General features: G+C 38.3%; 3 protein-coding genes across 15 annotated transcripts in view; 1 reads left to right on the top strand and 2 right to left on the bottom strand.

Annotated features, from left to right (window-relative positions):
- The window catches only part of LOC148878734 (protein BUD31 homolog 2), a 10809-nt gene extending 4454 nt beyond the window's left edge, over positions 1-6355 (bottom strand). For 2 of the 12 annotated variants that reach the window (XM_088959441.1, XM_088959440.1), the window contains exons 1-3: positions 6220-6355; positions 6049-6094; positions 4064-4106 (exon numbers count right to left, since the gene is read on the bottom strand). Coding sequence is in view for 9 of the 12 variants with exons in the window: in XM_088959440.1 (XP_088815566.1) it covers positions 4064-4094 (31 nt within the window). In the remaining 3 variants the exon portion in view is untranslated. Of the gene's footprint in view, positions 425-4063; positions 4107-4715; positions 4767-6048; positions 6095-6219 lie in introns of all 12 variants that reach the window. The other 10 variants (XM_088959436.1, XM_088959434.1, XM_088959438.1 and 7 more) reach the window with 10 other exon arrangements.
- Positions 6356-32891: 26536 nt separating this feature from the next.
- On the top strand, positions 32892-35598 carry LOC148878733 (Protein phosphatase 2C family protein). The gene is made up of 5 exons (XM_088959424.1): positions 32892-33155; positions 33651-33920; positions 34426-34687; positions 34805-34953; positions 35093-35598. The coding sequence occupies exons 1-5, from the start codon at positions 33123-33125 to the stop codon at positions 35228-35230; spliced, it is 852 nt and encodes a 283-aa protein (XP_088815550.1). The 5' UTR covers positions 32892-33122; the 3' UTR covers positions 35231-35598.
- Positions 35599-42776: 7178 nt separating this feature from the next.
- On the bottom strand, positions 42777-71654 carry LOC148878732 (COP1-interacting protein-like protein). Of its 2 annotated transcripts, none has more exons than XM_088959419.1 (14): positions 71515-71654; positions 71081-71398; positions 69840-70019; positions 65441-65561; positions 65318-65357; positions 64654-64706; positions 64519-64574; positions 58720-58872; positions 58330-58568; positions 48439-50042; positions 46675-47634; positions 44266-44692; positions 43206-43268; positions 42777-43042 (listed from the first exon to the last, which is right to left on the bottom strand). In XM_088959419.1, the coding sequence occupies exons 2-14, from the start codon at positions 71137-71139 to the stop codon at positions 42975-42977; spliced, it is 4023 nt and encodes a 1340-aa protein (XP_088815545.1). In that variant the 5' UTR covers positions 71140-71398; positions 71515-71654; the 3' UTR covers positions 42777-42974. The 2 variants fall into 2 exon arrangements, with proteins under 2 accessions (XP_088815545.1, XP_088815548.1); XM_088959422.1 differs by having other exon boundaries at positions 71081-71246; positions 71515-71650.
- Between the last annotated feature and the right edge of the window lie 435 nt (positions 71655-72089).

The following is a 72089-nucleotide window of genomic DNA, read 5'->3' as shown; positions in this document are numbered from 1 at the left end:
TCTTCTTTCCTATTTCAACACTTTGCAATCCACTACAGGCCTTCAAAACACTTGGGTAGGTGAAATTATCGGGTTTGAGATGAGGGAAGAACTGCAACTTCTGGAAAAGCTGAAGAGCTTCACTGTACAATTGGTACCTTGTGTAAGCGGCTATAAGGCCATTCCACAAAGAAATTTCTAATGGGTTGTCTATAGTCTGAAAAACTAATCGTGCGTATTCAAATAAATGGCAAGAAAAGTAGAGATTGATAATGTATTTACATAAAGGGATGTTGTTTTGTAGGCCAAGTAAGATTATCTTTTGGTGGAGAAGCTTGCCCTGTTTTAATGACTTTGAAGTTGTACATGCTTTGAGCATGGATAAAATCCTCTTGGTGTCCATCAAACTCAGAAAAGTAAAATTAAAGAAGCAACAAATTACCACCTAACAAAAAGTTCAAAACAAACAAGCGAAGCAATAAGTCAATAACATAATGAAACCAAGCAAAAGAGTATTATAAGTTATAAGAACTTGAATGCAAGCAAGAAAGCATACAAGCATATCCAAGCAAATAATTTATAAGGTGCCCATCTTGCCCTTTTCTTTGCCTAAGAAGGCACCTAGTATGTATGCAAAAGATACATAATATAAAGGCATCCCTAAAAGTTGCCTTGTCATCTAGGTGCCACTTAGGAGTCCTAGCTGTTGCCTTGAGAAATATGCAATAGCTATCTTATGATCATCATGTGTAATGCCTCCAAGACCTCATAGTGGCCATGGATGGATCAACACATGTTCAACATAGATCCTAGTCTATTGGTGGGTCAGTCTCCATTTTGTGCTAAATTATTACCTAGGCTCAGTTTGGGAAGAGTGCAAATACAAACATGTACAGTGCAAATACAATATTTAGAAATACTGTATACAAGGTTTTGCATTGAACATATTTGTAGGAAGGAGTACGAATACAAATATTAGAGTGCAAAATCTTGTATTTTGTATGATTTGCACTGCACATATTTGTATTTGTACTCCTTCCAAACTAAGCCTTAGGTTTTTTTATTTTAGTTGGCATCTTATTTATATAGGATATCCATAACTGTCGAGCTATTTTTCTCCCCAGTATCTTGGAGAATGTCTTGGAAGGAACATCTATGATCATCTTTGGAAGTACTTGTCTTTTCAGTCATAAATTGGTTCTAGCTGATAAAAATTAGGGAAAAAAAACAAATGATTGATTCTACAATATGTACCCTTCATCCTAAATATAATTAATACATACGGAAAGGCTGGCCTTCCAGATAACAAACATAAGATTGATCTCCTCTTAAATCTTTTCACAATCAAGCTACTTTTTCAACCCAAGGAAGAAATAAAATTATAGATTTTATGGGTGGTGCAGCACCACACTCCAATCAAATTAGAAGAACAGCTAAATGCTAGGAATACATATGATTTAATAATTCAGGCTTGGTACACCATATTCATTTGGAATGTTCAAGAATACATAAACTGATTATATTTCTTTTCTTCGATTAGATGAACTAATTATGTTCAACTCAACGAGTCTACCCTTCGGTATAAGCCAAATGCTAGGAAATAGCATAGGTTTTGGCCCATAACCTAATCTTTTAGGGAAATACAAATACACATGGCTGATGCAATATAAAGAGGGATAAATGAATTAGAGGGTGCTACTTATACCCTCTGTGGCCTGGTGTTGTAAATAGTTTTTCATAGGTTAATTAAATGCTGATAACCACCTATGGTTAGGTGGTGGTTTGCTCCTTGGCCTCCTCACCCGATTCGCATGTTGATTAAGGCTTCCATTCGTCGTTAATGTGTTGTCAATTGACTTGGCCCACACCTCACACGTTGTCCCGTCACTTGCCACGTGGTGCGTTGTCTACCCTTGGATGAGGGATTCCTATTTACAACATAAGCCCCACTAACAGCTAGGCCACCTCAAGGATTGAGGGCGGTGTGGCTGTCACTTCACCTTGGCTTCAGCAAGCCTACATGCTAGCTAGATAGAGTATCGTTCCAAGGGGTCCAGCCACACACTATGGCCATGCTAAGTGCGGTATTCTCTCAAACACATCTTGCCATACATGTGGCGAATTAAAGTCAAGCTCGGTAACCACCCAAATAACTTGGCCCCACCGCTTCTCCTTCGTTTGTCTGTTTATACATGTGGTGAATTAAAACCCGACCAAGTTGTGTGGTCGGACCCCTCAAAACAATACTCTATCTAGCTAGCATGCAGGCTTGTTGAAGTCGAGGTGAAGTGGCAACCACATCACCCTCGATCCTCAAAGTGGCCCAACTGTCAGGGGGCTAATGTTGTAACTCAATCGAAGTCCCTCATCCAAGGGTAGATAACAAACCATGTGGCGAGCGATGGGACAACATGCGAGGTGCAGGCCAAGTCGACTAACAACGCATTAATGACGAATGGAAGCCTTAATCAACATGCGAACCAAGTGAGGAGGCCAAGGAGAAAACCGCCACCTAACCACAAGTCCACTCGTGTAAGAAACCCTAATGTGTGACGAACCAGGTAAGGTTAGGTAGGAGGGAAGACTCGCGATCATAGCATCATGCCATGTTGACAGACATTTAATGTTTGGCACAAATTTGGTGGCATGCATTTATGACCGGCATGACCACAACGAGGTCTATTAATGGGCACGTCAAGGAGGTGTGGCAAATCAAAGTAAGCTATTAGAGAAGGGACTGGGTACACAAGGGACTCTAGGGAGGGTTAGGTGTAATGAAGGCATTCACCAACTCTCCCCTCCACCGTGTACAAAAAGGACAAACAAGAGAGAAGTGAAAGAGGCCACTATAAATACCCCCCTTAGGAGTATTAAAGGCATCAAGAAACAAGTAGTTGAGATTAAAGAGATAAGCTTGAGTGATCTATTGATCTCATCCTAGAAGGTCTCTTCCAGAAAAACTAGACCAAGCCCGGTCTCACGCTCAAGGTGATCACAACCATCTGCCCCGCTATAAATGGACCGGGTCGAGCCGTCTTCGTCTACCTTGTCTCAACCAACCTCTCAAATCCTAGCATATAACCAAGATCAAGATCCAACCCCCATAGTTACCAACAAAAATTTATTCCAATCAACCACCAAGAAAAAACTAACTTTTGTTTACTGGTGCTTTTGTTGCTTCTTTGATTTTACTTTTTAGGGTTTGATGGATAATGGATATCAAAAATCTTTTATCCATGTTGAAAGCATGTATGCCTTCTAAATCATTGAAACATGGCAACATTTTCCACCAAAAGATAATCACACTTGGTGTACAAAACAGCATCTCTTGTCTAAATACCTTCCCAACCTCTACTTCTCTTGTCATTTATTTGAATCTATAGAGTTAGTTTTTCCAACTATAGACAATCCATTAAAATTTATCCATGGAATGGCCTCATAGCTGCTTGCACAAGGTACCAAATGCAACACTAAAGCTTTTCAGTTCTTCTAGAGGTTGCAATTTTCTCTCATCTTAAACCTGATAATTTCATCTGCCTGCCCAAATATTTTCAAGGCCTATAATGGATTAGAAAGTGTAAAACAAGAAGATCCAATATCTATGTAACCAAATTGTTTTGAATGTCATGCTGTCATCGCAAGTTCTTTGGTTGCCAAATTTGTCATGTTTGGTACAGCAATTCAGATGATCAACAAAATGCCTAAAAGAGATGCTCATTGGAATACTGTGACACCTTGTTACGAGCAAAATGACAACAAAGAAAATGCTTTAGACTTGTTTGAAAATATTAGAAGTTAAAAGTTAAGTTTTTAGCCTGATTTACTGAAATTTGAGACTGTCCTCTCTACTTGAGCAAAGCTTTTGTATTTGGAAAGAGGGAAGGAGATTTACAGAAAACTAAAAAGAATTGGATTTCATTTGAATGGGTTTGTCGGTTTAGATCTTGTTGATAAGCATAGAAAATGTGAGTGCTTATAGATGTATGGGAAAAGGAATGAAACGTACAAGGTGAGATTAAAAATGAAAGAACGAATGTTGGAGAACCCATGATACAACTACATTAAGGTTAATAAGATGACCCACCTTTTCTTTGTTGAAGATAAATCACACCCATGGGCACATTGCTCTACAAAAAAAACTAGGGAATCTTATTAGACACATTGAAAAGGATGAAGTACTGTAGGTTCCGTTTGATAATACTAAATATCTGGAAAGCAGAAAAGTGTGATTACTGGAAAGCCAAAATCCAATTTTCTACATTTTTGATCATCTGAATATAGTGGAACTGTTTGAATATCTGAATGTTGTAACCTCTGAGCAATACCTATTTTATAATTTTACCCCTTTGAATGAATCTATTTTGGTACTTTTGGATGCTGTTACTGCTGAAATCATACATTTTGCACTGATGAAAAAGCATCATACATTTTTCCCTTTTCGCATAACTATTACTTATTAATATAATTTCACTAGTAAATACTTCAAAATATTAAAATAGTCATAAAAATTAAAAATACTATCGGTTCTTAAAAAACATTAAAACATTAAAATTATTAATAATATAATAAAAAAGAGATATTTTATAATTATTAAAAATATAAAATAATAACATATAAGTATATAATTATTTTCAATACATATATAACATTTTAAAAATAAATTTCAATTAATAATTAATAATATATATTGTAAAAGGAAAAATAAGAAATAGTTTAAAAAAAGAAAATGGGCTTACTTTTGCATTTACAATCAGCCAACTTGCAGCTTCAAATTCTTTGTGGTTAATCTATATTCCCATCAAGAAACTCAAATAAATTCTTTGTATTTAAAAGTCATTATTTGAACAAATGAAGTCACAAAATGCAGTAATCACCATCAAACCAGTAGAATTCTTCACCATGCAGTTAAACAATTAAATATATAAACAATACCAAGCACATATAAACTCATCCACGCACAACTACAAAGAACCTTGAATATTTGATATCTTCACCTTTCATTCACAGAGCATGAAAATGTATCTGTCTTCCAATTTACTGATACTTCATAATCAGAAATTGAATTGACCAAGAAAAAAAAGTAAAGGTGCTCTTAGACATATGTTCAAGAGCTTCACAGTCATAAAATCAAAGGTATGGTTCAACTTTTTGAGGTAATACCAAACATAAGGAGTTCTAAAGTAATTCGAGAACATAAAAAATCGAATTACATAGTCAAAAGCTTGTGATCATGACGTTGAAGATGCTGAACCATCTAGAACTCTAGATGTTGTTCACCAAAGCTTTTAAAGAAGCAGCACAAATTATTCACTGACAGTGGCTAGCCGGAATCCATTCAGAGATATGGGGTAATAATGACAATATGATATCTCTTAACAGCTCAGACATTCCTTCACCATTCACACATGTAATCACAGGGATATCAATTACAGGGACTCATTCGCAGATTGGAATGAGATTAAGGCCAATTTTGGGAGTGCTTATTTTAAAATAAGTGCTTAAAAACAAGTGCTTATTCAAATAAGCACTTTTTTGAGTTTGGTCCGCAGCTTTTTCAAGTGCTTATTTTAAAAATTAAGCACTTATTTCATATTAGGCGTTTGGTGGTCTATTTCTCCAATAAGCACTCATTCAAAAGACAACTTTATACTACCTGCACAAAACAAAAAACAGGCATCCCTTCCCATCCTAGAAATTCGGAAGATAATCATTGTATCAACCCTAATATACTACCTGCATTATTTGCCCCTATTCAACAAATAAATCAAACACCAAAGACCTCATATAAGTAGCTATAATGTCTGCAGGGTTTATATAGATTGTTGAACACTGCGAAGCCTTAGTCAATCAACAGTAACCCTGTTGACTTCCTTAATCCATAGTCAAATAAGCATTGAAAAAAAATCACAACGCAGGGGAAAAAGTGCCCACGGTTCAAGACAACACTTTACATTAGACATTCACAACACAAGGGGAAAAATCACAGAGCTTGATTCAACATAATGGTGAGATTCATGGATCAACGCCATGTTCAAAAAAAAAAAAAAGATTAGAGAGGAATTCACCAACCTGGACGCAGATCCAACTTTGAGATTGAAAAACCGAAAACCCCAACCTGGTATCCACAGAGAAAAAAACACCTTATTAGGGCTGGTTCGAAGAACAAAACGAAAAAAAAAAAACACTTTAACTTGATTGGTTGAGGATGAGAAAACGGGGGAAAAACGAGAAGAGAGTAACCTGGCCGTAGGAACTCTGGTTCAAGCGCTGGTGTTTGGAGGAGACGAAACCATCAAACAGAGACAAACCCTATATTTTATCGTTTTAGCGATCGAACGGCATTACTGGCATTTTGAAATCTAGCGGAGGAGTATTTGGGAATCAAATTTTCGAATAATTGCGTATAAGCACTGCAAAAAGTGAAATTTCTCAATTAGTATCTTATATTTTGGGCATAATATTATTTGAGTCCTCGAACTTTAAAATGTGATATAATTTAATACCGGAATTTTCAAAACGTGTCAATCCAATACCACATTAATTAGCTACTAACCAGCCGTTAATTAGCATTTGAAAAAGATACAAATGCCCTTCAAGTGTTATCTAAATTTTTTTATAAACCATTTAAACATTGACAAAAAATTAATAATCCCAAATATTTGCCTCTTCTAAGAAAGTTGAGGTACCAAAATGCCCAAGGAGACATGACTTCAATTTTCTTAAATAGAAAAAGATTTATGATTATTATTTTTTTGTCAATGTTTCAATGATTTATAAAGAAAATTAGATAATATTTAAAGAATATTTATGTCTTTTTCAAATGCCACTTAACAATTAGTTAACAGTTACTTAATGATAAGTACTAGGTTGACGCGTTATAAAAATTTAGATAGTGAATTATCATATTTTAAATTTCAAGACCAAACTAATGGGCTTATTTTCCAAACGCCTATGTTTAGCCAATAATTATTGTTGGGCTAATTGGTAAATCACTTCATTATTAACTACTTATTTTTGCTTTTTAGCCCCTATCACAAAAACGTATAAGTGATGCTTCTTTTCTTTGATACCAACAAAAGTGTTAAGTGATGCCTTTTGAATATTATATATTAAAATATATTTATAGAAATGATTATTCTACCCTTTGAGACACATGGGTCCACATGTCATGAAAGTGGAACAATACATGGACTCACATGAAACACACGTGGCATTATTAGAAAATAAAAATAATAATGATGATAAATAATAATAATAATAATAATAATAATAATAATAATAAGTATTAAATATTAAAATAAATAATAAATAACACTATTTTTTAAAACCGGATCGGACCGGATGGTCGGATCAGAAAAATCAAGACATGATCGGTTTCATTTTCCTCCAAAACCACTTTTTCCCCCAAACCATTGATTTTGGTCAACAAACCGTTGAACCAATCAGTTAATTGTTTGAACCGTTCGAATGGTTTTGACCGTTTTCCAATTTTTTAAATTTTTTTATTTTTTTGTCAAAACGGGCCAATCGTTCGAACCAGTAACCGGACCCCTGACCGGTTTAGTCACCGGTTCATTTTTAAAAATCATGAATAATAATAATAATAAATAAGTAATAAATTAAAATACTAATATTAGTAATAATATAATACTATTGATAATATATAATAAATAATAAAAATTAACAATGATAACATATCAACAATTCAAGCACCCAAATCCAAATTATCATTACATCGATATGTAATAATTTTTGGGTTTTTTCCAAAATAATTTAGCAATAAAACGCAACCGACATCAAAAGCAACAATAGTGAAAATACCCCACAATTTATGCAAGAAAAAATCGGGTAATGACATATTATTCATAGTAATATGCAAAAAAAAAAAAAAAAAACAATGATTCTTATAAAGCTATGGAACTATAAAAAGAAAGATTAGAAATGAACTTACCTCGAATCATATGATGTGTGTAAGTCATCCCAAACTTACATATACTCAAGAATGGTGCAAATTTTATTTCAAACAAAATTAAGTAGCAAAAAATAAGAAGAAATGGCATGGAAACGTAGAAAGAACAAGGCAAAACGTGAAAAATTCCATACTTGATATCTAAATCGAATAAATAGCTGCTGGTAACCCCTCTATAACGCTCGCTGTTGCAATACAAGTGACCCAACGTTTTAAAAAATGACCTACAAATGAAACCATTCTCGCCATTAGTTTTTAGGTCGATGGTCCGATCGTTCGGTTTGAACGAACGGCCTGTTCTGACAAATAAATTAAAAAAATAAAAAATAATATTTAAAAGTTAAAAAATGGTAAAAAACCATTGAACGGGTTGACGGGTCAATGGTTCGACCACCCAAGTCAATGGTTTATTGATTTTTTTAACGTTTTTTTACCAAAACCACATTTTAGGTAAAACGGAACTGGTTGCCTGGACGGTCCCGAGTCGAATGGTCTGACCGTCCGGGTCAACAGCGGTTCGAAAACCTTGAAGTGACCTGTGCAAAAATAGGAGATGATAAGGTTTTCTCCATTTGCAAGGGTAGTCTTGGCATTCCAAAATTTTTAGGGATACTCTTTCCTAGAAAAAAATTGAATAAGCACGTGCTTTTTAAGTATTTAAAATGAGCAATCTTGCTTATTTTTTAAGCACTTATTTTCAAAATAAGTACATTTTCTTGAATTTTTTTTGTTAAATATGAATAAATACTTATTTATCACTTAGTGTATGATCCAACATCTTATTTTAAGTGATACCAAACAACTACTAAGTATTTATTTTTAAGCACTACCAAACTTGGCTATAATAGTAATCACGATAATAGCTATTACCAAAATGAAATAGCAAATTGTTTTGCATTAATAGGGAGAGGAAAGAAAGAGTAAAGGGATGCAGCGTTCTGATTTGACGCTCATTCTGAAGTTACAAGAAAAAAATAAAATTTAAGGAGAATAAACATGAAAAAAAAAAGGTGAGACTGGATATGCTCCTTACATCTTATCATGCATTGGAAACATCTCCTGCACTTATATGTGCCTGTGAGGCACCCATTTGTGAGAAACAGATCCCATCACCAGAAATTGCAGAAGCATAGCGGAGAAGAGAAGAAATAGGGTCTCAACTCTGAAATAGGATTACAGGAGTTTCTTTTAAGTTGGGCAATTATTAAAAATTAGCAATTTGTTTAGGGGTAGAATTGTCCAAAATAATTATAAAAATCCAATCATGTTCGACAAATGGCGGGCATGTCGCCGTGTCATAATATTCTAGTTACCTCAAAGGTTTGTATCGGTGATTCAGGGTGTGTTTGGTTGTGAATATTTTGGTGATATGACAAACGACAAGGATGGGATGAAGGATGTGTTTGGTTGTAAAGATTTTAGTGAGATGAGAAAGGTTAAGGCCCCGTTTGGCATCAATTATTTCATTTCTCATTCTCGGAATCCATCTAGAAAATGATAGATTATGGTTTTTGGATTTAGAGAATGTGTTCACATGTTTGGTACAGAGAGCACTAATTCTCAGTTCTGAGAATCAAAATCACGTTTGGCGTTACCCTGTTTTTAATTCTGAAACATAAAAATTTAAACCATATAAAATCATTTTTCATGTGCCTACAAATATATTCATTAATCAATTAGAATGATGATTGAAATGAAGGAACAAGATTCTTATCACTCCAGATGGGCACTTGAAAAACCATTAGCCATAAATAGTTTCATTCTCCCTCTTTGGCAAGAACTAATTGATCATTCAAAGTTTTCCATGCAGATCTTGAAGAAAAGTATGTACAAACATTTTAATAAAAAATGATAAATATCACATAATTGAAAAAATATTCTAAATGAAACCAAACATCAGTTCCCAACTCACAAATAACTAAACACATTAGTCATGAATGGTGGCAAGAAGCAAGGAAAACTAGCATAAACAAGCCACCCAGATATTTTTTTTTTTTTTTTTTTGTTGCATAGAATAAAACCATATTAAATATTATAACTTAATTTCTTAATGTAAGAAGTTTTCAAATAGCATGTAACTTAGCGGGCAAGGCAATGGGAAGTCAACACGTGGCCTATGTAAAGCCTCGTAAAACACTCCTACGTCATTTGAAGATTGAAGATCCCTCATCCAACATTAAAACCCTTAGTGGTTGCTATTTTCCTACCATAATAAGGGATTTGTCGCCCAATGTTCCAAACAAAAAGATTGGTTCGGTCGTGTCTTTAATTTGGTCCTTGGTTGGAAGAAGGTGGAGTGCCTCAATGGTGTGGTCTTGTTTCTTTTGTTGTGTTTTTATTACTAAAAAAAGGGATTGGGCTATCTGACAGTATTAAAGGCAGTGATATGATATCATGTTCTAAAACTATATGCTAGGTACCATCAAGGGCATTAATATAATCCTAAAAACAAACATAAGTCCTAGCCAAATAAAGCAAACGCATTACTATATAAATGAATTTAACCAATTACTTTGAAGTAAGGGTAATACTTAGGTTTGATGTAGTCTTACTGGGAGTGTTAAAAGAAGGTGATGGGATGATATCACACGCTAAAACCACAAGCGCCTTTCATACTGTCATGAAATGTCAATGGATTGTCTCGCATGAATGCTGCCAAAAAATAAGAGATATTTTGGCATATATGATGGTCGATAGTATTTTCGTTTGTTACTCAACGCTGACAAACTTTGATACGCCCGATGGGTGTATCGGGCAAATCAATACTATCTTTTTTAATTTTTTTATTTTTTTCTGAAATCGGTTCAGGGGGCAGTTTAGGTCTCCTCTATCCCCTGAATCGGTCAGATACCTGATACACCCACTATAGGGGTGTGTATCAATGGGGTTCAAGAATAATAGTTGATACGGGTTGATACATGTCGATACTTTGAACCTTGCCTAAGAATCATGCATAAATTTCTAAAGACATGATTTTCCATCCTAAAAAAACTTCTTGACAACTCTCATGGTGTCCTTGAAGTACCTCGCTCCCTTGCCACAGTGAGTATATTTTGGCTCTTTCACCATATGTTTTATATAATACTCATACAACATGTATAAGGCCAACAAATCTTGACAAATGTCATTCCGATCATCATCAAATTCATTATGACCATGTGCATGGGTCATACTCATATTGGCTTATTAATAGTCACAAGCCTATTCAAATTGAGTTCACCACAAAATGGTTCAATAATAAAAATAAACAAATATCACAACAAAAAGAAAATTAAACTAATATCACAATACAAAGGAAGATCAACTAATAACACAATACAAAGAAAAATAAACTAATATCACAACTAGAAAATAACCAAACTAAACAATAAAAATAATCCAACATCATATGAAGAAGTTCAATAGAAAATATTGCCAACATAGATTGTTAAGAATATATAACATGTTCAATTTTAACATCACAACTAACAACCAAAGAGTTCATCTTATTAACATTGCAACTAAAAAACAACTAAAGAGTTAATCTGGTTTATTTATTCATCATTCTCAACACCCAATTTTTATTCAGTCCCTTCACCATACCTCTTTGCACCCTGTTCTTAGACCCCAAAACTCGGACTTTACAAAGTCAAAATTTTCTCTTGACACAATCCACAAGACAAATGAAAACCTTGAAATCAACATTGACATCCAATCAAATATGGTCTACAGACTTAAGAAATTATAAATTAGCCACACATCCACTGGTCATCATGCCAACTTCCTTTCTAGTAGCCCTAGTCCAACGATCCACCACCTTAAGATCACTAGGATATAATCAATTAGTGAATTCCACTATATATCCTATTTTGATGGCCCCAAATAATTACTGATGAAGGGTGATTTGGCCCGACCTCATAATCAGGCGACACGTGTACGTGACTTAACATGAACAACTCGACATGAGCAGATCAACATGTGGACATGACAACGTAGATGACAACTCAGCAAGTATCGACTCGCTATGGAGTGAGCTCGGGTACGATAATGTCTCGAGCTGAAGGTACTTCGGGACGAGTTCATCCCAGTTCACAAATTAAAATGATCAAGTTCGCGACAGTCTAGACCCAGGCAAGTGAGCCGCCTTGGAGATGACTCACTTTAGGTAGAACCACCTCGGCATGTCACCAATAGTTCATCACAAGTAGCTCGCTACAAGGCTGCTCATTATCAAGTAGCCCGGTGTCCCGCGAGAAGCTTCCTATCTGACAACCGTACCTGCCAAACCCTGAAGGCTGCTCCCACGTCTCTTGTCTGATGGCGCAATATCTAACAATTCTGAGGACTGCACTCATTGTCTCTCGTCTAGCGGTGTCGTGCCTGCCAACCCCAGAGGTTGTATCCTGCCTAGCGGGACTGTACCCTACAACGGTCACATTAGCCCACCTGCTCCCCAGGCCTGACAATAATAGCCAATCACTCCAAGGTGTTACCTGACAATAGATCGCCACGGCAAAGATTCGGGATCAGCCCCTCTAAACCTGCTAGAATGTTAGTATATAAAGACTTCAACCCCCCAGGGGCCAAGGTATTGCATATTCACCACTCTCTAGCTTTCTCATCTTCTTGCAAACTCGTTGTCTTCCAGCTTGCAGCCGAGTACTAACTTAAGCATTGAAGCGTTCCCGCCGGGTAAGCAACCTCGGGTTCCTTCATCTCTTTTCACGCAGGTATCTCTTGCCCATCGCCAGCTAGAAGCACAGTCACTTCCAGCTAGGAGTGGCCGGATTGCACATCATCAATTGGTGCCGTCTATGGGAAACGCTTCGAAAAGCCTCATCTACCAAACTTTGACCAGCATCAATGGCGTCTTCTAGCAACGCCGGGCAGAACAACGAAATGAACACTTCTGGGGGGCACCTTCAGGCTCCCTCCATGCGTATCGACCAGTTTACTGTACCTCTCAACACCTTTGGGGTCCCCACGCAGGACCTACCCCAGGTTGCTGAGGCGGTGAACACCCCATTCCCTCCTGTGATGAATACAACCTTCACTGAACCCTCCATGGTTCCTCCCGCCGTGGGGCAAAACCATTTGGGTGACCTAGTGCAGTGCATGCGGGCCATTTAGGCCTAGATGCAGCAAGTCCAACGGCATCAACACTACCAACAACAAGTCCTGTGTAGTTTCTATCAGTAGCAGTTCCCAACGCTGTAGCAAAGCCAACAACCAGCCCATTCGTGGTGCCCAATAATGTCGTAGAACTAGCAGCCACTCAACCGCCACCAAAGTAGCCATCCTCGCCGAGGAGAAACCTCCCAAGCCTCATCCCGTAGCAGGAGAGAGCCAGTAGCTCCGACCGCCTCGCGGTTACAAGGCGGATCAGAAAGCGCTCGCCCCACCAAGGCCGGAAGCCATGCTAACGGGCAACCAGTACGAAGTTCTGGCCGCGAACTCTGAACGAGACCCCTCGGTTCGCGAAAGCCAGTATCAGCCGGATTCTCCCCCGGCGAAGACCCGGACTGACAGTACCAAAGCAACCAGCGCCGACGCGGACTCCGCCAAGAAGCAGCGAAGGCGATGTCCCAAGGTGCGTCGTGCGATAATCCCTGAATGACTCACAGAGCTCGGCCAACCCGAGCAACCCAAAGATAAGATGGGAGCAGACCCGGGAATCACAAAGACTGCACCTCTCCTCTCGGTACCATCTCCCCTCTCTCCAGACCTCTTAGCAGCTCCTATGCCAAAAGACTTTAAAGTACCTCCTCTGGACAAGTACGACGGGTCGTTTGACCCGAGTGACCATGTGGACTCCTTCCAGTCCCAGATGCACCTCACCGGAGCCAGTCAAGCCTGCATGTGTGTCGCCTTCTCCACAACCTTCAAAGGAGTAGCGTGCGCGTGGTACTGAAACCTCCCATCCGGAGCAATCCAGAGCTGGGCACAGTTCATACAAGTGTTCACCTCACACTTCGTTACTAGCAAGAAGTGTCCGAGGTCACAGGAAAACCTTCTTAGCATAGTCCAGAAAGAGGGAGAATCCATCCAGAGCTACATCAAGCGCTTCAACGACACCTGGCTCTTTATCCTGAACCTGGACCCCGTGGTGAGACTTGTTGTAGCAAAGAGAGGAGTCACTCATCGAGAGTTCAAGTGGCATGTAGTGGTGAACAAGCCCAAGGACATCACTGCTTTCCTCAAGCTCACCAACCAATTCATCGAGACTAAAGAGGAAATGAACCAAAAGGTCGGAGTTCCAACAGAGAAAAGGAGGAGAGACGATGACATGGTGCACCATGGAAGTGGCAAGAGGAAGAAGAGCAAGTCCCCAACTAGGGGAGATGGCAAGTTAGGTTGGCACCCCCAAACTCCTCCAGTTGAAAGGACAAGTTACACCCCTCTCAACACGAAGCAAGGGGAAATTCTAGTGACGATTAAAAATGCTCCGTTCGTATGGTGGCCACCCCGGATGAAGGGGGACCCCGCTACCAGGAGTAAGAATGTATATTATCATTTCCATAAGGATCACGGTCATAGCACTGAAAATTATAAAAGCCTCTACGATGAGATTAAGGAACTTATCCGTCGCGGATACTTTAAAATCTTTGTACAAAATAGTAGTAAAATTCAGGCAGATTGACAAGGGGAGCAGAGGACAAATGCTCCCAAGTTCAGTAACAGACAGAATGAGCAGGGACACCGCCCGAAGAAAGGCCAGTCCGTGGAGTGATCGCCACGATTACTGGTAGATCTGTCATTGCGGGCTGCACCTCGGCAGCTGGGAAGACCTTGGTCCGCGAACTGGAGAGTCAAGGGCAGAATCCGTCGAAGCGTCCACAGCCCACAAACCCCATATCATTTACCACGAGGGGTCTAGTATCCCCACGATGATGCACTGGTCATAAGGAAGAAGATCAACGACTTTGAAGTCAAGCGCGTCTTGGTGGATTCAGGAAGCTCGGCCGACATCCTGTTTAGGAACACCTTCGACAAGCTGCAGCTCAGGAAAAATGACCTCCTACCTGCAAGTACCTTTCTAGTGGGATTTAGTGGAGAAGAAGTTAGGCCCCTTGGCCGGATCTCGTTGCTTGTGGAGATCGAAGCATGGCCCAGCATTGCGAGGTTTGAGCACGCCTTCCTAGTAGTTGCGATGCCTTCCCCCTACAATGCCATCATAGGACGACCCATCACCCATGCGTTTCGCGCGGTGGTATCAACCTACTACCTGATAATGAAGTTCCCCACGGACTTTGGGATAGGGGTAACCCGGGGCAACCAACTCGAGTCCCGGAAGTGTTACGTCGCAGCCCTCAAAGGGAAGGCCAAGCTAGCGGAAAGCATTGAGCTCGAACGGCCTGTAGAGTATCCTGAAGAGCGAGCTACACCGGTCGAGGGAACAACTCCCATCCCGACTTTAGAAGATGATCCGACCAAGACACTCCAGATCGGGGGAGCGGTTAGAGAACCTCTTTGAACTCAACTAGTAAGTTTCCTACTAAAAAATTTAGACGTATTTGCATGGTCCATGGCAAAAATGTCCGGCATAGACTCAAGAGTAATAACTCACAGGTTAAACATTGATCCCCTAGTCAGGCCCATTAGACAAAAGAAACACAACCTCACCCCAGAACGCTGGAGGATAGTCGACATGGCTTCCAATCGCACTTCATCAAAGAAAATCCAAGATCTGAGAACGCTGAGGCTGACGCATTATTTCTGTTAGCCAGCACAAGCAGCAACTCCATGAGGACCGTGTTTATAGATAACCTGCCTCGGCCTAGCATTCTCGGGGGGGGGGGGGTGCAGAGGAGGTAGCTCCTGTCGCACAAGCAGAGCCGAGCTGGATTGACCCACTCGCGAGCTACCTGCTGCAACGGGACCCTCCCTGCAGATCGCAATGTAGCTAGAAGGGTGGAGCGACAAACAGCCAAATACGTCATGATAGACGGACGACTATACAAAAGATCCTACACGCTCCCCTACTTGCACTGCTTACGACCCTCAGAGGCCGAGCTCGTTCTCTGCGACACTAATGAAAGACTGTGCGGAAAACACTTAGGGGGCAGTCCCCTCGCCCAGAAAGCATTATGACAAGGATATTACTGGCCAACAATGAAAGCAGATGCACTCGAGCTCGTCAAGAAATGCGATAAATGTTAGAGGCACGCCAACATCCATCATCAACCCGTTGCCAACCTAAAGTAACTCACCAGCCCCAGACCCTTTGCACAGTGGGGAATTGACATTCTTGGACCATTCCCACCAGCGACAGGATAGAGGAAATTACTAGTGGTAGCAATGGATTACCTTACAAAATGGGTGGAGGCGGAACCCCTAGCGACAATCACAGCTCGAATGGTGCAAAACTTCTTCTGGAAGAATGTAGTATGCCACTTCAGACTACCCCAAGTACTCATCTCTGACAATGGCAAGCAGTTCAAAGATATCAAGTTTCAAGACTGGTGCGTCGAGATATGGATACAACAGAACATTACTTCGGTGGCACACCCCCAAGCAAACAAGCAAGCGGAAGTCACGAATAGAGCCATACTCTACGAACTGAAAGCCCACTTAGCCCGAGCTAAAAGACTATGGGTAGACAAGCTACCCAACGTACTATGGGCCTATCGAACTACCATCAAGACCGCCACAGGTGAAACCCCCTTTAATCTCACCTACGGCATGGAGGCAGTAATTCCAGCCGAAACTGAGGTACCTACTGTTAGACAGTTTTGTATGCCCTTAGCTTCAATCCAATTTGATGTACTTTTGACATTTAGTGTAAATAAACAAAGTACATGTTTGATTCATGTTGTTTGGTATATTTCTGTGTAAGACCCTAAAACTGGACACTTATAGAGACTTGTGTTAGTTTTAAATGTTCACAACCATTGGATAAGTCTGGGGAGATTTATCCTGCCAAAGCTGATACTGATGTGCCACCAAGTGTTGGGATGACTTGTTTCGGCCATCAAGGTAATACCCAAGGCACATGTAGTATGGGATTGCTTGAACCCTTGAACTGGACCAGATTTCTAGTATTGCCCTACACCTTCGAGACAGATGGGCAAAATTGGAAAGTTACACCTGACCCCTGGACTCGATTATGACACTTCAGTAGGTGTCGGATCGGGCTGTCTTTGATATATCAATCAGTGAGATCCTTAGTGGGGGTCAAAACCTGGATATGTTGGGGCAGTCTGAGAATTCATCTGAGTGAGTGATCATAGTGACAAGATCAGCCCCTTTGTCAGACAATGGTAATGATCGGGAATGCACTCTCTCTGATGGAAACCAAACTGCTGGCAGTTGATTTCAATCATTGGAATTTTGTTTTGCAAAATTAATATATATATATATATATATATGTATATGTACGATTTCAAAAGATTTGCAAAAGGTTTTAATTCCCGGGTTCCATGTGAGTAGAGAGTGTGGCACTGTTCCTTGTAGCCGAGGGAGAGGTCTTCTCTTGTCGGACAGTGCTTGATCATTAAGGACTGAGAGGTTAAGTGTAAGACCATTTAGGATAATACCTGATGGGCTAATCTTACACCTGCCCACAGTCCCTAGGTTTTTATAAGATGTGTTGGCCCAGGGACCACTTAATGTAAGTGTTGGGCCCATAGGGTCCATGTGATGGGCTCAAGGGGTCACTGAGTTTTCAGTGAATTCGGCTGGGCCTTGTAATAAAGGTTGGGCCAAACCCATGTGGCTGGTGTGTAGATCAATGCTTGGGTCTCATGCCAAACAAAGAAGCCCAACTGGGCAGCAGATTGGAAACTAGTTAAACACTAAACACTTAATGGGCCAAAAGCCCATTACGAGCTAGGCTGATATGATCACCCATCTATGGGGTGAATCTGATATTAATGTTAGTAAAAAGGATTGGGCTTTTGACCTTATCCACTCTGGGAGACCAAATTCAAATCAGATTTGAATCTGGTAACTTCTTGATAAGATCATGAGTAAACTAATTTAATCTGCAGATAGGATTAAGATTATCCCCTATCCAAATATTGATTTGGATTGGGATAACTCTTAATTAGGAGGATTTCTTAATCAAGAAGAAAGGAGGAGAAAGCTAATTCGAATATACCAGATTTCGAACCAAGTTTTTCCAAGAGAGAAGAAAGTCTTCTGCATACAGAAATTAGATCTTAAAAACTCTAGAGAGAAGAAAAGCTGTTCAACCATCTTCGTCCCAGGAGTTCTCCTCCAGCCGCCGCCAACCCCTCTTGCAAGATTCGATCTTTGTAGGAGAAAGAAGTCAAGAAATCAGTTCTTGACATCAGTCTTGCAGAAAAAACTGAAAAGGATTCAGTGTTCAGAATTTCCAGTGGATTCTTACAAAGGATCCAGTGTGTATGATGCACCCTGCTGGTTCCGTTCCATCCACAGCTGTGTCATCTTTAGTAGGAGCAGGTCTTGGTATCTTCTTTGGGCGTGAACACCAACTTTGGGAGATATTGTTTCTCCAGATCAGGTATAATCCTTCCCGTTCCGCACCTTTATTGGTGTCCATTAGATGGATCCTACCATTCCTTCACCTACATTACGCTTGGAAACATACAACAGAGAAGCGAATGATGACGAGCTCCGCACCAACCTCGACCTGATAAAGGAGGCACGATACCTCGCATATATCCGGACCGTAGCCTACCAGCAAAATGTAGCTCGGTACTATAACAACTGAGTCAGGAAGCGGCACTTCCGCGTCGGCGACCTGATCCTGCGGAAAGTGATGGTGCTTGATTCCGGCATGGGTAAGCTCGGACCAAACTAGGAAGGTCCCTACCGAGTAAAATGAGTGCTCGGGGAAGATATGTATGAGCTCGAAATGTCGGAAAGAAAGCAAGAAACTCAGGCTTGGAACATCAGCAATCTAAGGCAATACTACCTATGACCGTTGAACAAAGGGAGCAAAGTGAGAGTCACTCCCAAAAAGTCTAGGAGTGGATGAATCACTCCCAAGGTCTAAGAATTAACAAACTCATCACCATACAAGTCTCAGTCACCTCTTCGGCACGGGCACCTAAGTCCCAGTTGCCTCCTCGACATGGGCACCTAAGTCCCAGCCGCCTCCTCGGCATGGACACCTAAGTCCCAGTCGCCATTCGGCATGGGCACCTAAGTCCCAATTGCCTCTACGGCATGGGAAAAGCCTAGGAGTGGACTCCAAGTCGCTCCCAGAGCCTAAGGGCCAAGGTGCCAAACTAATAAAGACCTCAACACCATACAAACCTCAGTCGCCTCTACGACATGGGCAGAGCCTAGGAGTGGACTCCAAGTCGCTCCCCGAGCCTAAGGGCTACAAACACCGAACTAACGGAAACTCCAACAATGCATAAGACCTCGTTTCCTCGCTACTAGAATCAAGTGTAGATAGCTCGAACATGAACCCTATGATGTCTATACCACCTCGACAACAATCGTAATCCAGGTCCATCATGGGACCAACGTCCAAACAAATGGCTCGAATACAGATAACTCGAGGTAAATAACTTAGGAAAATTTCGCTAAGGTTACCCTTACTTGTTACCAAGCTCGGTAGCCTGATAATTCAGGGTAATTTGCGCAATTCGGGACAACGATCCCTACTTCAGTTGCCCTCGCTTGTTGCTAGCTCGGTAGCTCGATAGCCTGGGTAACCTATGCATGTGTCACTTAGATTGGAAAAGAATCACTCTAAGCAAAAAAATTCATTAACAAAGTTTTTCAAGCTCTTTTACAAAAAATTGAGCTCAACAGCCCGGGAGAGTACATTCACGACCCAAAAAAGAAGAAAACAGAAAGACATCATACGGAGGAATCCACCACTTCCACCTCGTTGTCACCCTCCTCTTTTGATGAGTTGGGCTCCTCATTCGCTACATCCGCTGTCTCCGGAGCCAGGCCCTTCATTGTGATAGCCCCAAGGTCAAGGTTAGGAAACTCCAGCCGAACCAAGTGTCTACAATGCTTGAACCCAGAACGGTAAGTGCTCGTGTCATGCTCGACCTGGAGATCGTGGAACTCCGAGGACTTCTTGAAGCGACCTACAGCCTTGGCCCTCTCCTCCGACCGAGCCTCATCAACGGTGATGTCAAAGGCCCGAACTCGCTCCTGGATCATGGCTTCGAGGCCCTGAATCTTCTATTGGAGTTGTGCCCTCTCCTCGGCCATCTTCGCAGACTGCTCTTCCTCCCTTGCGGCCATAGCGGAGACCTACTCCCTGAGCCTAGCGTTCTCCTCGGTCAGTGAAGAGATTTGCCCCTCTTGTTCCTGGATCATCACCTTTTGGCCTTCATTCCCCTTCTTCGCCGAAGTACTTCACCCCGAGTTAAGCCTAGCTCGCGATGGAGCTTTCGTGCCTCCACCTTAGCGTCCCAAGCCCGACTGGACTGGATCGTGGACTGACACGCCGACGCGTGAAGAGTAGAGTTTGCATATCAAAGGAAAATTGAGGTAAAAAAAAGAAAGAGAGAAGAAAGGAGGGGGAAGGAAGAAAAAGAATGAAGTACTTACGATCAAGCAGTGAGTGGTGGCCAGTCCCAGAAGCCATTTTGGGACTATTTCAGCCCATTGTGCGACCTCATTCAAAAAGATCGTGTCCCCACTCTTTCGCACTATGAGCACATGGTTCGTGATATTCTCCTCTCCCGCGACAGTAGCAAGCTCTGACTCAGGAGCAGGCCCCTCTGAAGCTGGAGTGGGGGCATCCTCAGACTCCTGACAAGCCTCCTCGTCACCACCCTCTATGATCTCCACCTCGGGCTCTACAGGTTGGGCCTTCTCCAAGAGGAGTTCGGTAGGGACTGGCTCCGTGACCTGGGCCTCGGACGCCTCGGACGTCGAAGCTTTGTCCAAACGCGGCCTTTTCGCCGCTCTCTTCTTCCCCTTCCGGGAATTCATCAAGAGACTTCGTGCATCGACCTCGGGCATTGTAGCTGCAAAAGACAAAAATAAGGTTAGCGTGAGCTATTAAAACCTTAAAAAAAGGAAAAACCCAAAGCAACATACCAGGACTTAAGCCGGCCTGCACAAGCTTATCTTCAATGAGGTAGTCTGCGCAGATAAGGCCAAGCTCTGCTTAAGTCTGAAGCGCCTCCTCGTCTTCAGGTCTAGACTAATGCTAGAATCCTGAATGGCAGCCCTCCAGTGGGTTGGGAAAGGCCATTCCTCAGGGTTGCGGACCACGAAGTAGTCTTGTTTCCAGGCCAGGATCTTATCAGGTAGCTTGTGAAGAAGCTTGTAGCCCAGGCGGGGGGACAGATAGTAAGACCACCTGTGAGTAGGGGCTCCGCAGGAAGCGTCATTATGGACAAGATTGGGGAAAAGATTTCAAGGGTGAGAGGGAGACAATACTCGTGGAAAAGGGAGATACTCCCTACCATGTTTTGAACAGAGTTCGAATGCAATTGATCTACGGTAACATCAAAAAGCTTAAGGACCTCTATGATTAACGGGTGCAAAGGAAGACGAAGACCAGCAGTGAGCTGTTCTTGAAAGATCACAATCTCATTATGGTCATGCTCCCAAGGTAAGTTACCTGAAGGGAGACTATAGGAAATCCCCCGCGGGAGGTTGTACCGAAGTACTAGAGCCCGGAGCCTGTCAAGAGTCATGGAGGAGGGACCGAAGTTATCTGGCACCCGAACTCGATGAGAAGCGAATGCTAGGTTGCCGAAGGGCTCCCGAGCTTCCGAGGGAGACTGACCCATAGGAAGGCCATGGGCTACCCCTGAGCCCGAGGTAGCTTCGTCTCGGCTACCGACCCGGGCCGAGGTACCCACCTTGGCCTCATCCAAAAGGCTATCAAAACTATACATAACTAAAACCGGACTAAAATGAAAAGCAAAGAAACAAAATCATTGGAATGCTACATCCAAACATAATTATCAACTCGAAAATCAAAAGAATCACCAAAATCGCTTACAAGGAGTGATGTCAAACGAGGCTAAGGATAGGATGAAGAAAAGAAAAATGCGAACTTATCAACTAATTTGTAGAGTTTCCTCCTAGAGGCTTAAATGGCCATTATTTTTTGAGAGCACAAGTTGGTCCTCACAATGATAATAATTGTTTTAGGGAAGTAGAATTTGTCCTCACAACCCTTATCGCCATGCATCAAGAATATCCCCTCATTAATGAAAATATACAAATACGGAGATCTTTCCAATGCAAGGTTGCAAGGGCTGTGAGATGAAACCCAAACTCTTTTTAAAAGTATTTCTACCTAAGCAAAAGCACATGGAACCAAAGGCACATGGCCAAGATTTCTACTTCAAGTTTGTGTTTTAAGCCCACATTAAAAGCTGGTTGTTTTGCATTTTCTTCTCTTTTGCAAAATGAACTAATATATGAACACATGTACAAAAACGCAACATGATATAACCAAATATACCATGTGGCATGCCACGCAACATCGCCATTTATGTATTATGTGGTATTATCATGATCTTAGCATAATCATGCATGCCACTTATAATAATCATATGTTCTATGTAGCATAACCATTTATGTGTTATTTGGAATTTCCATAATCATGGCATTATCACATTTGTCACATTGGATAATCATAAGTCCTACACAACATTTCTATGTGTCATGTCACAACTATTTATCTGTGGCATAATACATAGAAAGCATAATTATATGTAATGCATGAGATAATTACATGCCCCAAGTGGCATAACCATTTATTTGTTACGTGGCATAATCATAATCATGTGTGATATAACATAATCATATGTAACATGTAGCTTATGTAGAGCTGCAACTTTGGTATGCCCAACCCAAGATTGATTTGACTTAACATGAGCTTTTGCATAAGTTGGACCTGAGCTAGGCTGTATGTTAGAAAAAAAGAAGGAAGACTTGGACTTGGCCTAAGCTTGTGTTGAGTCCTTGAGCAATCCAAGCCTGGCCGAAATAAAAACATACATATATGCATTTTATTTATATAAAAATATATTTTTCTAATTATATATACATGTATCAAATACGTATATGCATATTTACAAATGACATTTATGTTTATTATCAATCAATATATTAGTATATATTAAAACAAAGATGGTCACGTCAGATGACCTCTCTTTTCTCCTTTACACCTTGCACTTCTAGTCTCTTTGCCTTATACGGCTCCCAACTCTCTCAAGTTGCCACATCAGTAGGGTTAAAATTCTTCTTAACATCTATTCCTCTCTCTCTCTCTCTCTCTCACACACACACACACAATCTCTCAATTACCATTTTTCTAAATTCCTACCCACTTCCCAATTACCTAAAATCTCGTTCTAAATCTATTAATCCCCACTTTCCTAAAATTCCTACCCATTTCCCAATTACCTAAAATTATTCCTAAAATCCCTCTTTCTCTCAATCCCTCTCTCAACCTAAAATCCCCACATCCTAACGTCCATATCATGCATACTCTTCTTATTTCCATCCCTACCCTTCTTTATCTTTTTTCCCTTTTGCTGACTCTATATCACCACCATCTCAACCTACCCTATCATTTGTTAATGTATAATTAAAATGGAACATAAGGTAAAACATTAATTAAGATACTATTGATTTAATTAAAATAATAATGATTTTTAAGTTACTAGCCTTAATTTTAATAGTATTAATTTGATTATGTTAAGCAAAATTTAATTATACTTAATTACAATAATCAAATTTAATTTGATTACATATAGAGGAATTTAAATTCAATGTAATTTATTTTCAATAATAGTAATAATTAAGTTAGTTATAATTTTGATTATGTCAATTTAATTAAGTTAAATATTAATTAATTATATTTAGTTAACTTTAGTTAAACTTAAGTAAAAGTAAGGTACTTACTAAAGAAGCAATCCCCATATCCATTGTTCACAAATTAAAAGAAGAAGACCCCATAGCTATTAATTATTTAATTTAAGTTTATAGATAAAATACTTAAATTTGGATAATTAATTAATTTTTATGGGCAAGTTATTTAGTTTATGTTAATTTGGGTAGATTAATTTAGATAATATTAGTTTAAATTAGGGATGCCAATTTTCATTGTAAAACTAGGCCCCCACCCCAAATGGGGTAGGTTTTACCTAATCTTAAATGGGGATGAGAAAAATATTTTTCCCTAAACTAGGAACAAAGCAGGGATGTGGTTTGTATATAACTCATCAAACCCACCCCAAACTAGGAATGACAATGAGGCGGGGACCATATGACCTCATCCCCAACCTCGACTTTAAAATAAATTCCCATCTTCGACCCAATCTTCGTCGGGGATAAAAATGACCCTCCATCTCTGATCACCAATGGAGATAGGCTCCCCTAGGGACCCAAATCCTTAAGATTTTTAAATTAAATTCATCTTAGAAAATAAATTTACTTAAAAGAATGAACATTTTTTTAAATATAAAAATATTTTAAATATATTTTAATATATAATATAAATAGTATTTTATAAAATTAAGGTCAGGGCGGGGTAGGGAATGTGAAGAAGCTCACTGATGTGCCATATTACTATAGTTCCTATTGTATTGTATCTCTTATTTTATTATTTTCTCTTCAGCCCTACAAGGACCTTTTTATAAATATTTTATCTCTTGCCCTACAAGGGCCTTTATGTAAATTCTCTAATTTCATTCTCTATATAAAGGACCATTGTGGTAGGGTTGAAGCATCCATTTCTTCACCCCATAATTCTATATTCTTCTCTAGGATTGTTGACATGGTATGAGAGCAAGCTACTCTATAATTTCTGCTCTTTCCTTGCTCACTCGTTGGTCATATCAGGGGTATTGTTCTCTTGGTGTTTTGACTGGTGTTAGGGTTATGCTCTTCAACTATAATTGTAGTTCTCTTTGGAGGTTTCTATCTGGTGTTAGGGCTATCCCAGTTTTTTTTTTTCACTCAAAAGATTTGTGGGATTTGAAAAGTCTTAGAGGAGTTCTAGTCTTCTCTCTTGGGCGGCAACATCCTTTTTTTCTCCTCCTGTGAACTGGTTTCTCTAGGGCAGCATCAACTTGGCTTCTTATGGTTTAGTCTTGAACAGTAACAGACTAAGGAATCTCAGTAATCTACCTTCTTCCTCCTTCAACAACAACAATCTTGAACTTCATTTTTTTGGTTTCTTATGCTTCAGACAGAGGAACTTCAACTGACATAAGGCCTTCTTTTCAAACTGATATAAAAAACTTCTCATTTCAAGTTGGTGTTTTCACCATTGTCTTAATCGGTTGTTATTAGTCCTTCAAACCCTAGTTTTGCATTGCCCTAGGGTATTTTCTTTTCTCCTCAGTTATTAGTCCTTAGAACCCTAGTTTGTGCTACCCTAATTTTGTGTTGTTTGGGTTGTTTATTGGAGGATATTGATTCCTCTATAAAGTTTTTTTGCTGAAGTTGGTCTGGATTGATGTTGTTTTGGGATTAGACTTCATTGCTATTTGTCTGTATTTCATGCTTCATCCTTGATGTTAATTTTGTTTTGAAAAATATTGTGTTAGGCTGAAGTATTTCACTGCTTAGTTCAATTCCATTTTAAGTGAATTGATTAACATTGCAAACATTAGTGTTGCTATCCTTTTCCCTGGGTTGATTTTACATATTTATGATGGATGAAAAGACTGGCTTTCTCCCTATAAAAATTTATGGAACTAACTAGAGTATTTGGAAGTTCTATTTCGATTTCTATGTTGAGGGAAAGAGACTTGGAGGTTACTTGAATGAGACTGTATGTAAACCTAATGAGGTTGATAATAAAGCCTATACACAACGGAAGCTGGACAACAAAAAGTTAGTTTCCTAGATTTTGAGCTCCATTGTGCCTCACATTGGTGTTCCCATGAGAAGACTGAGGATTGCCTATGAGATGTATTCTTATTTGAAAAAGGTTTATCATCAGCACAATATGTCATGGAAATACTAGATTGAATATGAAATCTTTGCCTATTGCCAAAGGGTAAAAAGATACGAAAATACTATGCAGGCTTTATTGATCTCTGGTCTGAATATGAACTAGTTCATATTGAAACTTATGATCCCATTGAATGTGGCAAGTATTTGCAGAAGCATTTGAAAATAGAATGAACCAGTTTCTTATGAGGTTGAGACCTGAGTATGAAATAATTTGGTCAAATATTTTAAGTAGAAGAACTCTTCCAGACTTAGACTCTGTGATGGGAAAGTTGTTGAGGGAAGAAACAAGACTCTTAACTGCTGCAAACATGGAAGGGAAACATCTTGTTTCAAGGACTGATATCATTTTTATTGCATGTGGTAATAAGAAATTTGGTGGAAAAAATCCTTCTAAAACTTAGTGCTATAAATGTAAGGGATATGGACATATAATTTCACATTGCAAAAAGAAGAATGTTTGCACCTATTGCAAACAACACAAACATATCATTCCAGACTGCCCAATTCATCCACCCAAGGGTCTCATGAAGAAGAATCAGCCATGATCTTATTAGGTGTTTGAGAAACAAGTGTCCGATGCCTCTACTGCCAAGGGAGAATCCTCTACCTCCATGAATATGAAAAATATACGATAATTGGTATCCTCTGTTATCTCATCTACCTTTTCTACTATCGGCCTATCTAGTGAGTTCTCCGGTTATTGCTCTTTTCCCTCTCACGTTTAGATATTTGATTCTTGTGCTACAAATCATACGACTTAGGCATATCCTAAACCCTCAAACTGACTATCTGAGACCAACCATGGACCTATTGTCACTGCTAATGGTGAAAAACTTGCCATTACTAGGGGTGATGATTTGTGTATCAAACTTTCCCCCTCAAACTCCTTGTCCCTTGCCAAGACTTTCGTTGTTCCTTAACTTATTACTAACCTTATTTCAATTGGTCAATGAAGGTCACATTTTAACCTTTTCCTCTAATGGTTGTTTCATTTAGGACCAATGCATTAGGAAGGTGAAAAGGGAAGGGGCGTAGGCTGGGCCACTTGTTTGCATTGGAGTTTGAGAAATCACAATCAACATCATCCTCTGCTTATTTGAGCTCTTCTACATTGGGTCATATCTTGAGTCATAAAAACTATGTATGGGATTTGTGGTATAAATGTTTGGGTCACCCAAATTTTGTAAAAACTTAAAATATTTGTTTGAATATGGTTTTATTAAAACTAAAATTCCATCTATGAAGTCTTTTAATACATTTTGTGTTTCTTGTTGTTTGAGTAAGAGTCGTATTTTACCATTCACTCACCGAGTTGAACATGATATTTCACCTTTTGAAATTATACATAGTGATGTTTGGACTTCATCTGTTGTTTCTTGAATGGGATACAAGTATTTTGTACTATTCATTGATGATTATACCAGATACACTTGGATTTACTTTCTCAAACACAAATTAGAAGTTTTTCCAACCATTCGATTGTTTCATACCATGATTCGAGTTTGGCTTCATACCATGGTTCTACTTGTATCTCTAGACCACCTGATTGCTATAGTTTTCCTTCAAACCATAGCTCATTCTTTGTTGTTTTGTCCTTTACAGATATCCCCCGTTCTTACCAGCAGCCAGTAGTAGCCCTTAGTGGCAAGACACCATGGATGGAGAGATTAAAGCTTTGCATGAGAATGACACCTAGGACCTTATCCCAACACCTTCAAAAGTATCTATTATTGGGAGCAAATGGGTATACTCCATCAAGCTGAAATCTAATGGGTCTCTAGACCGCTACAAAGCCAAGCTTGTGGCTCATCATGGATATATACAGGAGTATGGCATTAACTATGAGGAAACATTCGCTCCAATGACCAAGATCACTACAGTTTGTGTTCTTTTAGCCCTCTCTATAGCACACTCATAGACTATCTTTCAATCAGACGTGAAAAATGCTTTTCTACATTGGCATCTAAAGGAAACAATATATATATAAAACCTCCTCCCGGGTACTGTCTATTGGCTAAAAAAATCCCTCTTTAGGCTAAAGCAAACCTCTCAAGCTTTGTTTGAAAAATTTAGAGATGCTGTCATGCAAGTTGGGTATAGCCAAAGTGCGTTGGACAACTCTCTCTTTGTCTGGAAAAGACCCCAAGGCCTTACCATTCTATTACTATATGTGGATGACATATTGTTGACTGGAGATGATATAGAAGGACTTCAGGACTTCAAGTTTCTTCTCCATAGTTCCTTTCACATGAAAGATTTGGGCCCTCTTAACTATTTCTTGGGACTTAAAGTTCAATGGAGCCTTCATGAATATTTTATTTGTCAACACAAGTATAACTTTGATCTTGTTAAGTTGGCCAACCTTACTGATGATAAACAAGTTGATACTCTCTTTGAGCTAAATGTCAAATTGTCCATCAGAAGGCTCTCTGCTTCTTGATGCTTTCCTTTATCGGCAACTTGTAGTGTTTCTCATCTATCTCACCATGACTCGTTTGGACATCTCACATGCAAATCAAGTTGTTAGTCAATTTGTCTTTGCCCCTTATCAACCTCATTTGACTACGATGCATCGGATCATCTGCTATGTTCAAGGCTCTTTATCACAAGGTCTTTTCTTCTCTTCATTTTCTTCTATCCAATTGAGGGCCTATGCTAATGTAGATTGGGCTGGATGCCCCAACACATGACACTCCACTACCAGGTGGTGTGCCTTCATGGGTGACTCTAATGTCATGGAAATGCAAGAAACAATGGAATGTTTCCATGTCCTCTACGGAAGTGAAGTATAGGGCAATGTCATATGTTTGTAGTGAAGTTGATTGACTTCAATCTTTATTTTAGGAGTTGGGTTATTCCTCTCCTACACCCACCCCTCTGTATGCAAACAACACTACTGTTATTAAGATTGCCTCTAATTTTGTCTTTCGTGAAAGGACAAAACATATTGAGGTGGATTGCCACTTTATTTGCGACATGTTTCTCGCAAATTCTATCTCTCTCCCTCAATTTGTTGACATCTTCACAAAGGCCATGACGAGGTCCAAACACTTTTTCCTAGTAAGCAAACTGGTGCTCATGCCTCTACATTAGTTTGAAGGGAAGTGTGAAGAAACTTACTGATGTATCATATTACTATAGTTCTTTATTGTATTGTATCTCTTATTTTATTATTTTCTCTTCATCCTTACAAGGGTCTTTCTATAAATATTTTATCTGTTACCCTATAAGGGCCGCTCTATAAATTCTCTAATTTCATTATCTTAAAGGATTGTGGGGGTAAGGTCGAAGCATCCATTTCTTCACCCCCCAAATTCTGAATTTTCTCTGGGATTATTGATAGGGATTCACTCCCCATCCCCGTCTCCGTCCCTGCCAAGGTTATCTCCATCTCTAATCCCATCAGTCGAGGAAGGCAAGTACCTAACATGGATAGGGAAAATTTCCATCCCTACCCCAAACTCGATGGTAAGTTAGTATCCTTATATTTAATATTGATTTCTAAAATATACCTAAGTTTCTCCCAAACTCCTAAAACCCTAGGATCCCATAATTCTACTTCTAAAATACTCCCAAATTGCCATATCTAATCTCTAAAATACCCCTACATTCCCATAATTCTATTTCTAAAATAGGCCCAATTAGATGTATTTTTGGTTGGTTGCTTTAGGAAAAGGAAAGTTTAGGGATTCCACATCCCCACTAGGGACTGGGTGCTCTACCCCAAACCCACCCTACCAATAAGGATGATGTGGGGGTAGGGTATCTTAGCTATGGGGTAGGGACAGGGAGGGAGTGCCTTGCCTAATTGCTAGACATACTTTAGATAATTACTGTTAAGGGTATTTAGTAATCACTCTTAGTTATTAACGAAAATTATTACTACTAAAAATTAATAGATGTTATTAAGAAATGGATAAATTACTTAAAGATCCCCTACTAAATCAATTTAATTAGCTTATCACCATAATGCCCTTATTAAGGCTTCAATTGGACTAAGAATTGCTCTACCTAGTCTAAATGTCCAATAACTCCTTTTTGCTTCAAATTTTCTAAACAAATATCATGTATCATACGGGTCTGATTAGTTCTACTTATATGTATTTGCCTTTACAGACAAAGAAAAAATAGCTATACAAATTTATGTTCATAAATTATTTGGAACCAGACAAACCTACCCAAACTTAACTAAGACTAGCCCAATCCAACCTGAGCCCCGAGTTGTGTTTGGGTAAGCTCGAATTGGCCCTGAGTTAATAAACTTGAGTTTTGACCTTGAATTGGGTTAGGTCCAAAAATGAGGTTTGAACCTTTACGCTATGTTTGGTTTGAAGGAAAAGGTAGGGAAAAGAAGAAAAATGTAAGGAAACTTATATAATATTTGTAAAGGTTTCTCTTCCTTTTCTTTCCTTTCCTTTCCTTTTCCTACTTTTTCCTTCAAAGCAAACATAGCCTTAGGGTTAGGCCTAGGTTTACCCTCAATTCCACTTCAACCTAGTGCAATCATATGAGTAAAGGCTATTACATAGCATAATCATATTTATTATTATAAAGGCAGCAATATATGGTCATTTATCAAACAATTTTCATAGTATAGAGCACAAAGTAAAAGCTTAAAATACTTGATATTTTTGTACTTTAAAAAAGTATAAAAAGAAACGATTATTCAAACATAGTTTCAACTATGATGTGGAAAAACATGATCATACCATAGGAACTTATAACCAATCAACCAGGTGGGTGGGTTCCACAAATGCTACTATTTTATGTATCTTCTTACCCAAAACCAAACATTTCCCTTTGCATTTGGAATTTGGAGAGTCAAGAACGACAATGAGCATTGAACTTCACTTCCATTCCTTTTTTTTGTCATACAGTTTTGACTTCTCAATTTCTTTTGCTAAAAATGTTTTCACCAATTCTAGATGAGTAGATTTGTAAAACGGATTATTTTCAAGTATTTGGCATTTTGGTATTCAAATTGCTCAGTCCAATTGGGAGGTGAAAAAAAAAAGTAGAAAGTAAATTTTGATTACTCAACCCACCACTGGGAAGTTTGACCATACATGGTCTTCTTCGTACGATTACAATCAAATATTCTTTACGTGTAAAGTTAACGTGGCCAATGATATTAGAGTCAAATTTGAAAGTCGAAGATGGTTTGACCATTTCAAAAGCATCATTTACTATTACACCCCTTGTAGTCGTATGAATTTACTAAAATTTACCCTATAATTTGCATTTTATTAAAACATTTTTGCTACGGTTTCCAAATGATGTAATTCCGAGTCCACGTTCTGTGCACCCATGGGTGGGCTGGACGCATGAACCCACCAATAAAAATGTTATATATCAACATTTTGAAACTATGATAACATAACGGGTGTTCAACATTAGTTGAATAACCCTGATTGAACCACCCCTTCCATTTCTTCCTCTCCTCCGAGCCCCAATACAAAGAATCATCCCATTGGCCATTCACCACCCACTGGCATCCGTGAACGTGAAGACAAGACAAAAGGATGTGATTTCTGCCTTTCATAAGGAGAAATATACAAGGCAAGGCAAGGAAGCGGGCCCATTTTAGTGTTGCACATTTAAATATAGTTGTAAAATCAACCACAGAAAATCCGAATTAGGAAAATGGGATATTTCTCTGAGTTCCAGTTGTCTGTAGCACTTCTGAAAGACCGAAACTGCTACCAGAGGTTGAAGCACCTGCCTCTACAGAGGCAACAATAGAAGATGCCGTCAAGGTCGAAATAGTGACTGAGAAGCCAACTATGGCTGACCCACTTGCTAGCAGATCCTCCACCCGAGGCTGTAAAGCCCAACAAAACAGTGATTCCATCACAAGATGAACTAACCCCAGTTGTAGAACCTACAGGACCACCGCCAGAAAATACCCCTGAGCCTATAAAACCATTGAAATCTGACCCACCACAACCTGAAGCAAATAAAGATTCAGTTGATCCATTATCACAACCAACACAAGTTGACTCTAAAACTTATTGTATAAATTGTGATGCAGAAACTTATTATAGAGGTGGAAAGAAGAAGATTGGAAGAAGAGGAAGTTCGTAAGAGTGAGAGTACCCATTTTTTGCTTACCGCCGGATTTCTTGCCGGCCGGTGAATTTCACATTATTAGGGCTCGAAAGAAAAGAGGAAATGAAAGGGAGTTCAAATGAAATCCCCTGAAAGAAGTTATTCCTTTTGTTTCCTGTTCGACTGGGTTCGAGGCGCTAACGGATGAAATCATGTTAACTTTAGGATCAATTTGAAATGTTTCATGTAACATTTTTATTGGTGGGTTCACACATCCAATGCAGCCATGGGTGCAAAGAACGCGGTCTTTATACTTTCATCCAAACAAACTTAGTTAATAATGAAAATATCATTCTTGCCCCTGACAAAACGTGGGCAACTACTCCAATCAGTTTTTTTTTTTCTTCTTATCAAATATTGTTTGTAGATATCCCAAACCAAATATTATTTCTTTCTAAAACCTTGATATGAAATGGTAGGAATACTTCCAAAATAAATAGACATGGTTACATGGGTCTCAAGTCTTAAACCAATTTCGACAAGATTTAGGCAGCCACATGATCATCATGTAAATACAAATGGTTCTGAATGGAATGTAGATTAAGTAAATGAATTTAGATCTGTGCCCCACAGCGTCCCTCTTCTGATAATGTTCATCGATTCTGATATTATTATCAGGCGATATTTCAGTACATAACAGGGATGTGTTGTGGGGCACAGATCTGAATTCTAAATAAATCGATTGAAAAGTATAGAGGATGTTTTAGTAAACCCACGAAACTATAGAGGTGTTTAGCAAATGAGCCTAAAATAAAGCAAAGGCCACGGTAGCACAGTTACACCAACCAAACGCCTAAAAATTCTGAGAATCCGTGCAAATGGACTAGTATCATGCTTAATTCGTGATTTGTTCACACAGACCAAAAGTCGACCGTTTTGTGTTTGATTTCCGAATTTTATCGCTAATGGAGGTTATTTATGGGTTATGGCTAATAAATCACTGCCACCACCATTAATAAGTGACCCATTAATAACGGAAGGGCGGAGACGGTTTTTCATTCTTCAGAGTTCATCTTGACTTGAACAGCTATGAGAATTGAGAAAAAGCAAAAGTGTTTCAAATCTCTAGGCTTTTCCATAGTTTTACTCCTTCCGAACCCTTTTTTACCTTCAACGTCAGAACCCCATAAAGTTTTGCGCCAGTTCGGGTCAATCTTCCTGACAGACTTGAAGCTCTGCAACGCCCTTAGTGATGGGATTGAAGGATTTTACTCGAAAGCTCAAGGTAATGGTGTTTTCCTTCATGATAAAACTATTGATTATTCTCTCTGTCAATTTCCTTTATTTCTCTATGAATGAACTTTGATTTATTAATTGATCTCTCTGAAAATTCTGATGTACTAGTTCTCTATTGTACGCATCTTCAAATCCATTATTAAATGGAAGAGAAATACCAGAACTGATCAGTGATCAATCCAGAATTACTTTATTTTATATTCCTGCAGAGGACAGGAATGCCCTGCTAGGTTATCTTGTTGGTAGACATTCTCCATGACTTATGTGATAGTTGTTTCCTCTATTACATGCACGGATGCTTGCAGATTCTTTATAAAAGCTCAAACTCATGCAGGTATTCATGTCTGTATGCTGCTGTACGGTCCATGAAGGGTAAAGAGTTAGACTTAGTTGCAGGAATGGACCTAAGTATCCCAAAATGGGTAGCTTTGAATTATGTATACATAACTGGATTGTGATAGACTATGCTTGTTTTATTGTCTAGGCATTCCGGCTTAGACGATTTCTCAAAGGAAATTCTGAGGGCAGCAAACGAGTCTCATGGATGAATCCTGTCTCGCATGGGATTCATGTTATCAATGATGATAGGTCGGAGAAACTTGGATCAGACAACTCCGGATTGGACAGAGTTGTGGTCAGGAGAGAGCAAGTGAATAATCTAGAAGTGTGGGTGTTTGGAGTCTTTGATGCTGAAGTGGGAGATGGGGTCACTAAATATTTGCAATCTCAGCTGTTTGATAAGAAGCTCAAAGAGGTAATCCTTGTCAAGTAAATTATCATTCCTCTCATAACTAATATTAATGGATTCTAATCCCCCCCACATGCAGATGTGCTTCAGTTTAGGACTCCATGTCCTAAAATTAAAATGATTGGATAGTGTTGGCACTTGGCACTAAACTAGGAATTTATATTTCACTGTAAAGTCATGCTGTTCAGTATCTTTCCCATCCAAGTGGGTCTACAATCCTCAAAATCCTCGATTCATTCTGAATTTAAAACAGTACTTGTCATACAACCATTGTTGATGTTTACATAGTCAAGATATGAAGCTCAAATTCAGGAGATGAGGCATCCCTTTTACATTGACATCACTCTATGGTGTTCATTTCTCACCATTGATAGCCTTTTGTTACCTTTCACATGATTTAGCTATAGGACTACAAATGACAAAAACAAATAAAATCCAGATGGTACTTCGTGCTTATGTATATGACTATTAGCTTAGCTTTAAATAATTTTATGACTTTGGTATTTTCCAGTCTCATATTAGAAGGAAGAGTAAAGAGACAATGAGGAAGGCACATCTTTATACAAGATTGAAGATGCATGGAGGAGACAAAGGAAATAGGAGATTGAGGAAAGATGGTTCAGCATCTGCCATTGTGATAAATGGAGAGAAGGTTGTGATAGGAAACATGGGTGACTACAGAGCTGTTGTATGTAGAGATGGTTTGGCTAATCAAATAAACAAAAAGCACCAACGTGGGTATTGGAGACATTGGTCCCCGAGTCTCATTACGGGTATGCCCTTATGTATGCTTTAATACCCTGGGTCTTTACCCGGTTTTCGCTCGACTTTAGATAAGCCCACAGACATTGACAAATGTTGTTGCTGCTGCCGTCCTGATATTTGAACAGGTGCCCTTATGCCAAAGGTGCGCATATTGGCATGCGAATTGGGAATTGGAAGTAGTAAGCCTTCTAAAAGCTCTGAACCAGCTGTTGGTGTTGTGAGGATTGACTCTGATACAGAGTTCATCATCCTGGGAAGCAATGGCATATGGGAGGTACATAACATCCTCATACTTCATCCCAGATTATAGTAAAACAGAAGTTCATTAAGTTCTTAGTGTGACATAACATCTCCTTTTCTTTCAACATATAGAAGCATTGTTCAAGGACTATTTCTCCATGGTATATTTGTAGGTAATGAGGAATCAGGAAGCTGTAGATCTCATCAGGCACATAGAAAATGCACAACAAGCTGCTGAATGGTTGGCAAAAGAGGCTTTAATGAGAATGAGCAAAAGCCAAATTTCATGTATAGTTATTCGTTTTGATTGATCTAAACACCAGAGTTCCTTTATTTGAGCTTAGAAGTATTCTCATAAACAATACACTGAATATTACCCTCAAAGAGAAGAGAAACTAGCTTCTTAAGTTGTTAAATGCAACCCAGGATCTGCATACAAAAGAAAGCCTCGTCAGATTTATCTGTCTGCAGTTGATGAAGAGATATGACCCAATAAGCCTATCTGTCATATTCATTCCACCAAGGGTATGTGGAAGGTTGGTTTGTCTCCGGCACTATAATCCAGCCCGGCTAAGTTTTTACTTGGTGAATGAATTAATAGAGCCTAGAAAATGTTTGGCAGCTTACATTCCTAATGTGAACCATTCTATTTTTTTTTTCCATTTTATTTATCTATTTATTCTTTTCCCCCTTGGGGAGATGAGGTCTTAGGAGAGACGAGCACAAATTCAAGAACGAAACAACTTACCCCCCCCCCTCCAAAAAAAAACAAAAAAAGGAAAAATGAAACAGGGTAAAGTTGACATATTCATTGAATTTTTAATATCTTGACCTTTTTTGTCAATAATGCCCAGCAATAGCATCTTCTTTTCCTTCCCCAGTCTTGACTTTATATGGTAACCTTTTCATAATGGGTATTGGCTTGTCAAGACCAAAAACAAATCCATAGTGGACTGGACCCATAAAGATAATGAACTGATTTTGGGTCTCATCTCTCTCTCTCTCTTCCCTGTCAACTCCTTTACTTCTCAACCCTCTCAAAATATTGTGTTTTTTAATTTATAAAAATAAAAAAAAAAACTACAAGAAGCTATTTAAATTTACCCACAAGCAATTCATTTCTGTTATATTAAGAAACTGAGTCTAAACACTCCCTTGCAGAACATGTTAACACCAGAGAAAATGAACACGACATATTTCTTCTGGTAAAGAAAGAAAATATTGACAGTCATGTAATTATTTGATCTAACTACACTTTCTGTTAAAGAGAAGAAAAGAAAAAAGAAGGTTGCTTTCTAAGCTTCTTTTACTGGTCTAGATCTCAAGATAGACCATGAAGCCCTAGATTGCTCATAACGTTGATCTTTTGCAATTTTTTATTCTTTAGATTTTTCATAAGCAGTACTTAACCCCTAATCGTTTTAGAAGGCCCTTGGTTGCTAAGAAAATAAGAAAGTCAACGCTCCGTTTGCATGCAATACAATTTAATTTGTTGACTTTTGCTTTGAATTTTCTCATGCTTAGCTTCGGGATTCATATTACTTCATTTACACTACAAAGTAAAATTTAAAACAAAAAGAAATCAGAATTTACATTTAGCTCATCTCATCTGTACTCCCATGCTTTTGTATAAGTGCAAATAAAAGAAAGTCTTTATTTTCTTAAAAAGGCGTTTTTCTTGAGAACTAGATTTTAAAAAGGTAGCAGTCAGATTAAGGCATCCACCTATTTTGCACTATGTATTCACTTTGTTTTTTACCTTTTCAAATAGTTTTTTCAAGGGAAAGAATAAGTCTGAATTAGGCACATCTCATTTTGGAAAAGTGTGAATGCTGCACACCCTAATGAAGACAGCAGATAGAAATACAATCAACAAGACAGAAAATGCTCCTTTTCTGACTTTGCCTTTGGAAAATTATCTAAAACCTCTCCTTTAGATGCCCCCAAGGAATCCCCATTCTGCATTTTTAATGGCAAGTAAAAAGTATAAAATTACCACTCTACCCACATTGTGCATAGTGCATTATTCAGATGTGTATTTTAATAAATACCCAAAAGTATCCGTGAATAACTTCTATTCTAAAAATGAACCAAATCCATTGATCCAACAGATAAGGAACCCATTGAAGTGAGTAATGGTTGAGCATGGGGGCACATCAATATTAGATGTTGGTGCTATTAAATGGATGGTCATGATTAGGGGTGGCAATTGTACGGGTTGGGTTGGGTTGAGTTTCAACCCAATCCATCTAACCTTTCAATCTAATTATATAAAATTAAATGGGTTGGGTTTAATCCAAATCCGCTTTAACCCAATTCAATTTGTTCAAACCCATTAATCTTATATTTATAGATTTAAAAAATAAATTTTAAATATTGGTTGACCCAGATCATCCAGCCCAAACTGTTCGGATTCGGGTTGACGTAGATCCAGCGGACTGTGTGAATATTGGTTGGGCCAGACGGCCCAAATCAACCAGAGCAAGTGGCACCGAACCATCCCCCCGGGATTTATTTCGGATTCGAGTTGACCCAGATCAGTATATGCTGGATCGGGTCAAACCATATTAAACTGGTCCAAACTCGGGTCATATTGATTTGGATTTATGTTGGGTGAAATGTATTGATTCAAGACAAAACTAAATTTAGTCAATAATTAATAAAAAATTAATGTATTAATTATAAATTATTTAATTCAAGTAAAAAAAATTAAAAAAAAACTAAGAAATTAATACTTATATTATAATGATTAATCCAATGGTTATCTACAACCCAACCCATTTAAATGAATGGATTGGGTGATGGGTTGATCAGACAACTCGTCAAGCAAATACATGGGTTGAGTGGATTAGATAATGAGTGGGTTGGGTGGGTTTAGCGGATTGGCTTAAAATTGCCACCCTAGTCTTGTTCGACATTTAATAGTTGGAATTGGACATATCACTCCAGAATTCCTTCAAGTGCAATGAATGATTTGCCTAAGGGCTTCCTTCAAAAAAAAAAGTTGGATTTGGATATACCAATAGACGGTAAAACCAATGTGCTTCATTCTAATTCGGATTTCCTATTAACCTTTTCCTCCTCTCCTCTCTACTAATCCACTCAAATCAGGCCACCTGTCCAACCTCCCAACAATTCTTTAACAAATGTTAACCCTCCATTAACCCTCGTTAACTAAACAAGATAGGCAGTCTTCTCTTTCTCTCCAACATTGGACATTCGAATTCCAAAAGAGAAAACGTAATTCTCTCTCTCTCTCTCCGACTATCCCTCCCCCATTCACATTTCTCCTCTCCACTGCAACCCATCTCTTCTCCTCTCCCCTCTCAAACCTCTCTCTCTCTCTCTCCACTTGTGTATTGTTTCTACATCCGAGGAAGTCTAGGAAACCAAGTGATTTAGGTAACTTTGCTCATACAGATATCAAGGGGAGACCGACGGTATTGTTAAAGCAGAGCAGCAGTAAAAGAGTTGCCGTAAATAGGGACAACGCTGGAACTTACAGTTTTCGACTACCCAAGAGCCCAGGATTTTCACCGGTGATATTTCTGAGGAGTCTTGGGGATAAGTTGGCAAGAGTTTTTCAAAGGATATCTACGAGGGGGAGGAGGTCTTCCTCCAAGGTCTCCTCGTCCAACTCAAGGTCGAGGCCGTTGGCTACATCGTTTGATTCTCACCGGTCGGAATCCATAGAAGATTGCATCGAATTCATCTACTCTTTTGCTTCTTTCCAGAGGTCCAATTCCGTTTCAACGAATTAATCCTTGTTTGACTTTGGGGCAGAATGATGGCATGCCATGTATGTAAATAGACCCGATCCAACCCGCATTTCATCACCTTCTTTACCCGCGTCAAAAAATCATTCGCTCGACAGAGCGACAAAAACTAAAGATGCAGGGGGCCTTCGAGAGGCCAAATAAGGGTGGCTTATCACCCATTTCAACAAATAAATGTATTAAATATTTGAAAAAACAAAAGAAAATAACAATGGAGTGAGAAAAAAATGAAAACAGATTACGGTGGTGATTAACAACCACCTGTGAATGCTCTTGAGCGGCAATAAGCGGCCAGTACGCTCCGAACCTCCCGGCCACTGGCGGCCGGGCAAAAATGATTGCCGGTGGTCGGCGATGTATTTCTATATGCGTGCAAATGATGTCAACGGAAAAACATAAGCTAACAAGACAACCAGGACAGTGGGTGGGTTTTGTTTTATCCGGCAGCGCGTGTAGGAAAGCCAGCGAGTTTCTGTCACCGGGCTCTCCTTGTTTTCTCAGACTTTCTCTGTTTCGGTCTGCGAAGTAATAAATGAGTTGAGGAAAAAAGAGGAAGAATTTCTTTTTGCGACGAGATTCTGCCGAGAATTACGTTTTCTCTTTCGAAATTCGAAATGTCCAAAGTTGGAGAGAGAGAGAAGACTGCCTTAAATACGGAGGGTTAATCTTTGTTGGAGAATTGTGAGGTTGGACAGATAGGGACAGGTGGCCTTATTTGAGTGGACTAGTAGAGAGTAAAGGGGGAAAAGATTAATAGGAAATTCGAATTGACTTCATTGCTTCTTTATTATTAGAATAATCATAATTTGACAGATTCCAGATCACTGGCCAATAAAATACGTTCCAACACCCTATCAACATCATCTGACATCATATATCACAGGTCCACCAATTTCAGGGTAAGATGTGTGGTGTCAGATGATGTTAGTAGGGCGTTGGAGTGTATTTTATTGGCCGAAGAATCGAACACAATTTGACAAGGTTTAAAGTACTGATATGATATAGCCGGGTTACCGTATCAGGGTGAAAGTTTTAACGTCTTCCATGTTTGAACAACTAAAAGACAGTGGAGGGTATGTGCTGTTAAATTTCCAAAGCCTGCCCAGAGCATCACCAAACAAGATCTTAGCTAAAGACTTTGGTGAGGTGGGCCATCAGATAATTGCCCCCAAGTACATGTGGCCTTCTGTGATTAACCGCCATGTTTTCTTCCCTTAATGAATGCTCGACCTCTTCAAATTCACTAAAACCTATTTTGCATACATTTTCTATTATCCTCTTGGTTGCTTTTGAATATGATTTGCCTCTTTTGACTGTCCCGGAATCTCTTTCGATGCGGATCTTCTTCTTCTTTGCATTTGGATCTTCTGAAGCTTCTTTGCTTGGTCCATTTTTGTATGCATTTTTTTTTATTTTTTTTGTATTTTTAGTCATTTCATCATTAATAACAATAATTCTCATTTATTACACTTTTTTTTTTTAATTATGAATACATAAAATTAGAATTGTGCTAAACTTTTTCAACAAAATTTCTATATTTCTTTCTAACATTTTTATATTTTTATCTTTTTTGCATTTTTTTAATTTTTTAATTATGACATCATACAACCTGCTTAACCAAAAGGTTGAACCATTGACCTACCACTTGGAAAAGTTGCTTTTGGTTCCAAAAAGTTTTAAATTTTGTATTCCAATTTTATCACTAATAAAAACAGTTCCTGTTTATCACATTTTTTTTTAATGTGATGAATGTATAATATCGAATATGTGTCTAAGTTTTTTACAATTGTTGTATTTTATTTGCTTTTAATTTTTATTTTTTAATTATGGCATCCTAGGTTGACCCATTTGACCAAGATGGTTGAATCAATGATTTACCACCTAAATGGAAAAATGGTTTCATTTTTCTATATCTTTTAAATTTTGTATTTCATTTTCATCATTAATAAAAATATTTCTTTATCACACTATTTTGTTTATAATATTAGCGGCATGAACAAATTTTCATATAAAATTTTCAATATGCTTCTATATTTTGTATTAATATATATTTTACTCCATTTGATCTAGATAGTTGAATTTGATAATCCACCACCTAGATGGAAAATGGCTTCATTTTTGGGTTAGTCTTAAATTTTGCACTACATTTCTACCATTGATAAATACTTCTTATTTATCATACATATTTTTGTTTAATATAATGAATAGATAATATTAGAGATGTGCCTAAATTTTTCTACATAGTTACTATATTTTTTTTTTCTATTTTTATTTCTATCTATTCTCAAAATTATTAAATTTCTGTAGTTAGATATTTATCATGCTTATTTTGTTTAATACAATAGCCATATAGAGATGCGTCAAAGTTTTCTACAAAATTTTTATATATTATTTTGTATTTGTATATTTTTTAAATTTTATTATTTAATTGAGACCATAGGTTGACCTATTTGACTTGAAATGCTAAATCAATTTTAAATTTTACATTCTATTTTCATCATTAATAAAATAATTCCTTTTATCACATTTATTTTTGTAGGGCTAATTTCAAAGATAAGGGTAAAGAAAAAGTTTGAAAATCTTAGACCCCATCTATACTTTTAATAGTAGTATAAATATAGATGTACATATGTGCACATCACCCCAAAAATTATTACCATTGAGAACCCAATTGTAAATTGCACCCAATTTCTCAAGCCAAAAACTTGTTTTAGAATTTTCTTAAAAAACAAATAGGGGGGCTAATCGGATATATATCATGAATTGTTTTTTTTTTTTTCTGTTGCTGGTTCTAAAAAAAAATCAAAACCATTTGCTTTGAAAACAGATTGTTCCTCAACTAAAAAAAAGAAAAAAACATGTTGATAATTGTCTATGTATTTTTGTTTTGCCTTCTTATATGTCCCATACACTTCTTTTTTACAAACTTTATGAACTGGGTCCTATCTTGTATAGATTTTTAGAGGGGTAAGGTTTTTATGTTCTCCCCTCATAGGCTCTTTATTTCAACATTAATGAAATTTCGGTGGCCACCCCTCCTCTGGGAATAAATTTTGGAGTTAAAAAAACAACAGGTTCATGAATTTCTGATTTCAAAGGCATATTTTAATCAAGTTATTTAATATCATGTGCCACAAACCATACATTTTCTATGCCACAAAATTTGCTTTTTTTTTTTTTTTAAAACAAAACCAACTTATTTTTGCCTCTCAAAACAAAAAGAAAATTCAAGAACTTTTTATAATCATCATCATTTTGCATCGCATTGGTGAATTCCCCCTAAAACTCCCAGTCTTTCACTTCTTGAATAACATATTATAACCCAAGTAATTTGATTTCTGATTACAATCTTCCAATGATCTGCATGGTTTCCCAACACGCCTCTAATTTAAAATGTTAAAACAATGGTTTTAAATTATGACTTTTTCAATCAGTTCTCAATTTATTTTGTTAGCACCATACCAATCATAAAATTATGAGAAAAAGAGTTTATTAATCACCGAAAGTAGTATTTCTTAATACCAAACCACCAACTAGATTTTTAAAAGTTAAAAATAATTAATAAACCATTAAAAATTAGTATTTTAAATCTTAACAATATTTATTTTGATTTCATAAAATATAACATTCATATCTCAATTCTTAACTTGTACCATTTCTCAGAATCCCAAATATATTCCTGATAATTCACACTTAAACATCATATTTGTGCTTGTACCTTATTTATAATAATTTGGGCCTTAAATTCAATGTTGCTATTTAATCAAAGGATTTTTGTGAGTTCACCGTTCACCTAATCTTTCAACCATGTCTATGCATATCAAAGTTCTTGCAAATTTGTGATACACATCCATTTACCTTTGATATGCTCCGCACTACCGATATTTTACACTTTATTATGACCATGACACAAACCCATCACATGTCTATGGTTTTAAAATGCCAAATTAAAAATGGTGCTCATCAATTAATAGAATGAACTGCTATTGTAATGATAACGTAGATAGAGATCATGAAAACGACTGCGAATGCAGAGTGCTGCTGTTTTGGGTTAAAAAAGAAACAAATAAAGAAACACACATTTTAAGCACTAAGCATGGAACTGAATGAACAATGCACAACTTTTACAGCAATTTGGCAAACAAGAAGAGCTTTTTTCTGTAACATTTAGACACATGCAAAATCAATCAAATCACAATATTTGTAATTGTAAAAAAAAAGCCCAAAATAAACACACATGATTGCCCCCTGACGATGATACTTCAAGGCACCCTCATTGTCATGCTGCTGTCAGTTTCTTTTCACTGGTCTTGCGGAAAGGTGATAACAAAGAAAAAGAACGAGAAGCTGTACAAAGAAACAAAGTCCTTGAGCCTATTCCTATATTCGTTTCAACTTGGAATGGCATAGCATGATAGCACATAAACGCAAAAATAAATAAATAAAAAATGATAAATGGAAAAAAAATCAGAGAATTAATGTATATATAAGTTTGCTAAAGAGTTCTCACCCTTCTGTGGAGTACTTGCGGTAGGGGTCTCGTCTTGAGAGATTAGATTCTTCAATGTATGAACTGATGATATCAACAAATAAAAGAAACAGCTTATTAGCTTGTGACTATAGCGGTGACTTAAAGTTAGCAACTTTCAGAATGCTAGTCTTGGTCCTAAGTCAAGCTTTGAAATCATCCTTGCAGGGCAGTACAATTTTTGCTGATACAGTTTTAGTAACTTGTTTTCTTCACAAAACGAGTCCGTCAATCAATGATAGACTATGATGGTTTTAAATTCAAATTCTTACATGAAGTTAAGAACTTTACTTGACGTTTACAAGCCAGCTGTCAAAATCAGCTTTAAAACTTTAACACATAGCAAAGATATAGGAATTACTCAAAGTTCAACTCCAGAATGTTGAAATATGGTTATGGGTTAGAACATAAAGGCTTTTACATATAGAAGATAATTCCATCAGATGTTTAATTATAATGCAAAACCTCTTTCTATATAAAATCTTTCCACATAATGGAGTTTGTTGGTCTTCAAAAGCTGTCAATGCCTCAACAGTGAAGATGATAGAATAAAGGCTAATATTAATATCTTATTAACCAACCTGGCTACTGCAGGCCAATTTAGCAAGATTTTTCAATTAAAACTTTCACTGACCTCCATTTTAATTTAGTCTTCCACCATATTGGCCTAGTTAAGTAGAAAACAGAAAGATGGATTTTTTTTATACATAAACAGAAAGAATGATTCACAAGTAAACTACTTTGCACATTGATTTTGATGGGTTAAGGGTGAACATTCAATGATCATATGTAATGTCAAAATCTCCACTGGAACAGTGCTGAAACGCCATCTAAATTAATGGTTTATATGGATGGGCTTTACGGCTCAAGTTAAAATCATCTATGCTTGTCATTTGACCATATCAGAGTGACTTTCTTCTTTGACTTGTAATGAAGACATAAAACAGTAGAAACTAAAACCCTAAAGCACAAAATAACAGATATCAACTTTTAATACTTTAGGGACTAATGAACTATTACAGAGAATGTCAGATGCACATACCCTCATTAGAAACATTGCCTGCGGCATGACCATCAGCAACTGAGCCATCAATGCTCAACTTATCTGATTCATTGTTACACTCAGCAGTAGTGGAACTATGGTGCTTCCTGCCAAACTTCAACAGCCTTCTAAACCCTTTTGAGGATTCCTTTACCTGAGGCTTCTCTAAGGCTTCTGAAATTTGGTCTGAAGAATCTGGGTTTGTAAAATCACGTACATGTACCTTGACAGTCTCTGTGCCTGTTACTGCTACTTCTGAATTTGTTGGGGTTCTATTGGTATATTCTAAATTTCTTGTATAAGAACCATCCATGGATGACATGGATGACGCCCGAGCATGTGGGGCTTGATATGGTTTCTCGGAAATTGTCAGACTTGAAAACTTCAACAATTCCTCCTTTGCCTCCATTGCATTGCCTGTTGTCACCTGGCCTCAAAAACAAGTATAAGAATCAGATAATGATTTCATCCCATCTCAAGCTAATCATGTCTGCCAAGGGAATTAGAAATTTGTGTTGATTACTAGGTTTAGCAGTTCTCAAACAAAGAAAACTATAGAAATATCCTTCCACTTACAGATAGGACATCTCCTATGGTTATCAGAAGATAAAAATTAAATCCAAAAGACTTTTGGGTTGAGACTGGCATGTTGACAGATGAACATGTGCTTAATGCAAATGCATTGATAAGGATTTATTAGAAAATTGAGGTTCAACAGCACTTAGATGGTTGCATATGTCACAACTTGCTAGAATTATTTTATTATGTGTACAAATGATAGGAAGTCAACCTTCATCACTCTTAATGAGCCCACAAAGCCTGTTTATGATCCCTAAATAGTGCATCACCCTTAGGAAGGTTTTAACCAGGGTAAATGTGGCGATGCACTTCCCATACAAGATTCAGATCTTGGAATGTTTTGCCAAGATTCCTAGGACTGCTTCAACCCAATTCCAATTTAGAAATCCAATTTTTATGTGTAGTTCTAAGATTTTTTTTAGTTATTAAATTGGGTATTTGGTGATTTAATTCTCTCATCATCATCATCCATGGCTTATCCCAACTATATGGGGTCAGCTACATGAATCCTGTTTCGCCAATCCATTTTTAGGCTAGCCAAAACAAACTATTTTGGGCTATTTGGGACCTAATATCAATTGCTTAGTATAATGGTAAAATCTCAGGTTGACAAGCACGAAGATGTAGCATGTAGGTTTGAGTCTAAGAGCGGCCACTTTGTGATAAAAAATGCCAAAGGTTAGTTCCAATTTCAGTCCACCCCTCCCAAGATCCCAAATACTGGGACCCACATTGGGTTATGTCCTTTTTATAACTGTAGTTTCTGATCTCTTGCAGCTGACAGTCGGCACACTATGAATGAAAGAAAAAACCTCCCAAGGCTTTCATATGTGGTGGGACCACATGCCTAAGTTTAAGAGAAGTAATGCTCGTAGTTCTACTTCAGAAAGAAAATTAACGACTGCTGAGACTCCAGTTCCAGCTGAAGCAAATGCTTAAGGATCCTGTAACTATTATATCTTGTTATAACCTCTAGCTTTTCTTAATAGTTTCTCTATTCTCCAGATAAAAATTCTGGGTTTCAATCTTCAACTCTTGCATCTTACTGGCTCAAACTTCTCAGTACCCATAACCAATTAGATGAGCCCCAACTCTAGGCCTATTTTGTTCACAATTACTCCAAACAGAAACCTAATTTATGCAGCCTATTACTACAATAAATCTATATTAAATATATCAAGTCCTAGCCTATAATAGCATCAAGAAGTCAAAATATAACCAAGAAAACAAGTGCAGAAAGTCCTATAATGCTAACCTTCTTTAACCTAAACTAGAAGTGTGGTCCATACTGTGTCTGCCATATGATGATAATGATATAAAGGGCATAAATCACATCTTTGCTACTACCTTTCATGCCAAAACTCAACAGAGCCTGTATGTGAAATTCCACCAACTTTTGTAAGATGAACTTTTTTTTTTGCTTTGATACACATTTGAAAAGTGCAACTTATATTTTTTTATTATGTATGTGAAACACATAAAAGCAGAAAGAATTCTAGATTGGATGAGGTTTCATTTAGCCAACCCAAATAGTTGAGTTAATGCCAGGATGCTGGAAATCATCTCCTTTGCTATTATGAACATTATAATATCAGTGAAAGAACAATTCTGGTTCCAACTTGGAAATAATAATAAGACTCATAAATGAAACTTAGCATTCTTTTTTTTTTTTGATAATTAATGGAACTTAGCATTCTTTAAGGTTATGATTTCAATCCTAGGATATGAACCAAAGAGGAAAGCCCTTCAAAGTTATAAAGAAATGTTTACTTTTTCCCACTAGAGAAATCAAGTTTATTTAATGAACAAATAAAGAACTTATGACCTTACCTCATCAGAACTGGGTTGTTCATTTAATCGGCATTGACTATAACTACAATCAGCTTCATCCATGGTACGCGGTGAAGGCGGTGCTCGAATAGCTGCATATTCTGAAACCACCTCAGTCTTCTCTGTAGCTATATTTTCACCATATGATCCCTTTTTCATCTCCATCTTTTCCTCGGGTACCTGTCCAGTAGGATCTGGGGGCATCTCAGGCTCAAGCATCACAACAGTTTTCTCAATAATTGGGTTGTCATCACCATTGATATTATCTACAGCTTTATCATTACTCCTTTTCAGTTTGACACTTTCCGAAGATCCCATAATCTTGCTTCCATTTGTTTTCTGCTCCATATCTTTTGTCACTACTTTGTTCTGTACCATCGCTGCAGGCCTTCTTGGTGTTCTTATTTTCAGCCCTGGAAGAGTTGCAGCTTTAGTTCTGTCATGGTTCATAATTGCAGAAATCTTTTTAATCTCTGGCTCATCAAATAATTTTCGCTTTAACACTGGTTCAGCACTTTGCGACTTTACTGAAGAAACACGAGTGCTGCTACTTGTTTTGGGTTCAGATAATCTTCTGATTCGTGTTGAGGTTGCCTTCGGTTCAGGTGTGCTGCCATTCTCTTTCTTTAACTCAGGTAATGATGAAACTGACCGGCTTAAACCATTTCCCCCTAGATGGCCACCACCACCGCTCAGTCTGGTTTTAGTAGTTTTAAGAGAGTCACTGGATCCCAAAGAAGCAGTTCTAATAGGAAACCTTTGTAGAGGTGACAATTGTCCAGGTTCTGAATCACTGAACTTTGATCCCTTATGAGAACTGGGGGAAAGTTTCGTTGGCAACCGTGATCTGGTTTGCTGGGAGGACAATGGAGATTGTGTAGGACCAGAATTGTTTCTTGCTGCAATTCTCTTTTGCCGTTCTCTTTTCAAAGCTTCCAGTCGCTTTCTCTCTTCCTCTTCCTGACAACAAAATTGCAGAATATGTAAGTCATGGAATCAAACTAGCTGACAATAATGACCGTGAATGAGAAAAAGTAAAAAACAAGCAATTCAAACCGGTAAATCCAAAATTTTAAAAACTTAACTGGAGATTGACCCAGTTAAGAGATTGTCCCACTCCAACTTTGTTTTGTCATTAGAGAGACAAACCATGATAAAAATATATTAATAAATGTGGTAATAAATATTGCATTAAAATTTCACAGCTAGATTTTTCATCTGAGCATACAACTACATTACTTAAGGGTGAAAATTGGGTACCTGATTCGAGAAATATCCCATTGCATCAGACCTGGGCACTCAGGCCAGACCCTTTCAAAATTTAACAAATGCAAACCCATGTCCGCCCAAGTTGCACTCCTAATATTACCATGCATAAGCTCTCTTCTCTCCATACAAGTCAAGATACAAAACACTTCCTTTTTTCCATTTCTAGTTTTACACAGAAACTCCTATTCTACTAAATTCTTAAGAAAACTAACAATCTAATCCCTTGCTGTTATGTTAATGAAGCCGCCTACTCAGATGATGCGGTTTAATGACAAATCACTTGAATGGAATAGTTCTGCTGGCTTTTATGCAACTCAAGTCAAAGGCTAAAACTAACCCAAGAGGGATTCCTGTTATGAACTTATGATCAAACTTAGGCAGTCCAGGTCATAAAATATATATGTTATACCAAGATTTAGTTGAGTACTCTTGCACAAATAGTTGTTTACAAGGTGGAACTAAGTGTTAGGGGAACTAATAGGAATTAGGAAGTACCTTCTCCTTCTTCAATTTCTGAAGATCGGTTTTATAGGCCCTTAGCCTCTCAGCCCGTGCTTGTGCTTCAGTTAAAGGACTTGATTTCGTAGGCTTCCCTTTCCTTACTGCTGTCTCATTCTTTCTCTTCTGCAAACTATCTTTAACAACTTTCGACTTCTTCAACCCTCCCTTAACACTAGTATTAATGTCTTCCTTGTCCTGAGTCTCGACAGTAATACCATCTTCAGCACGAGCCTGGATTTCATAGTCTACTGCAGGGTCATAACCAATGGATTGCCTCTCTGTTGCACGCTCTGGCATCAAACTCAAATCATCTGGCTCATAGCTGAGCTGGCTTCTAGTCCTAGTGGATGTATTTTCTGTCTTCTGAAGTCCTGATGGGAGCTCAGAATCCATATCAATAGCCTCTCTGCTATCAGTTCCGACCTGTTCCTGTGAGATTGCCCTCACAGGAATTATAAAGGATTCATCAGTTATATCATGTGATGAACCATTGTCCATATTCTTGACGGCAGCACACTCAAACCCATTTCCAACAAGAGGATCTGAAAGAGAACTTGCAGCACCAGAATGATTTTCTCGTCCATAAATCATAAAATCATCATTCGTGGGCCTTCTATATCTTCCCCTTCCACCTTCTATTTCCATTAACTGTATGTCTGCCTGACCTTCACTGGATTCTCTACCAGCACCAGAATGAAAACCTCCTTGAGAAATCACTGATTCATCATTTGATGCCTTTAACATGCGTTTTAACTTGCCATTAATTGTGTCAAATTCAGTGAGTCGCCCCTGTAATTCACCAAGATCTTGTCCATGAGGAACTATAGGATCTCCACCTCCTGTACTTTTTCGTCTCTTCACTTGAGTTTCTTTTTCCATAGAAAACATGCCCCTATCAACCCTATGTGCATTTTCATCTTCTCTCAACAAACAATTCTGAAATGCTTGCCAGTTTCCTCCATCTATCTCCTGTCCATAAGTTGCGTCATCCCTGTGATATGAATTCCAGGTATCACCAGACTTTGCATGGCTTCCTTTACATGTTGAAGATCTTACAGAGTTCTTATGCTTCATTTCTAGAGCATCAGCATTCAAACCCTCACCTTCTTCATCAGTTTCAGGGTCAGAAGCTGACTCTGATTCGCTGCCTGATGTGTTTTGTCTTTTTGAAGTGATATAATTGATGTTCCGGATGACAACCATGCCCGATTTCTTTTTACCTGATCGACCAGTCTTTTTCCGTGGTTCCCGACCTAGTGAAACTTCTTTCTCCAAATCACCCTGTAATCTTGTATTGGAGGCACCCGTCTCTAAATTCTCTGACTCAGTGTTGCTATCTTTACTATCCATGGAATGCCTTTTCTGGATCCTTTGTGCAGCACTGAATCTAGGATCTTCTAATGGAGGATATGGCTGAAAAAATGGGCCACTTCCTGGATGATAGTAAGGCATACCTTGCACAGGATACGGTTGAAAGACTGGTGGTGCACCAGGTGGAGAATGAATAGGCCACTGAGGAAACATGGGATGCTGAAATTGACCTTGAAAATATTCATGGTGACCTGGTGGTACTTGAGGATCCATGGAAAGCCTCTTATCTGGTAAAGATGAAATTTCAACTAAGTAAATGTCAAGGACATGACAGTAGATGAATAATACAATAAAAATGAACTTATGGTGTATGGAAATTTTAAAATAAATATGACAGGAATTTTAAGAATGATAAAAATACTATTCTCAAAACTGTTTGGGCAATCCCAGGAATTCAGGAATAGGAGTTTTCAGAAATGCTTATGATGCAATATTGGCAACTTAGCACCTCTTGCTTCATGTGTTTCTTATGCATGGTAAGTTGTGAAGCTGCATTTCATTTGCTAATCTCTTGTACATATTTGGAATTTGGGATTTTTAATTCTCATTATTTGGATGCAGGTGAACTCCATCAGAAATGAGAAACCTCTTTCAAGCCTCTTTTCTTTTCCCCTCCTAAGAAAAGGGGCAACATCTTATGGAAAAAAGTAAGGGAAGCAATTCTGGTTCTGGGGACAGATTAAGAAGAGAGATATACAAGAATGTTAAAAAATAAGACCCAGGACCTCTTAGAAGCCATTTTTATAAGGGTAGCACATTGGGTGAAATCTATGCCCATCTTTGATCCTCATACTACAGATGATATTGTAAGAGGATGGTAGATTGTTGCATCCTCCTCATTGGATAGCACACAAATACTGCCAAGTTGGTCCCCACCAAGCGACTAGCCTAGAATCTCATAAACTTTGATGTTAGGTTGAGGGAATCCAAGGATGTCAGGAATTAGAGAAGCATTTAGGAATTTGTCATGGTATAATTACAGATTATTCTCTTAAGCTGTAGGATATGGGCATTCTACAAGAGCTGAACTACTAGCAGTATCACAACGCTTAAGATTGTCTAAATCACTGAACTTCACGAACTTAATGCTGGACTGGGATGGCTTAAAAACAGCACTGCCTCTTGGAGTGGTAATTCCAGTAATTAGGTGGAAGCCAGATGGATATGATCATTGGCATTTGGGATCTGTTTAGTGTCTTATTTATATTATTAGTGGGTTTTATGGTGTTTTATATTGGATGCTTGAACCACAAAGCCTTGTACATTGCTTGTATTTTTCTTTCTTTTAATGAACTTTATTTCACTGTAAAGAAAACAAAGAAATACAGATATATCTTGAGGGAAGCAAAAAATCTATCAGAGTTCTGAGGAGATAAGAGCTGCAATGTCAGTAGAAACACAAACCAACTAATAGCATCACTGATACTTTCGCAAAAGAGGGAGTAAACAGAACCATGCTTATATTGGGGATTGCCTCTGAGGAAAGAAGAATGTAATAAACACCATTTGAAATGGAATAAGGATGATATGTAGCAGGGGCTAGCCTATCAAAGGGGTATTAAGCATGAAACCAACTCTTGCACATCATTCTTTTACAACACTTAATAAAAGTTTTGACCGTTAGTTTGTTACTGACCAAAAAGGAGAAAAAAAAATCATGACATTATTCTGTTGACCCATATGACATGGTGACTCTAAATGGGTTGAACTAGGTCAAATGCAAGGACAGAAGTTGTGTAATCATCCCTAAACTACAGAAATATAGCAGTCTAGGACTCAAAAGATGGCGGCAAGCAACAGGCTGGTATAAAAAAATAAGCAATCGGTGCCCGAACATACAGCTATATCATGAGGGAGGTCACACAACTGGCAATGGAACTAAGAGAAACCTTCTATTGGATACACAGACCTGCGACAGGACCTAGCCTATTGAAATGAGTTCATTTGCAAGGGTGGGCCTAGCAAAACTGGTGCTTGGCACAATTACTTTGTGTATGATTGTTACTGATAATGAACTGGCAAAAAAATTGTATATATTTGAGAACTCTAACATAAAGGAAATTGTAAACTGGTTTTTTTGGCCTATGCTAATTGGAAACTCCCCCCCCCCTTTGAACTACTGCAAGACCTCTACACCACGCAGGTAGGCAACTAGCAAAGCTCTGAGATCTTGAGAAACTACAAAGTACAGTGAAGAATTTCTTGATCATTTCTAATTTGGAGAAAATGGTCAATACAGTTTTTTGTTTTCCTTCCAACAAGCAAAGAAATGCATAGGACATATTAACATTGTTAGAGTTGGTCGAGTAAGGGTAGATTAGTCTTTTCATTATATTTTAAGTTATGTAATGATGTGGCAATTCTGTTTTAACTTTTTTAGTTCACTTGTCCCATACTTAAGTAGGGGCATATTTGACCTTTTACTCTAATTATATTGTAAGAGATTATGGTTCACTAGTAGGGTTAATCTCTCTAGTTCGACAACTTCTTCTTCTTCTTGACCTTTTACTCTAATTATATTATAATAGAGATTATGGTCGACTAGTAGGGTTAATCTCTCTAGTTCGACAGCTTCTTCTTCTTCTTCTTCGCCTTTCTCTCTCTCTCTCAGAACAGGACTGGTCTGAACCATTAAAACATGGTATCAAAGCACTAAATAAAGGAGAAGGTCATGGTTTCAAGTATCTGGATCTGCGATCTCCTCTTATTCTTCTTTTCTTATTTTTTGGGCTGCACGATCTAAGGTGTACAGGTAGGTGGCTACAGCAAGTTTTTTTTGTTAATCCAGGACTGCCGCAATCTTCATTACATGTATTAGAAAGGTGCGGCAGCCCTAGGTTAATAGTTCTAACACTCTCTCAGAACAGGACTGGTCTGAACCATTAAAACATGGTATCAAAGCACTAAATAAAGGAGAAGGTCATGGTTTCAAGTATCTGGATCTGCGATCTCCTCTTATTCTTCTTTTCTTATTTTTTGGGCTGCACGATCTAAGGTGTACAGGTAGGTGGCTACAGCAAGTTTTTTTTGTTAATCCAGGACTGCCGCAATCTTCATTACAGGTATTAGAAAGGTGCGGCAGCCCTAGGTTAATAGTTCTAACACTTCTGTCACCATAAGTGACAGCCCTAGTGGTTGTGTGGTGGTGTTTGTGATGTTCCAGACTCTCTATTGAGCAGTTTCAAGAGGATTCTTGGTGGTTGTTTGAGTAACAGTCATGGTGGTAGGTTATCAGTAGTGGTGTGAAAAAAAAAATTAGGGGCTGAAAGAGTGGCCGAATGTGTGGTGGTTTACATCAAGCTCTTTTTTGTTGACTGGTTGAGAGATTGCTGCAAGTGATGTGGAGACTGCTGTAGTGTTGACTTGACAGCAGAATTTTTTTAGTGGTTGATGATTCAGAATTAGAAATTGTATTGGGGAACATGATGGCAGCAACTGGAGAAGGTGGTAGTGATCAGAAATCTGGTGTGATGATCCCCTCAGACTATCTAGGTGTGCAGATGACATCAATTAAGCTTAATAGTGAAAATTATGTGCCATGGGCCAAGTTAGTGGAAGTTTTTCTCAAGGCGAAGAGGAAAGTGAAACATGTGAAGGAAGATAAACCATTAGCTGAATCTCCAAGGTTTGATGATTAGGAACAAGAAGATGCCCAAATCATGACATGGTTGTGGAACAGTATGGAACCCAAGATAAGTGTCAACTTTATGTTCTTAGATACAACCAAGGAAATATGGGAACATGCCAAGAAACTTTATTCTGGACAGGATAATACTACGAGAGTATATCAGCTCTATCAAGAGTATTTCAATTTGCAACAAGGAAATCAAACCCTAGAAGAGTATTATGCCAGTATGAGACCTCAGAAATGAACTCAATGTTTATCATCCCCTAACTCCAGATGTTAAAATTCAGCAACAAAGGGAGCAATTGGATGTAACTAGGTTATTAGAGGCGCTGATATCAAAGTATGAACCAGTTAGAGCACAAATATCAGGAAGTTTTGCCCTTTTTACACTCGAGGAAGTATTTGCTCGATTTCATAGGATTTTATTGGGACCCACAAAGAATACCACGTCTAACAGATCAGTATTCGTTGTAGCGAGAGGAGGTGGACATGGTAATAGAGGGGGAGGGCATGGATTTCAAGGAGGTCGTGGTGGTGGAAGTGGTCGTGACTCAAGGGGAGGTCTTGGTAAAGGAAGAGGCAACACTGCTAGGAAATGCACACATTGTGGTAGGGAAGAACATCCAGTTAATTTCTGTTATGATCTACATGGGCTAATCATGTGGTTGCTAGTGGGGGTGATGTGAGTGATAACCAACAGACAGATCAAACACCTTCCATGTCTACATCTGCTTCCAGGAAGGAGATGATGAGTATACCACGAGATGAGTATGAGATGTTCCTTTAGGTCCACTTCACAACATACCACTGCCACTCTTGCACACTCAAATATGGCCTATCTGGCATCGAAACCTTATCATTGGATTATTGATTCTGGAGCCTCTGATCACATGACTGGGACTCCAGGTGTATTTTCTTCCCTCTCTAAAACTTCCACGTCACAAACTGTTACCTTGACCAATGGTTCTTCTTCCCCTATTTGTGGTGTTGGTAATGTTGACATTGCATCTCTTTCTTTATCATCTATTCTATATGTGCCTAAACTTCCATTCAACCTCATGTCAGTTAGTAAATTAACTAAGGCCCTTAATTACTCTATTACATTTTACCCTTCATCTTGTGTTTTTCAGGATCTTAAGATGAGGAAGAAGATTGGCAGAGGGCATAGGCTAGTGGATTGTATTGTCTTGATGGTGGTGGATCTTCAGACTTCAGTTGCACTTCAAGCTCCCTTAACTCCTCTCCAATGGCATTGTCAGTTGGGACATCCATCTCTCAAGGCACTCAAGCTACTAGTTCCTTCTTTGAGTCATTTGTCTTCTTTATAGTGGGAGTTGTGTCAGTATGGGAAATATCGTCAAGTTTCCTTCAGTCCTAAGGTTGATAGTTGTATGTTGAGTCATTTTGCTTTAATCCATTCATATATTTGGGGTCCGATTAAAATTGAGTCCAATAATGGTTACAAGTATTTTGTCATTTTTATTGATGATTGTTCAAGGATGACATGGATTTATTTAATAAAAGAAATGAGTGAATTATTTTCTATCTTTCAAAAATTTCATGCTGAAATACGTATGTGATTTGGTGTTCCAATAAAAGTTCTTCGTTCAGATAATGGTCGTTTCTTACTTCCTTTCAACAATATTTGGAACAACATGGCATCATTCATCAGACTTCGTGTGCATCCACCCCTCAACAAAATGGCGTGGCTGAACGAAAGAATCATCATTTTCTTGAAATTGCTCGATCTATTCTTCATCATATGAATGTTCCCAAACATTTTTGGAGTGGCGTTGTGCTTACTGCTTGCTATTAATTGGATGCCCTCCTTCATCTTTCACGATCGGTTTCCCTTTTCTATTTTGTTCCCCACTTTGTCTCCCTTCTCATTAACTCCCTGGGTCTTTGGGTGTGTGTGCTTTGTTCACAATTTGAGTCCCGGTTTAGACAAGTTGGATGCACGCTCTATTAAGTGTGTCTTTCTTGGCTATTCTTGGACCCAGAAAGGGTATAAGTTTTACAATCTTATCACTTGGAAGTCATTTGTCTGCCCTGATATCACCTTCTTTGGGTGCGTACTGTTCTTCTCGGGGCCTTATGTACCGTCCTCTCCACCATTGATCCCTCTTCCTCTTCCAGTTGGTGATCCCGTTCTGGTTGTCCCTGTTATGTCTGAACCTTCACCTCCTCTAGTGCAAGTTCCTACTGAACGACCACCGATCCGGCACGTGAATACTCATCAACAGACATCGACACCTCATCCGGCTTCTACCTTGTCCGTGGATCATGTTGTTGCTTCTGTCCCAGAACCTTCTGAACCTGATCTTCCCATTGCTTTACGAAAAAGTAAACGTAGTTGTACCCTACATCCCATTTCCAATTATATTTCTGCCTCTCACCTTTCCACTTCACATCACTAGTTTGTTTCTCTGTTGTCCTCTATATCTATACCCAAGGATGTCCAGGAGGCCCTTACTTCACCCGGGTGGCGTCAAGCAATGGAGAAGGAGCTTTGCTTCAGCTTGACATTAAAAATGCCTTCCTCCATGGTGACCTTGTGGAGGAGGTATATATGGAGCAACCACCAGAGTTTGTTGCTCAAGGGGAGGAAGGGAAGGTGTGTAGACTAAAAAAGGCAACTTATGGGCTGAAACAATCTCCTCGTGCTTGGTTTGGGAAATTTAGTGAAGTGGTGAAAAATTTTCGAATAAAATAATGTCAAGTTGACCACTCGATGTTCAGCTATGATTCTGAAGCCAGAAAGATTTTATTAGTAGTTTATGTGGATGATATAGTCATAATTGGCAATGACAAATTAGGGATTGACAAACTAAAGGCTTTTCTGCAAGACCATTTTCAAACAAGAGATCTTGGGAGATTGAAGCATTTCTTGGGTATAGGAGTTGTCAGGTCAAAACAAGGTGTAAACTTGTGCCAAAGAAAATATGTTCTTAATCTGTTGGATGAAATGAGACTGTTAGGTGCGAAACTAGCTAAAACACCCATGGAACCAAATGCTAAGTTGAACAGTGATGCAAGTGAAATATTTGATGACCCTGGAAGATATAAACGGTTAGTGGGGAAGTTGAACTACTTGACCATTACAAGACCAGACATCTCCTTTGTTGTTAGTGTGGTGAGCCAATTTATGCAAAATCCCTGAGTACCTCAATGGGATGCAATTCTTAGAATTGTACGGTACCTGAAGGGAGCTCCAGGTCGTGGGTTATTGTAGAAACCAGAAGGAAGATTTGAGATAGTTGGGTATACAAATGCAAATTGGGCAGGCTCGGTGTCTGACAAGAAATCTACTAAAGGTTATTGCACTTTTCTTGGAGGAAATCTAGTGACATGGAAGAGTAAGAAGCAAACTATTGTGGCAAGGAGCAGTGTTGAAGCTGAATACAAGGCCATGGCACACACTACATGTGAGTTAGTATGGCTGAAAAATCTTCTACAAGATGTTGGATTCTCAATGAGCAGACCTATGAGATTGTACTGTGACAACCAAGCTGCAATCCACATCTCATCTAATTCAGTTTTCCATGAAAGAACAAAACACATAGAGGTTGATTGCCATTTTGTGAGGGAAAAAGTCCTTACTGGAGAGAGAAGCATAGAACATGTGAGTTTAGGTGATCAATGGGCAGATTTGTTTACAAAAGGTTTAATTTCAGGGAGAGTGAACTATATATGTAACAAGCTGGGATTATATGGCATATATTCTCCAGCTTGAGGGGGAGTGTTAGAGTTGACTTTTATGTGGCAATTCTGTTTTAACTTTTTTAGTTCACTTGTCCCATACTTAAGTAGGGACATATTTGACCTTGTACTCTCTCTCTCTCTCTCTCAAAACAGGACTGGTCTGAACCATTAAAACAAACATATTCTAGAAAACAAAACAACAACCCAGAAGCATATAGGATAAGAGGAACTTTTGGTGAGCAAGAGAGATTATATTGATATTTTCTGGACCCAGTGCAATGGAGTCTTGATTCATGGAATCATTACCATTGCTTCAGAGGCTTTGATGAATATCTTCCTTGTGTTTGTCTCGTGTAGAAGTGAGGGTGGTTGAAATGTTGTTGCTGTCAGATGGTTGGAAGAGTGTGTCAAGGGGCCATACCACATCCACCATCACATTAGAGAGGCTAGATCTTCAGCATCCAGAGAGATATTTTTGATCAATTGGATGCATAGATGAGAAAACTCATTAGCAAGAGGAGTTGGGAGATCAGAGTGTTATTTTCTGGGAGGGGGAGGGGATTTCTCCCTTTTTTAGGTAGCTTGTACTTATGTTCTATCCTTCTACTTTTAGCATATTCTACATCTAATCTTGTCTTCTATTATGATTTTTGAGAAGATAAGCTGCTGGTAATCAATATTGTCTTCTTTTTCACCAATAGAGTTAATAATTACCAAGAAAATGAGAACCAAATAACAACCCCAGTTTCCTTCAACATTCTTTTCCAGAAACTGGTTTAGGGTAAGGCTACAATTTTTTTTTACTCAAATGGACTCTCATTGAAATAGAGATACTCTTTTTTTTTTATAATTGATTGAAATAGAGATACTCTTTTCAATCTATTTCTATTTCAGTATCTCTATTGAAATAGAGATACTCTTCATGTATGAAGTTGTGAGTTAAAACCTTATGCACACTGTTCCAACTTCACCCTTTTTTCTCTGATTGATAGTTTCCTTTTTGAAATTTGAACATGATAACTAAGGTTGCTAAATTACGGTTCACTACCTCAGAAAAGTTGTTGATCTTCTTATCAATTACCAACTGTGAAGTGTAGCATTTGTTTCCCTTTGGGAGGAAGAAAATAATATTTTTACTACCTTTATCTGAAATTTAACTATGTTATTAACCAAGTTTGTACCTGCAGTGCTTCCATTACTTGCTTTTGCATTATTTTCTATGCTTGCTTCACCATGGGATTCAGGCCATGCATCCTTGGGCTCCTTTTGTTTATGAATCTCACTGGAAAGCATAATGCCTGAAGCATTCATGCAAGAGAGGTCTGATCGGCTAGACATTGCTTCAGTTGCTTCAATTTCAAGCCACTGCCCAGTTTCATGCTTTGCCTTCCACAAGTCCATAAACCTTATGCATGCCTCCCTGCACAAGAAAAATTAAAAATATCAATAATAACAAATTTCCTAAAACAAGAAAAAAAAAAGATTGCCACCAGTTGTCAGTCAGCTACACAAATGAAGCCTACATTACAAATATCCCAAAGAAAGGGCTAATGTAATCAAATAATGCTCACATCAAGCGTGAAGCCCCAAAGCGCTCAGCAAATGATATCAAAGGTGCCATGTGATCCATGTCAAAACCTGCAGCAACAGCTCGAGCAAAGGCCATTCCTTGTTCTTTCTGCAGCACAGATTTGCGTGTCTCCAGCACTCTTAGGAGTTGAACTCTGATGAAATATAAATCAAATAGGATAAACCTCCTCAGAATGTTGAATGCTGAATGTTGTTGAGTCATTATAATGAGCAAACAAATTCATATACATAGCAGACAGAGTTCAGGAGTAGCATATCAAAGCCTGATGGAAAAGACATGGCTAGTCCTCTCACCCAGAAACAGTCAGAAAAAGTGGCTAAATAAATTTCAGTTCAAAACAAGGATAAGTGTTTTTGGGCTCGGTCGGAAGGATGAAAAAACAAAAGTGATAGGTAGCATCTTAAGTTTTAGTGGGGTATCCGAGGCTACTCATAATCTGTAATTCATAACCTGTATTCTTTTCTCATCTTAATGAAATTCTCTTTTACTGATCAAAAACAAAAAAAAAAAGAACAATCAAAACAAAAATATATGTAGAGTAGCATGATTCCACTCTAACTTTAGAATCATGCATTGCCTAATTTGGATTAGAAAGTTAGTACATATCCCTTAATCACAAATCAAATCTAATTTAGTTTCCTAACTCAGATAAAGAACCCAAAACAAAGGCTTTGAAAAGGTTACATTGATGCAGGTCCTATTCTTTTAGATAAAGCATGTTCTATAATTACAAATCAAGCCCAAATTAGTCTCCTAAATAAAATTAAAAAAAAAAAGCACCAGTCTTGGATCAAGACTTACCATGTGGATACTGGATTCCAAAAAAAAAGAAACAACAAAGCATATAATTGCCCCTTGTAGGCAGGGTCATTAACTATGCCTATTTTTAAAGCAAAACCCTCTTTCAAACATGTGGCTATGCCTCCCACTCACAAAAGGAGCTAAATAAGTTTTAATTAATTCAAAATAAAAATACACAGACTGGCATTTGTACCACTCCAGCAAACAGTGTTGTTTCTAAGTTCAAATTAAAAAACTAGCTACTTATCAAAAAAATAAAAAATCTCATAAAATTCAATCATAGATCAAATCTATTTTACTTTCCTATCTCAAATAAAAAACCCAACCCAAAAAAGATTAAAAAAATAAGCCTAAACAAAATACAGTTAACTTGGTGTGGGTCCCATTTTTCTAGATAGAATGTGTTGTTTAAACACAAACCAAAGATAATTTAGGTTGTCTTTGGTATCATTTCTGTTTCTACTAGAAACGTTTGGGGTTTATCAATACAAATTTTTGAGAAATTATCTTGTAACATCACATCAAATAACTACTTCCACTAAAAAATGCATGCATTGGATTGGTGTTGGCATTTATAATAGAAACATCAAATTTGGCGCTTCATGAAGAACTGACAATGATACCAGCATTTAATACTAAAAATGGAATTTTTTATGTAAACCGATGTTTTAAAACACAGAGGTGTGACACAAAGCATTCCACTACCTAGAAGTAAGAGGTGTAAGCCTCCCAAACAGGAAACCTTTTATATTAAGAAGAATCTCATTTTTCTTTATTTTTAATAAAAATCTTTTATATTAAGAAGAATGAAGATGCATAGCACTGGTTAAAAATACAGCCTAAATGCTTCTGAACTTACCACATGGATAGGATCCCAAACAAAACACACAGGTATAAATTATAATTGCCACATGCTTGTCTAAGTCATTTACTAGTACCTTAAAAAAGTAGCTCAGGTATTCAAATGTTGTTACTATACCTATTTTACGCATGGCAGCTAAGATAAAAAAACCAATGTTGGTCCCAGTTATCCAAGTTCTTGGGAGGGGTAAACTGGATACAGTCAAGGTTCAAAATATCGATACACCTAATATGCTAGTAGAGGTGTATAGGGCTGTATCGGTAGTTTTTTTTTTTTTTAATCTGGTTCTGATGGGCCGATTTAAGGTTCATCCACCCCCTGAACCGGCTAAAACCCCGATACATCCTCTGTAGGAGCGTATCGGGAAGCTCCTGATACAATACGTATCGGTCGATACGGGCCGATACGTATCGATACTGTGGACCTTGCATACAGTCCTAACCTTTGGCATCTTTTGCATGAAGTGGTCACTCTAAGACTCAAGTCTACATTTTCACACTTGTCAGCCTGAGATTTTACCATTTTACCAAGTAATGGCATGGCAGCTCACAAATGACAGACCAAAATGATCCTTTTTTTTTATAATTGAAATAATTTTATTAATCAGCCATAGACAATAGTACAAAGTCCCCAAGGAAAGGCACAAGTTGCAACCTCTCCGGGCTAGTTAAGTATAGATTTCCAAATAAATAACAACTTACAAAGAAGCACAAAAAAGATCTTCCCTAGAAACCCCATGTTTGGCTAAAGCATCAGCCAAAGAATTAGCAGACCTACCAACCCATTTTACCTCAACTCTCATATTGTTGGTTAACCACTTTACCCTTTTTATGAGATCTTTGTAGCCCCAAATGGTGGTATCCAAGTTTAGGAGCCACCTTGTTACCACCTGAGAGTCCCCTTCAACTAGGAAATGCTCCACCCCAAGCTGGTTGGCGATCTGAATTCTTTGTACTGCAGCAAGGATTTCTGCCCTTGTGGAATCCCCCACTCCCGTTGGTCCTGAGAATAGGGAAATTATGTTGCTGTCCTTATTTCTCAAGGTACCCCTTATACCTAAAGACCCGGGGTTGCCTTGGCTGCTTCCATCAAAGCTCAGCTTGATGACACCTTCCAAAGGCGGAACCCATTCTAACAGAATTCTATCCTTCTTTGTTGAAGTGTTAGCTATAACTAGCCAATTCCTCCACAAGTCATCAAAGGAGAAGTCATAAAAAATATCCATAGTTTTCAGCCAATGGATTGCTCTTGTTAGGATACAATCCTTCATTTCATCTAACCCTCTTTCCTTCTCTAAGAAAATTCTTGCATTCCTTTCCTCCCAAAGAATCCACAGAGTGGCTGCCCTAACACATTTCCACATGACCTTACCTCTTCTAATGTGCCAAACAAAGATAGATGGGTTGAATAATGAGCTTAAATTAGAAGGCATAGACTACCTACTTCCAAATAAACAAAGGCTCCACCTCCATATAACTGTAGCAAAGGAACAGAAGATCAGCAAATGGAAACAGTCCTCATTCTCGGCCTTACACAAGGAACACCAATTTGGGGAAAGACAGAGAGGGTCTCTTTTTCTGTAAGTTTTCCAAAGTATTGATTTTCCCATAGAAGACTTCCCAGTAGAATACAACAATTTTTGGGGGAATAGGTCGCGCCCAAACTTCTTTGACAGGGAATCTTTGGGAAATGGGGTTAGAACTAAGGGATTTTAGAAAAGAAGAGCAAGTAAAAGTACCTTTTGGAAGAGGAGTCCAAACCCTTTGATCAGAAGAAGTGGGTCCAAGCAAACAAATTCTAGTAAATGAATTAGCTCAATAACACAACTCGACTCACCATCCCTTGACCCTCTACGAAACCCAAAGTCCCAGTTTAAAGATAAGGGGTTTAACGAACTCAGGAGAAAAGTTGCAATTGGCTCATGTTTGTGAAGGGAAAGGGAATAGAGCGAGGGGAAACAATCTTTGAGGGGTTGAGTACCTACCCAAATATCCTCCCAGAACAGAATAGCATTACCAGAACAAGCACCATACCTGATGAATCTGAGAAAGTGAGGGAGAATACCATGTATAGCCTTCTAAGGTGTAGTAAGGGTAGCTCGGCGAGATATCCCGGAATCCCAACCATTTCCTACACAACCATGAATGCTTGCCACCACCTCATGCCATAATCTCTCTCTCTCTCTCTCAGGGCCATCTCCATAGCCACTTCCCTAGAAGGGGTATATTCTTCAGCATAGCCTTCTAAGGTGTAGTAAGGGTAGCTCGGCGAGATATCCCGGAATCCCAACCATTTCCTACACAACCATGAATGCTTGCCACCACCTCATGCCATAATCTCTCTCTCTCTCAGGGCCATCTCCATAGCCACTTCCCTAGAAGAGGTATATTCTTCAGCACTATGCTCCCTATCCCTAAACCCCCTTCTTCCTTTGGTTTGTTAACTATCTCCCATCTGATCAAGTGATCCTTTTTCACCTCTCCTGGTTCCCATAGAAAGTCCCTCATTCTCTTCTCTAGCTTCTTAGCCTCCCTTGGAGGAATCCTAAACATTGAAAGGAAGTAGGTTGGAAGGTTGGCAAGTGTAGCCTTAATTAAAATTAGCCTACCCCCTATTGAAATGTAATTCTTTTTCCAAGTCGCCAAGCACTTATCAAATTTCTCCCCAGTAGGGGCCCAGAAACTACTTTCTTTAGGGTTGGCTCCTAAGGGTAGCCCTAAGTATGTCAAAGGCCAAGAAAAAATATTGCAACCTAAGCATTTTGCAATGGATTCAATCTCCCTATTCTCCATGTTTATTCCAGCCACACAACTTTTATCAAAATTTACCTTCAAGTTGGAGACCCTCTCAAAAGTACTTATTAAAATCTTAAGGTTCTCCACTTTGCTCAACTCATTCCCTTCATAGAAAATAACAATATCATCAACAAACTGAAGGTGAGTTACTAGAATGCCTCTGCTCCCTATTCTCCATCCCTTTATTTGGCCCTCCTCATTTGCTTTAGAGATCATCCTACTAAAGACATCAGAAACAAGTGTAAAGAGGTAAGGGGAGAGTGGATCCCCTTGTCTTAAGCCTCTATTGGCTGGAAAAAAATCCTTAACCACCCCATTCACCAACACTGAATAACGACAAGAGTTTAAGCATCCTCTTATCCAATTACACCATTTATCCCCAAAATGATCCATTTTTTCTACAATCTCACTTCATGTAAGACAGCCACGTTTTGACAAAGGGTGCAGAAAGGACTGCGCTTTCTCTTTCCTGTTCTACAAAATGTGCATTAGCATGGGGTTAATGAGCATAAGATAACCATCCCTTTGGCCATCATGGTCCACGGAGAACCATTTGCCATTGAGATGGCATACATTATCTACCTCACCCCCCATGTGGAAGAAAACTCCATTAAGAACAGAAAGCAGTTAGTCAGTTAGCATCAGCTAGCCACCACAGCAATATTACAAGTTCCCCTTTAAGGGGTTAAACCCCAATACAACCGATTTCTATTCTCTCCAGCTTTTGCCAATCCATCAACTAAATTGTTGGCTGAAAATGGTATCCATTTCTAAGTTTTGCCCAACTTTGATGCAAACTTGTTTATCTCCCTTACAGTGTGTTCTTCCAAGCTTCTATGGTACTGTTTCTTCTAGTCCAGAGTATGATCACATAAGTCTTTTTTATATGCAAAATCCTCAGGATCTAGCTATACAATTATAAACATATAATGCATGGAGATAACCACTTAAAGAAATGGATATGCAGTTCCAGACACAGTAGAATCCTGATGAACCCAATAAATAGTCACATATTTACAATTGAATGGAATATGAAGTAAGACTGAGAATAGACATAGACTAAGGGCATTTTTTCCAACATGAGAGGGAGGGAGGGAGAGCAAGAGAGAGTTGCATTATTGACTTCATGTTATTATCTGAATAAAGTTCCACTTTTCATAGTTTAGGGCTACAGGAAAAAGATGAAAGATTTCATCATGCTAGGGTCTGAAGCCATCAGAAGATGAAAGACTGCAATCACCCTTATATAAGCCCTAAACTGACAAGTAAAAACAAAGTTTGCAAAAATGATTTTGTTACTCATAGTAGAACCAGCATTTACTTCGAATTTTCCTCCTGTGTGGTGGATCCATTTGATTCAGGTGGATGCTGCCCAGGCTGCCATGAGGAAACCATTCAACTTTAGAAAATGTTAACAAAAATTTTTATCCGATGGCATCAAACAGTGTGGAACTACCTTGTAAAGGATAATAGCCTTCTCTGAATCAGCATCAGCTACAGGCTTGGTACCTGTCCAAAACCATAATACATGACCAGTAACAACAATGTAATGATCAATATTTACAGAGAACGTTATTTTTGGCTGTCAATAAAAAGAAAACCAAAACCAAAGAACATAATTTAAGAGTGACCTTGTCATTGAAGTCCATAACACAATAGTGCAGAATTTCCTCCAATTGTAAAACCAAAACAATGGCAATATAGACATAACAATGTAAGAGGATGACAAACAAATTTCAACTGATCTCTCAGAGATTTCAAAAGTCGAAAGCTAGGGAAGGGATCAACCTAATGACAAAACCAATGACCCACTAGTCAATTTGGTCATTTGGCATCCCTCTGTTTGAAGAGGTGCATGTTCAAACCCATGGAAGGGCAGGATCTAAGCACAGTGAATGCCATGCCAGTGGGCCCGTATATGCATCCCTAACACCACTAACTAACCCCGCTAACACGTAGCACCCTGCCCATTAGGGGGCCAGAACACCACATGTACTCCCCCCCCCCCCGCCCCCCACCCCCCACAAAAGAAAAAAAAGCCAATGACAAAGAACTAAAATGTAAATCAGCAAATGGCCCATTATGAGTATTTTCGTTAATCCTTCTCCCCTTCTTAGTACCTTCAATGCTTTCCATGGATCTCATCTGATGGTCTTCTACCTGCCAGAGGAGTAAAAAGTTCAAAATGGCCAATATGAAACACAATTATCAAGCAATTATGATACCATGTTTTATTCACTTACAGTGCTGAGTCCTAGATTGTCATTGCTTTGTATAGCAATAGCTTCTTCAATTTGTAAAATCTCAGATTCTATGGTGTGAACCCGTTCCAGGACCTCTGGAGTGCTCACAAAACGAACAAACCTAAGAGACAAAACACACCACCCAGAAACATCATGCACTTTGCTCAGAAGCTAACACTTTACCATTTAATAGTACAAAAGCAAGAATAAGTCATGCTTTTTAACTAAAAAATAAGCAGATTCTTTTTTATTATTGAACTTGGATGAAATGGTAGTTCAATGCTGGTTTCAGCACACAGCATCATCAGATTATGTGGTGGGATCAACAGTGACCCACTGACAATAGCCTAAGCTCAACAAAGCCTATCCCATTTCCCTATTCCATTTTTTTATCAGCAACAATGACAAATTTTATTGATTAGAAAGACAGAGAGTGTACATAGGATGGTCAGCCTCTAACCAACCAAGCAGAACATATTATCAAGTACAACCCCCCTCCTGTTCTATAATCCCCAAGTACATAGAGTTTCACATTACCCCTGTTTAGCCACCCATCTGCAAGACCATTAGCATTCCAGGTGTTCACTATATGACACCTCCTAATTCCCTTATTCTCTCTTTAGCTTCTCTTATTTCATATCTATGTCTCCATGGTCCCTCCTCGTTGTTTTTCAACCAAACTGTTTGACCTTAGAGTCTCCTTCAACTATTAGATTGTGTGTACCTCATCACTTTAGCCTTTTTCAGCCCCACCAAAGCAGCCTTCAGTTCTGCTCTGATTAAATCCCCAAAACCGAAAGGACCCAAATAGGCGAATACATAATCATTTTTTGTAATAAATAAAAAGGAAAATTTTATTTAATAAAAAACAGATTACATCCAAAGTCAATGATGGGGGATCACCCCATGACAAAAAAAAAATACAAGACTTACATCTTCCAAGTACATAATCATAATATCCCCCAGATGGTTTCTGATTACCCCTCCTATACCTGATGGACCTGGGTTACCTAAATTGCAACCATCAAAGTCCGGCTTGTACTGTAGTGGTTGTGATGGGCTCCGCAGCACTTGTACTAATAATAACCTGTTTGGGGCAATTTCTTGTAATATCATCATTCGAAAAGGAATCAAAGAGCTCCAGAGTTTTAACCAAATGCACCACTTCAATCATTTTCGTTATTGTTGAAGGTATGGGCATTCCTTCCCTCCCACACACACCATAATGTGGCAAATCTAAGGCACCTCCACAACATTCTGCCTCTCTTTTTTGAGGGGAAGAAAAATGAAGCATCAAGCAAATGTTTAAGATCATCGGGAGGCAACCACCTGCACCGAAAAATGAGAAAAATGCTCCCAAATAGCAGATACAAAGTTGCATGAGAATAGCAGGTGAAAGGATTTCTCACAACTAGCTTTCCACATCAGGAAAACATGAAGAGATAGACACCAAGAAGGCCTTTTCCATTGCAAGGTCCCAATAGTATTGATTTTGTTGTGGTAAACCTCCCAACAAAAAGCTCATATCCTAGGTGGTGTCAAACCTTGCCAAATGGCTTCAACGGGACAACTAGAGCTAAAGGAAGGGTCTAAGGAGAGACCAGAGAGAGAGAGAGACCAGCAAAAAGGGAGACACAAGAGAAGGAACCAGAAGAGCTGAGGATCCAAACTCTAGAATCTTGAATACCCAGATCCAGACTCACTATTAAACCCCTTTTATTTATCAATAGCATCAAGCCAATTTAATCAGTTTGATTACCCAGATCCAAACAAGGTTTGAGAATTAGGGATCTATGGTCAATTGGTTCTTGTCAATGTTACAAACTTACTGTACAACATCACAGATGCAAGTAAAAATTCTACAAACCCAGTGTTTCTACAAAAGAATTTCTGAGATATTGTGCTCAATACTTGATGGGGGAGGTGATAGGAATCGATCAGCACCCTTGAAGACTTATTCTAGAAAGAAGGCCTTACAACAGGTCCTGATATGGCATAGTGGTGGTACTTGGGATTTGGACTGAATTAAAAACCAAGGGTATTTTTGCCATTTTATATTTTTCACTAGGGTCCAATAATAGGGTTTGATTGTCTAGTTATAGTTTGTTTATGTTTAAAGTTTCAGAGTCATTGCATAAGTAGGATTAGAGTTATTGAGTCTTCTTTGAATTGAAATAAGATATGTGACAACTTAGTTTGAGTCCTAATAGGATTATTGAGTCTAACAATTTGACTCCTAAGATTATTATGAGTCTAACACATAGTTGTCAAGGTGACGCATAGGCGTGTAGGCGCTTTTTGGGTCTCACCTCACCCAAACGCCATATGATGTATCTATAACATGTTGTAATTTTTTCACATTTAATATAAATATAGACATGATGCACCGAATCATTATTTTTATTTCTTTCAATATTATAATAATTTTTTATTAATTTCTTATCTTTTTAAGGCTTATAATAGATAAAATATACGAAGGTGAGTTCTAAGAGATAGAGATATGATATTCGAAGACGAGCTCAAGAGATATCCTCGTCAAGTTCCAAGCTGTGTGTCTTTGAAGAAGAAAGGCAAATCGATCACAGAAGGTATGCTTTTCGAGTCTTCATTCTTCTTCTTCTTTTGGAACAAAAAACAGGGGTTTTGCCCCTTCTTATTTTCTTGTTTTGGAACAAAAACAGGGGCTGTGCCCCTTTTTTTTTCCTCCTCTCCTCTCCTTCTTCTTCTTCTTCTGGAACAAAAAATAAGGGCTTTGCCACTTCTTCTTTTTCTTGTTTTGGAACAAAAGCAGAGGCTCCGCCCCTCCTCCTCCCCCCCTTCTTCTTCTTCTGCTATTGTTGCTGCTGCTGAAACAAAAAACAAGGGTTCCGCCCCTTCTTTTTCTTTTTTTGGAACAAAAACAGGGGCTCTGTCTCTTCCTTCTTTCCTCCTCCTCTCTGGAACAAAAAATAGGGGTCTATTTCTTTTTCTTGAAGAAAGATAGGGGCTCTGCCCTTCTGTATTTCTATTTCAAAGGCAAAAATTGGGTTTTATCCCATTTTTATTTTATTTTTCTTTTAGACATTAAGTGACACCTAGGCGGGGTGACTAAGCGCTCCCCTGTCGCCTAGGTTCGCCTTGGCGCCTTGAAAACTATGGTTTAATAGTTTGACTCCTAGGATTATTAGAGTCTATAAAAATGTATGAACGTTTTACATGAAGGCAATTAATCATATTGAGTTTTCTTCAACTTATGCTAGCTACGGTGAGTGATTCCCATGCCCTAGAGTGATTCTAGGCACCCTGTGAGTGATTCCGGGTATTTTCTCTCTTCTTTCTCTCCATATTTTCTCTCTTATTCCTTCAAGAAGCCGTTACAGCCATTGACAGTCATAAAACTCTGATCAAGAAGACCATTCAACATTCTCTAGGGACTACAACTGAGCTGGTCCTACATCAGGAGGGGGGAATTGAGGAGATGTATAAAAACCAAAAGCTAGGCTTCTCAAACTAATACCAACACAAGCTCTACTAGTAAGAATATTCTGCAGTATCATATTTACAGACAAGAATGATGGCAACATGGGTTTTTTTTCAGGTCTTATTGACAGCACCGGAATTCTCTAGATGGAATTGAACCTTTTCCAGATTAAAACCATTAAAAACATGAAATGAGATTTTAATAAGTTGAAGAATAAAGAACCTTTTTTTTTTATAAGTTGAAGAATAAAGAGTTCAGGACTTGGAACTTGGAAATACACATTTATTGCTGGTGAATAGTAAATTCAAGCAATTTTGTGGGCACATCTTTTAATATGACAACAAGAGAAGTTAACAAGATCATCGATTCTTGGGTGGTGGATGTAACTTATGATTACCGTTGCCAAAGTATCTATTTATCTAAAGTGAGATTTATAAAATAGTTTCATTTTGTTAAAGGGAAGGCAGGAGTTACATGGACGCACATCATCTATACAGTCTTTGAGGCAGGGAAAGAAAAGATGGTGATAAAAAGAATGCGATCTTTTACACAAAACATGAAGAGAAGATATTGTGTGAAAGTATGGAATACACATTGGAGCTAGAGAGGTGGCCCATATACATGGATTAGGTTACTAAGATCAAACTCCTAAAGTTTGATATCTAAACTTATAGTTTAGAAAACCAGATTAGTAAGTTTTTTTTTTTTTTTTATGAATAACCAGATTAGTAAGTTATTCATAAAGGTATAGGTTTTGACTTTAACTTGGCCAAGTTTCCCAGAAAAGTGGCCTAGTACTTGGAATTTGGAAAGTAGTCCTCAGCTACACCAATTTGTAGAGCCAAAGCCTCAAGTGAAACTACAAGCCACCATGGGAAAAGTAGGAAGAAGAAAACATAACCAAAGGCAATAACTAAAGGAACATCATTAAATTACAACCTTTCCACCGTGCCCTTTGTAAACCACGTCAAATCACTGCCTGGATCTGGTTCAAGGATAATTGAATAACCCCCCTTGGCAATCTGCTCTTGGGCTGTTTTCAAGTGTGCAAGAAAAGGGTTCAACAAGCCTGAAGCAATTTTCTCTGTCTTTCCATTTGCAGTAATAACCAAATCGCACCTGGTAAAAAAGGGGGAAAAAAGGGAAAAACATTATATTTTAATTGCAAAGTTAATAAAACAGAATTTGACAGCGGTTCCTCAAATTAGATTGGTATCACAGAGAAACATCAATTGCAAAAGCAGAATCAAGTTAATCCTAAAACATATTGGTTAGAGGAAAAGCAAAAAAAGCACAAATATTTAACTACAAAATTAGTTCTAAAGAGGAGAATGAGAAAGCCAAAAAGATCAATGAATGTTTCTGCAAGAAATATCTGAATCTGAATATGTAACAACCAGATGGGACCTCAAACCTGAATGCATCAGTCAATAAACTAAAATAATAAGTATTTAAATTAGAACTGAAAATCTCCATAAGATTTAAATCCTTTAGTCATGATCTCTAAATGCACGAAAACCCACATTAGCTGATGCTAATGACAACTGGTTCTCTAGCTAATTGTGGCACAACAATACAATACACCCAATGAATTTTCTTCTATCTTTAAGTTAATAAGTAAATAATTAAATCCTGATCAGGACGTTTATGAACAAGAAGCATTGCGAACACACAAATCACATCAAAAATGAAAAGCATAGAAAATACTGACCACCTGAACCCAATCATCCAATGCAAAGACATTCAAGCTTACAAAAAATACATCGCTCACTAGTTAAACACAAAAATGACTGACGGATTAAAGAGAAAATTCATCCTTTACAATATCAATATACGTGCTGCAATTTGAAGGGGTGGAAATCAGCAAAGCAAGGAAGAAGAATATTGAAAGGTAAGATCCAAGATCTTAAAGTTTTAAATTCATAAAATAAATAAAAGCAGAACTATTCTTATAAGCTGGCGATTCTAATACACAGGAAACATCAAGTTTCTAAAGAAAACATCAAATCACCCGTCCAAACGATAAGATGAAAAAAGAAAGGCATTTTCCATGCAAGTGACAGAACAGAACCAAAACAACTCATGACTCTTGAGCCTTAAACATTCCATGATACGACAGGGAGCGATCAACGAACTAACAGATCAAACAAGTCCCGTAAATCTTTGATCGAAGGAATCACCTGGTTCGAGTAGGAGTGAGCTGGAAAACTGCAGAATCAAGCCGGGTTCCAGACTTCATTGTTCAAAAACCGACAGAAAGAACTCCCACTACTTTTCTTCAACACTAGGGTTTGATTTGCAGCGAGCCAAAAGACCTCAAAACTCAAAAAGAAGATCCGAGAACATCTAAAGCAGACCAAAAAATTGACAAATTTTTCAACGTATCCCCAATTTTTTCAACTCATCAGATCGAAACATTAAGTATTTTCTTTGTCTTTTTCGGGAAAAAAAAAAAAAAAGAGAGCGTTAAGAGCTACTCCAGTGGCCTACAGAGTTCCCTGCAGAGAGAGAGAGAGAGAGAGAGAGAGAGAGAGCCAGCCAGGTTGAAGAAAATGCTTGGAAAAGCTGCTCTATAAATAAAATAATAGAAAATGGAAATTATCGTTTGTCTGACCTCTGACTGACGGTCTGCGTGTATGAGAGAGAGAGAGGAGAGAGGGTGTAGGATATGTTGGATTCCGATTTCCGACCAGGCCGTGGAATGGCGCAAAAAATATCGTGTCGTTGAACTCATATGAAATGAAAGAAGGGTAGTTTGGTCAGTTAGGGGGATATGCTAAGAAAGCTTGGGCCTTGGACGATAATAACGTGGATAGTGTTTTCATCGAATTACCCAAAAACGCCCTGGAACAAGAATATTTTGCGTTGAGACCCCGAGGACAGCACAGTAGCACAGAAGAGAAGGGAGTAAAAGGTTATGGCACTTATGACTATTTTCTGGGAAATAACGAACTGGCCAAATCTGTTTTCAGTGGTGGTACACGCTAACTTGCGCGTGAGGATTGTTGACGCAGCAGTCTGAGCCAATGTTAGCCCAGCCTACCCTGTAGAGATGTGTTTGGCTGCTCCGGATATTCCAATAAATAAATAAATAAGATGCTGTGGATATGGCAACATCCATTTGAAGTATATATATAGTTAGGGCCTACTTAGGGGTGTTCAATGTTCATCAAAAACGGAAAAATCAAA

Source organism: Nelumbo lutea, chromosome 1 (genome assembly GCF_056320005.1).
Source record: "Nelumbo lutea isolate HS-2025 chromosome 1, American lotus-T2T, whole genome shotgun sequence".
Lineage (NCBI taxonomy): Eukaryota > Viridiplantae > Streptophyta > Magnoliopsida > Proteales > Nelumbonaceae > Nelumbo > Nelumbo lutea.
This window is presented reverse-complemented; position numbering and strand designations above follow the sequence as displayed.

Coding starts and splice junctions, on each gene's coding strand:
- LOC148878733 (XM_088959424.1), top strand. CDS start 33,123: ATGGGATTGAAGGATTTTACTCGAAAGCTCAAG. Junction 34,688..34,804: donor GTCCCCGAGTCTCATTACGG/GTATGCCCTTAT, acceptor ATATTTGAACAG/GTGCCCTTATGCCAAAGGTG. Junction 34,954..35,092: donor GAAGCAATGGCATATGGGAG/GTACATAACATC, acceptor GTATATTTGTAG/GTAATGAGGAATCAGGAAGC.
- LOC148878732 (XM_088959419.1), bottom strand. CDS start 71,139: ATGAAGTCTGGAACCCGGCTTGATTCTGCAGTTTTCCAGCTCACTCCT. Junction 50,043..58,329: donor AAGTAATGGAAGCACTGCAG/GTACAAACTTGG, acceptor CATCTTTACCAG/ATAAGAGGCTTTCCATGGAT. Junction 44,693..46,674: donor AACAACCCAGTTCTGATGAG/GTAAGGTCATAA, acceptor TTTTGAGGCCAG/GTGACAACAGGCAATGCAAT.